This window comes from Suncus etruscus, chromosome 5 (assembly GCF_024139225.1).
Source record: "Suncus etruscus isolate mSunEtr1 chromosome 5, mSunEtr1.pri.cur, whole genome shotgun sequence".
Classification (NCBI taxonomy): domain Eukaryota; kingdom Metazoa; phylum Chordata; class Mammalia; order Eulipotyphla; family Soricidae; genus Suncus; species Suncus etruscus.
The window spans coordinates 15,871,608-15,941,232 of NC_064852.1; the positions used below are offsets into that span (position 1 = coordinate 15,871,608).

The 69,625-nt window shown below is 52.6% G+C and overlaps 3 protein-coding genes across 3 annotated transcripts in view; all 3 read right to left on the reverse strand.

The window, feature by feature from the left end:
* The window catches only part of PIP5KL1 (phosphatidylinositol-4-phosphate 5-kinase like 1), a 9,800-nt gene extending 5,178 nt beyond the window's left edge, over positions 1-4,622 (reverse strand). Inside the window, exons 1-8 of the mRNA XM_049774238.1 lie at positions 4,313-4,622; positions 2,748-2,798; positions 2,472-2,626; positions 2,148-2,272; positions 1,812-1,846; positions 1,668-1,723; positions 391-500; positions 1-134 (exon numbers count right to left, since the gene is read on the reverse strand). The exon at positions 1-134 is cut by the window's left edge and continues 17 nt beyond it. Coding sequence (XP_049630195.1) covers positions 1-134; positions 391-500; positions 1,668-1,723; positions 1,812-1,846; positions 2,148-2,272; positions 2,472-2,626; positions 2,748-2,798; positions 4,313-4,558 — 912 coding nt within the window. The 5' untranslated portion in view covers positions 4,559-4,622. The remainder of the gene's footprint in view (positions 135-390; positions 501-1,667; positions 1,724-1,811; positions 1,847-2,147; positions 2,273-2,471; positions 2,627-2,747; positions 2,799-4,312) is intronic.
* A 3,636-nt stretch (positions 4,623-8,258) lies between these two features.
* Positions 8,259-11,953, reverse strand: DPM2 (dolichyl-phosphate mannosyltransferase subunit 2, regulatory). The gene is made up of 4 exons (XM_049774230.1): positions 11,925-11,953; positions 11,429-11,518; positions 9,909-10,011; positions 8,259-8,574 (listed from the first exon to the last, which is right to left on the reverse strand). The coding sequence occupies exons 1-4, from the start codon at positions 11,925-11,927 to the stop codon at positions 8,519-8,521; spliced, it is 252 nt and encodes an 83-aa protein (XP_049630187.1). The 5' UTR covers positions 11,928-11,953; the 3' UTR covers positions 8,259-8,518.
* A 5,865-nt stretch (positions 11,954-17,818) lies between these two features.
* EEIG1 (estrogen-induced osteoclastogenesis regulator 1) lies at positions 17,819-39,867 on the reverse strand. The gene is made up of 11 exons (XM_049774185.1): positions 39,653-39,867; positions 24,306-24,426; positions 24,081-24,110; positions 22,270-22,386; positions 21,926-21,972; positions 21,679-21,833; positions 20,449-20,553; positions 20,011-20,200; positions 19,100-19,221; positions 18,927-18,996; positions 17,819-18,092 (listed from the first exon to the last, which is right to left on the reverse strand). Exons 1-11 carry the CDS (start codon positions 39,796-39,798, stop codon positions 18,047-18,049), a joined length of 1,149 nt encoding a protein of 382 aa, XP_049630142.1. The 5' UTR covers positions 39,799-39,867; the 3' UTR covers positions 17,819-18,046.
* Between the last annotated feature and the right edge of the window lie 29,758 nt (positions 39,868-69,625).

The window sequence follows — 69,625 nt, forward strand, 5'->3', positions numbered from 1 at the left end:
GCTTCTGGCCTGGTTCCTCTCGCCCTCCTGGAGCTGGTGGAAGGAGAGCAGAAGGCTGTAGTCCATCAAGCTGAGGTCCCGAAGGAAGGCTGTATCCAGTTCCATCTGGCGGAGAAGCCAAGTCCGCTGGGGCCCTGTGAAGCATCAACACCCTCCAATAAGTGCATCCCTTTTTCCCTCTCTTGGGGTGGGGGTGGGGGGGCTCCACCTGCAGTTGCAGCCCTGGAACTGGCTTTGGTCTCCCAGCTAGTAGGTTGTGGAGCCAGAATTGTAACCCAGCCCTGTCTGACTCTGGAACCTGGACTCAAGGACCAGGTAGAGGTCAGGGAGCTCCTTCTTAGCCACACTGTGACAGCACACAGAACAGGCAGCAATTATGTGGGGGCTCACCCAGGTGGATGGTCTTGCCCTGGAAGTTGAGGTCCTTCAGCACCAAGAAGGGGCCTTCCTCGAGGGCCGGGTTCACCCACCTGTCCACCTCACAGCCCTTGAAGTCATACCTGGAGGGAGAGTGACAGAATTTACCTTCACACAGTTGGGACACAGGAAACTCAACAGGTTAATGAAAGACAAGAAGGGGCCGGAGTGACAGCACAGCAAGGAAGGTGCTTGCCTTGCACGCAACCAACCCGGGTTCGATGCCATATGGTCCCCCCAACCTGTCAGGAGTGATTCCTGAGCTGAGAACCAGCAGTAATACCTGAGCACCGAAGTGGAGAGAGAAGGGGGGGGAGAGCGAGAGCGAGACAGAGAGACAGAGAGAGAGAGAGAGAGAGAGAGAGAGAGAGAGAGAGAGAGGGAGAGAGAGAGAGAGAGAGAGAGAGAGAGAGAGAGAGAGAGAGAGAGAGAGAGAGAGAGAGAGAGAGAGAGAGAGAGAGAGAGAGAGAACATGGTTCAGGGGCAGCATTCTGGATTGGATCCTGGTACCAGAAACAAAACAGAACAGAACAACATTCCCCTGGGTCACTATTGAGATCCTAAGCCCATCCTATTCCATTTATGTTCCTATGTTAGAGATGAAAGAAAGGCTCAGAGGGTGACTTTCACTTGCCTAGGACACAACAACAGGTAAAAAACAGAGTGGAGGGCGGGCTGGAGTGATAGTACAGTGGGTAGGGCATCTGCTTGCACATGGCAGACCTGGGCTTGATCTTCGGCATATCATATGGGCCCCCCAAACCTGCCAAGAATAACCCCTGAGTGCTGCCCAGTGTGGCAAAAGAAAAAAAAAAACAAAAACAGTGAGGATTTGAGCCCCAGGGAGCCCCGCTTTACTCCTGCCTAGGCCTGACTCTTGAACCCTTGTCATTCTTGGGGGTATCCCACACATAGGTCCAGCCTTAGAATGAGAGACTCTCCATAGCTCCATGGGGGACACTACTGGGGAGCTTTCAGGCATAGTGGAAGCACCCAGAAAGGGTTCCAGAACACACACACACACACACACACACACACACATGCACGCATGCTCATGCGGCAGTGTTGCACTTTGCCCTTCCAAGGTGAAGCCTGTTCTTGAGTGAGGCCTGGTGGCAGGTATATCCCTGCCTCCCATCCCTCAGGCCACCTTGCAAACGTCCCTTCTGTCCTTGGATCTCGGTTTCCCATCAGAGCAATGAAGATTGGGAGCCTGGGTACTGGGTTCATTCTGGGCAGGACTCGCTCACCTCTGGAAAAGGCCGCTGGCAGGGTAGAAGATACTCTGCATGATGATGAAGTATTTCTGGGACAGGGGCAGAGAATGAGGAAAGGTGGTAACTGTGATCGCCCTCTAGCAGCTCTGCCGCCCCTCATCAGGGCCTTTCACCCACCTTCTTCCCCCGGGCCACCCGCAGACTGTGCATTCCTGCAAGGGGAGAAGGCGCTGGGTGAAGCTGTTCGGTCGATGCCCAGGGTCTACCAGCCCCAGCTCCAAGCTTCCACTCCTTCTCCCAAATCTTGGAGGCGCCCCTGGCCCTAGGAGGCAATACCCCTAAACTCTTTACTTCCAGGGATCCCAAAAGACTCCATTAGCGTCTAGATTTCCCTGCAAGGAACCACGCCCATACAGGCCCAGGTCCCTCCATCTGGGAAATTGGCCCCACTCTCCCCCTCTCTCATCCCTGCTCCCCGTTCATCGGGCCAACCCACAGTCCCAGGCCCAGTACCCAGAAACCGTGAAAGCAGCGAATAGGGGTGCTTCTGCAGGTGTTGCACATAACGGGGCAGGTGGGTGAGCAGGACCCGCACCTCCTGGCGCTGCTGGGTCTTCACGAAGAAACGCTGGTCCTGGCTGGGAGATGGGGTGGAGGATGAGGGAGGGACAGGCCCCTAATCAGGCAGGGCTGAGCGGCCTCCCCATGCTCAGTCAGTCTCCTCCATCTGCCCCTCTGCCCAGAGATCCTCTAGGACCTAGCTGTCCTGTGTCTCCCCCCCAGGGTAACCATCTCCCCCCCTGCCCCACGCCCCTCCCTTCCTTCCTGCCAGCTCACGACAGGAAGAAGCTGGCTTTGCTCCTGGAGTTGCTGACAAATTGCAGGTAGGGGCCTCCGGGGCCCAACGCTTTCTGGTAGTCCTTTTCGGACAGGCCCAGGGAGTGGCGCACCCATGCAAAAGCTGGGCCGGCCAGCGTGTCCATCTCGAAGCCCTGTGCAGGAGGAAGAGAGCCCCACCCCCATGTCCATGGGGTGCAGGAGGCTCGACTCACACATCCTTCTGCCAGACCACATGGGAAGTATCCCCACTGTGTAGGAGTCTGGGGCTCCTACCTCATGTGCCTGGGTCAGGACCTCAGCGAAATCCTCTTCGGAGGGCAGCCCCTGCAGGCGGAAAGGTGGAGGTGGTGGTTGTGGTGATGGTGCAGAGAGCAGGCTAAGTCCCAGCCCTTTGGCAGCCCTGCCAGCTCCAAGTACCCTGCAGCTAGGCTGGCTCCTTTGCCCTTATTTCATTCATGTGGCATAAGAGGCACCACTTGGCATGTGCCTGAACTGGCCGGAGGGACAGTGCACTCCCCAGGGCAGGAGGAAGATAAGAGAAAACTTATAAGGCAGGAGGGGAAACATCGCCTCCAAAACAGGGTCCCTCACACATGGCTCTGGATTGCAGCCTGGCACAGAGATTCAGACCCCCAAGTTGACCCTGGAGAAAGGAACTGGCCTTACTAGGGAGGATCAAGCTCAGCAGACTTCCTGGAGGTAGGTGGCAGTAAGCAGAAGCCTTAGTGTTGGAGCAGAGGTTGTGGGTAAAGCTGAGTACTGAGGCTGAGGGGGAGGGGGACCTCAGTACACCATGAAATTTTATTTTATTTTTATTTTATTTATTTATTTATTTATTTATTTATTTATTTATTTATTTATTTATTTATTTTGGTCTTTGGGCCACACCCAGCAGTGTTCAGGGATTACTTCTGGCTCTGTGCTCAGAAATCGCTCCTGGGCCCGGAGAGATAGCACAGCGGTGTTTGCCTTGCAAGCAGCTGATCCAGGACCTAAGGTGGTTGGTTCGAATCCCGGTGTCCCATATGGTCCCTCGTGCCTGCCAGGAGCTATTTCTGAGCAGACAGCCAGGAGTAACCCCTGAGCACCGCTGGGTGTGGCCCAAAAACAAAAACAAAAAAACAAAAAAAAAAACAAAAAAAAAAAGAAATCGTTCCTGGCTTGAGGGACCATATGGAATACCAGGGATTGAACTTGGGTCTGTCCTGGATTGGCCACATGCAAGGCAAATGCCCTACTGCTGTGCTATCACTCTGGCCCTACCATGAGATTTTAGAGTGCTCCTCTGGCTTCCTCCACTCTCCAGAATTTCTAGAACCCCGTGCCTCTGGGGTGTGGTCATATGGTGCCCACGTGTGTGCACGTACACTCACACCAACAAAACAGACAACAAATGCCCAAATGCTTACACAGCCTGCCCAACTGCTGAGGTTGCAGCTGGCTGGCTTTCTGCTGAGCCAGTCTGGCCTCAGTCACAGATTCCAGGAAGAGGGACTGGATCTATAGAGTGGGGGTGGGGTCCCTGCTCCATCCTACCTAGTAGCAGAGGCAGGAGACAACCTAAATGGAGCATCCTTTCCACCCCTCACACAGATGGGGACACTGAGGTCCAAAGAAAAGCAGGGGTCCTTTGGAGATACAATCACCTGGATATTTGGGAGTTTGTTTTCTCATACCTGTGCCCCAACATTACAGGCTTTCTGGTTTCCCAACCTTGCCTTTGGCTCAAACTCCATCTTAGTCCTGGTTCCCAGCTCCAAATCCCTGATTTCCTTCTCTCATGGTCCTTGCTGACCCCCATGCTCTGTTATTAGTAGGACAGAGCAGTGGTCACTCACTACAGGGGGGTGCTCCATGGACGCTTGGATGGCAGCCCACAGCCCTGCCTGCATCATGCAAGTAAGCCGATAGAGTTCGTGGTCTGGGCCGATCTCGAACAGCCCTAGGTGTGGTTGCCTGTCTCGACAACGCCAGAAGATGTTTCGGCGGTGGCGGCAGGTGACCCAAACGTCCACATTGCCTCGTGCCTCTGGGGATGGGGGCAAGACCTGGGGGCAGGAGACACAGAAGTAATGAGCCATCATGGCCCTCTGAAGACCCAGCAAGACTCCAGCCTCCACTGCAGCTCTCAATGCGCTCTGCTGTCAACTGTTTCATGGTAAAACAGAATATGAGGGGAATGCGGTACCAGCTCCCAAGCCTGAGGTCTGCTCCCTCAAAAAAGAGTGAAAGGGGATCAGAGCAATAGGGTTTGCTTTGCGTGTGGCCAATCCAGTTCAGTCCCCAGCATCCCATATGGTCCCCTGAGCCTGCCAGGAGTGATTTCTCTCTTTTTTGTGGTTTTTGGGTCACACCCGGCAGTGCTCAGGGGTTACTCCTGGCTCCATGCTCAGAAATTGCTCCTGGCAGGCACGGGGGACCATATGGGATTCCGGGATTCGAACCGATGACCTTCTGCATGAAAGGCAAACGCCTTACCTCCATGCTATCTCTCCGGCCCCCAGGAGTGATTTCTGAGTGCAGAGCCAGCAGTAACCCCTGAACACCTGGGGTGTGGCCCAAACACACACACACACACACACACACACACACACACACACACACACAAAGTTAAAGTTAACCCCAGTAGACAGTGTGATCTGCAGCCAAATCTGGCCCTCCAGTGTCTCCCCGGTTGTATGCCCCTACATGTACCCCAACCTTCCTGAAACTCGTGGTCACAGCAGGGAAATGACTATTTGTTCCTTGATGGCTGGAGCCTCTGCTCTGACTGTTGAATGTGGGCATAGGGTCCCCAACAGAAGAAGGGGAGCTGTCTGGTCTCCAAGAGCTGAGGGGAAGGAGCAGCCTGTGTTATCCTAATTTTCCGGATGAGAAATCTGGGGACCCCTTGGGGGGTCTGCCCATCCTGATCCCCACCCCCATTCATGCCCTAGGCCTAGTCAGGTGTATCGCATCCAGGTCCCTCCCTGCCCCAAGCGGGTCCCATAGGCTCCGATGGGGGTGTGTCGGGGTCGCACGCGGTGGGGTGACGGGGTCTGATCCCCGCAAGCCTCCTCTCTTTTCCTGCCTCAGTCCGATCCTACCTCGCAGAATCCCGGGCCGGACACGGCCATGGCCCCGGGCTCAGCTGCCTCCTTCAGTCGCGCCTGGTTTCCAGCCCACCCGCCGCCCACTGTCCCACTGATGCGCCTGGCCACGCCCCTGCATCCGAGACCACCAATCGCGCCGCGCCCCACGCAGTCCTAGCCAATCCGCGCGGGGGACGCCTCCTGGTCCCGCCTCCCAGGCTGCAGCAGCCTTCGAACCTTGCTAGGTCCAGGGCGGGGCGGGGCCGGGCCAGGCGATGGATGGATTTTGGGTTGGGGAAACCTCCGAAGGCCCTTTCCCTGCGGCATAGGGGGGTTGACCCTATGATTGTGTGTGTGGGGAAGAGAGACAGAAAGACAGACAGACAGATATTGAGACTGGAATTAATATTCATGATTAATTATTTATCCAATGCACTATCATAGACCCTGGGGTTTAATGATTGCATTTAATGAAAACCAGCTGCCAGCCTCTCTCTCTCTCTCTCTCTCTCTCTCTCTCTCTCTCTCTCTCTCTCTCTCTCTCTCTCTCTCTCTCTCTCCCCCCCCCCACACCCAGCAGCTCAGGGGTTACACCTGCCTCTGCGCTCAGAAATCACTCCTGGCAGGCTCTGGGGACCATACGGGTTGCCAAGGATTGAACCTGGGTCGGCTGCATGCCAGGCAAATGCCCTGCCTTCTCTTTTCAAAACACAAACCAGGCGATGTCACTCCGGAGCTTAAATCGTCTAGTGGCTTCTCGGGGCCTTGTAAAGAACTTCACAGCCCTGGCCCTGACCCCAGGCCCAACTATCTACTCTCTGGCCCCATCTAAATGACATTTTTGTTGGGGGGGGGGCACAACTGGGGATGCTTAGGTTTTATTTCCCAACTCTGTACTCAGAAATCACTCCTGGCAGATTTGGGGGACCAGATGAGAAACTGGAGATCAAACTCAGGTTAACTGCATGCAAGGCAAATAAATGCCCTCCCTGCTGTCCTATTGCTCTGGTCCAGATCTCAAACCACTTTGCTTTCATCTGCCACCCAGATAGGCTGCCTGGGTGTCCATACTGGACACTGAACAATCCTTAGCCAACAAACCTTACCTCCTGGATATTTCATACATGCTGCACCCTTCCTGGGCAATCCTGCCCCAGATTCCCATTGGTCTTATTCAATCTTGTCACTTTGTGGGGATAGAACTGGAGTCAGCTGCATGCAAGGCAGATTGCCTTTTCCTCCACTTTAGGGAGAAGTGTGGACACCCAGAGAAGCATTTAAGTGTGGGTGAGTGTTGTTAGAGGCCACAATTGTCATACACAGCCGATTTCTGGGTCCTAAGTAGGCAGAAGGGGGCAGGGAGGAAGCCCACAGGCATCTCTGCTTCACAAAGGTGACTGGTGATAGAGAGGGCAGGGGGAGAAAGAGAGGAGGGACAGGATAGGGGACTGTTTGAGAAGGATATGGGCGAGGACAGTCAGGATCAGTGGTGTCTGCTAGACAACTAACTGGCTGGGGTCAGGGACAAGGTTAATGCCAGCCACCAGAGTGGCAGTCACAGCAGCATGCAGCAGGGCTGGGCTGGGATTCAGACTGGGTAAGGCTGAGTCCTCCACCCCACTCCAGAAGCGGGGCTGAGGGCTGTGGGGAGTCCCAAGGCCTCCTCAGGAAGGAACATTTGAAAACAAAAAGGATCTAGGAAGGTCAGTGTGGCAGTGGTAAGGCCAAGGCCAATCGCATGTCTCACCTACACACATGTGGCTGTGGATGCAGCTCTCTAGACCTGGCACAAAGCCCTGGGGGTGGTAAGGAGATGCAGGTTGCATGCAGAGGCACCTTTGGGGGTAGCTGGACTGAGAGGGGAACACAGGCTGGTGGGAGACAAGAGCTTGATCATGAGATGCATAGCAGACCCCAGTGCCAGTCGCTTCCTAGGAGGGGACCATCAGCCATGGATGGCATGGGAAACCAAAGGAAAGAGAGTTTGCTTCCAGCCCTGCTCAGATGGGCAGCTCTATCTGGACTACAGGATGGGGAGCTTTCATGGGGCATCTGGCCTCTGCTTTGCAGACCTGAGAAGGCAGAAAAGGCCGGGGTGCGAGGGACGGACAGAAGTGTCCATGCTGGAAACCAAAAAGGGCTTAGCCGGCTGCCCAGAGCCACCTGTGTTGGGCTGCTACACCCACAGATGCTGGTTCGAGGCTGATGTGGGGTCTCATAGGTAGCCAGGCATTCACAGGCCCTTCCTGCAATGAGTTGTACAGGACAGGTACCCCATTGTCCATACTCCCCACTTTTTCCCATCCCATCCCATGGTGCATCTCTGTACTCAAGTCCCCTGGTCCAAATGTTCAGACCCCTCCCTTACTCAAGCATGGCACCGTCGGAACCACCCAGTTATGTTTATTGTTTTGAGATACCCCCATAGGTCAATGGCAGGACTGGGCCTCCCAGATAAGCAATCAGTCTGGGGGCCTGGTGTGGTTCCCTCAAGTGGCCTTAGGCCTGGATGTGGACCAGTCCTTGCTCCCCACAGGCTTTCCAGGTCCGGGAATCCTTGTGAACTTGGGCACCATCAGCCCCCCACCCCATGAAGCTGCATTCATGGCCGATTAGGAAGTAGCTGGATGCCACCTCAAAACCTGCCAGATCCCACACCTGCCTCAGACGGGAGGCTGAAGCAAGAGGGGAGAACCCAGAGAAAAAGGTCATGGGGAGTCAAAAGGTGAGGTGGGGAGGAGTAGCCCTTTCTAGGTCCTGAGCCAGAGGGGTGAGAAGAAGTATTTCTGGGTTTTCCTCCTTCCCAGCTCCTGGGAGAGTTCGCAGGGGTATGTGGTCCGTTGGGCGGAGTCCTGAACAGCTCCATTCCTCGGAATGTCTGTACGACAGCCAACTTTGAAGGGCTGCCGGGCCAGGATGGGGCCTTAAGGGAAGGCAGAGAAGGGACTGGGCCGCCCCACACCTGCTGGGCTGTCACTGAGTCTTCTTGGTCCGCTGGTTCTTCAACATCACGTAGGAGATGAATAGGCCTGTGAGATCCCAAAGAGGTCAGATTAAGTGCCAGGCCGGTAGGTGTCACACTGGGCAGTTGCCACCAGGTCTTTTTTTTGGGGGGCCAGTGATGCTTAGGGATTACTCCTGGCTATGTGCTCAGAAATCACTCCTGGCTTGGGGGACCATATGGGATGCCTGGAAATCGAACTGCGGTCCGTCCTAGGTTAGCGCATGCAAGGCAAAGTGTCCTATCGCTTGCACCACCACTCTGCCCCCTCCTTTTTATTTTTATTTATTTATTTTTTTGCTACCAGGCCTTTTCCTCTGCTTGCACCTATTCTTTTCACAAACACCAAGTAGGCAAGTATCTATAGGGGCCAGTAATTCTCTGAGCATCCACAACCTGTAGGAAACAAGATCCACCCCAGCTGTCACCTGTCCAGCTCTCCTTCTACACTCCCCCAGTTATCTGGGTATGACTCATGCAACCCCTCTCTCCAGCACTGACTTAAGGCTGTTCCAGGATTTCAGAACAAAAGAGAAGGGAGTTAGTCCAGCAATCAGGGCACACACCTAACATGCACCGATCTGGGTTCAAATCTCAGCATCAAATGCCTTGCCGGGTACAGCCCTGGAAGCACCGCTGGGGTTGCCTGGATGACCCCTGGACTGCAGAACTCCAAGCAGTACTATAATCTAAGATCCTTGCATTGAATCCCTAGCCTGGCTATATAAGAATCATAAGAAGTGGGGCTGGAGAGATAGCATGGAGTTAGGGCGTTTGCCTTGCATGCAGAAGGACGGTAGTTCGAATCCCGGCATCCCATATGGTCCCCTAAGCCTGCCAGGAGCAACTTCTGAGAATAGAGCCAGGAGTAACCCCTGAGTGCTTCCAGGTGTGACCTCCCCAAAACAAACAAACAAACAAAAGAATCATAAGAAGGGGATCAAAGTGATAGCAGAGCAGGTAGGGAATTTGCCTTATATTCAGGGCCAACCCGGGTTCGATCTCTGGCATCCCATATAGTCCCTAGAGCCTGTCAGAAGCAATTTCTGAGCACAGAGCCAGGACTAACCCAAGTGCCACCAGGTGTGACCGCTCAAAAAAAAATCACAAACAGGGCCCCCCTGTATCACATGATCATAGTTTGAGAGGTCCCATCTCCATCAAAGAATGAGGACCCCACAGTCAAGCCCTGTGTGAGTCAATCCATTAATTCTGGGAGCCACGGGGCAAGGGCAAGCAGAGGTGGTAGTGTGGGGGAAGGCATCAGAAAAAAGGGGATACTCCCACTGAGTCAGTGAGCATTTCAGCGATGACAGAGGGTCGAGGGGACCCCAGATACTGACCAGGGTGGGGGCAACTCACCCACAAACAGTAGCAGGATGAGGCCAGCGACCAAGGGGATGACCACGGCATAGATGCGGGGCAGGAAGTACTTGTGGATGACATGCTGGCTGTCAATGAAAGGCTAGTAGAGGGGACAGAGTGTTAGTGAGTCCAACAGTCCCCTTCTTCAGCCCCAACTGAACCCTAAGCTCCCCATCTATGAAGTTGAGCCCTGCCAAGCACTGCTTGGTATTTGCTATCTTTAAAACAATGGTGTCTGGGGGCCAAAGAGATAGCATGGAGGTAAGACATTTACCTTACATGCAGAAGGACGGTGTTTTGAATCCTGGCATCCTATATGGTCCCCCGAACCTGCCAGGGGCGATTTCTGAGCGTAGAGCCATGAGTCACCCCTGAGCGTTGCCAAGTGTGACCCAAAAAAACAAAACAAAACAAAAACAAAAACCCCAAAAAAACAATGGTGTCTGGGGGAACTGGACTAGGTCAATAGTAGGCCACTATGCCTGCCCTATGCTGGATCTGGGAAAGTCGCAAAACTGGAAGGCACGGTTTGGTTCGAAGGTAGCTTGGCAGCAGGCAAAATGTACATCCTCAAATGATTGCCAGCCTGTGTCTCCAAGGCCTTTTCACCAAACACTTTTCTTTTCTTTTCTTTTCTTTTTTTTGGGCCACACCCAGCGGTGCTCAGTGGTTACTCCTGGCTGTCTGCTCAGAAATAGCTCCTGGCAGGCACGGGGGACCATATGGGACACCGGGATTCGAATCAACCACCTTAGGTCCTGGATCAGCTGCTTGCAAGGCAAACACCGCTGTGCTATATCTCTGGGCCCACCAAACACTTTTTTTCAAAAGATACTAAGTTCTGGGGCCAGAGTGGTGATGCAGCGGTAAGGCGTTTGCCTTGCACCTGTTTGACCTAGGATGGTCCCTCCAATCCAGGAACAATTTCTGTTGTTCCTACACATAGCCAGGGTGTAGCCCAAAAACAAACAACAAACAAAAAGATGCCAAGTTCTGCAATGTTTTCCCTGCCAGACACACTGCCCTTTTTAGGCGGTCACCAAACGTATTCGTCCTAAAGACCCCACCACCTCTGGATCCACTAGAGTCTGTCCTGCCTAGGTCTACAGGGTAAACAGAGGGCTGAAACACATGCTTAAGGCAAAGTGGATCAGAACCGCCTCCAGCTATGGGAGGCGAAGAAGATGCCAGTCACCTGGTCTATCTTTCTCAATCTCTGCTCCCTCATCCGTAAAATGTGGAGGTGCTGAGGCAAGACTGATTATATAGCAAGTAGAGTATTTGTCTTGCACGACGTGGGTTCAATCCCAAAACTCTATATGGTTACTCAAGGGCCGCCAGAAGTGATCTCTGAGCACCTCTGATTATGGCAACCCCCCCCCAAAAAAAACCCAAAAATATATAGAGGTGCAAAATTACCAACTACAGGGCATGGTCACATATGGTTGCATCAAGGTTGGCTTCATGATCCAGGAATGGGTGGTAGTGAGGGGGTGAGGACTGGCTGGCATACATACCAGGAGAATCACCCAGGCGGTGTAGTAGGTGAAGATGATGAAGCTAACAGCGACGAGGCCGAGTCCCACTACCTGGTCTGTCCCCGTGGCCTGCAGAAAAGGGAAGAGTCAGGGGCCAGAGCGATAGCATAGTGGTAGGGCGTTTGCATTGCATGCAGAAGGAAGGTGGTTCGAATCCCGGCATCCCATATGGTCCCCGGAGCATGCCAGGAGCTATTTCTGAGCGCAGAGCTAGGAGTAACCCCTGAGCGCTGCCAGGTGTGACCCTAAAGCCAAAAAAAAAATTAAAAAAAGGAGCTTCCCATTCATAAAAACAGGCGTGGGGAAACGTCAGGACAAGCTGTCAATTTCACGGCTAGGATCAAGTGCCTGACTTCGACCTTCCCATCGAAGGACAATGGGTCCAATGCAGAGCAATCCCGGTGCCACACGTCCCAATTCAGGGGTGAACCTGGAGCCTCACCCCCCAAGTCGTTCTCCCAAACCTCTAGCTCACCATTTTCCCCGCGCTCGGCCACCGGAGCGGTAAGCCACATTCACTTCCGGATCCGGGCCTGCCGGCTTTGGTCCCGGGGCATGCCGGGAGTTGTAGTCCGGAAGTAGTAGTCGACCCGGCCTTAAGTAGTCAGAGACTGGGCGGGGGCCGGGGCGGTGGCTCAAGCGGTAAGGCGTCTTGTCCGCGTTAGCCTAGGACGGACCCGGTTCGATCCCCCGGCATCCCATAGGGTCCCCCCAAGCCAGGAGCGATTTCTGAGCGCATAGCCAGGAATAACCCCTGAGCGTCAAACGGGTGTGGCCCAACACCCAAAAATAAATAAATAAACAAACAAACAAGACTATTCAGAGACAAGCCAGCACCTGCCTTCACCCTGCTTTGCGTGTGGGGAAAGCTCCTCAAAGGCCTTCTGGCCCCTTTAGGGAGTGGGTGCGAGAACCCAGACTGCTTGGCAACTTAGGGCTTCAGGCCTGGCAAAATTGTCCCAGAAAAAGAATCCAGATCCCAAAGCCAGGGAGTGACGCAGGTTCTTTAGTTTCAGGTCTCAGTCGGGGATAATAAGAAGGAAGATTTGCAGATCACCATTTGAGTCCAAGCGAAGGCTGTTTGCGTAATCTTGGAGCCCAGGCCCCAATCTGACTCTGAAGGGGTGTAAGGCTGAGAATGTCCACTGCCTAAGGGGTTGACTAGAGCCCAGAGTGCCCCCTTCAAAATTCTTGGCCTCCCATCACCATCACACTTGGCTTCTTGCAAGTGCCAGTTCATTGCCCGGCAAAGAGCCATGCCCACCCTCCCGACCCTCCTTCACCTCTTGAGTCCTAGGTGACCTGGGACCCCAAAGAGCAGCTGCACCTGCCTGCAGGGCCGGTCCAGAGTCAAGGGAGCTTGCAGGGACCTTTGGGCGGCCTGTGGCTCCGGTGCTGGCCTAAGTCTGTCCATGGAGGCCTGTGCTGGCGCCACTTACCCTCTCCCCCCAGTGGCCACCTGCACAGGGGTGAGGGCTCCTCTGGGGCAGCAGTGTCCAGTCTTTGAGTTGGCTGAGACCCTTGTTACTCTGACCTTCCTAACCGTGTCTCTCTGGGTGTCGTCCGTGGCTACTGCTGTGGACCCAGTGCGGCCGTTGGGGTGGGGGAAGAGTGGCACAATTTTAGGAGTTTTTTTGTTTGTTTACTTTCTCTCTGGGTCACACCTGGTGGTACTCAGGGGTTACTCCTGGCTCTGCGCTCAGAAATCACTCCTGGCTTGGGGGACCATATGGGATTCTGGGGATAGAACCTGCATTCGTCCTGGGTCAGCCACGTGCAAGGCAAATGTCCTACTATTGTACTACCCTCGGGCCCAATTTTAGTTTTGACTCTATTTATTTATTTATTTTGGTTTTTTGGGCTACACCCGGTGACGTTCAGGGGTTACTCTTGGTTTTGCGCTCAGAAATCGCTCCTGGCTTGGGAGACCATATGGGACACCTGGGGATCCGTCCTAAATCAGCCACGTGCAAGGCAAACGCCCTACTGCTGTGCCACCGCTCCAGCCCCATTGAATCAGTTTCTTTGGTTTTTGGGTCACACCCACAGCGCTCAGGGGTTACTCCTGGCTCTATGCTCAGAAATAGCTCCTGGCAGGCTCGGGGAACCATATGGGATGCTGGGATTCGAACCACTGTCCTTCTGTATGTAAGGCAACACCTTACCTCCATGCTATCTCTCCAGTCCCTGGCTCAGTTTTTTAAAATCTTTGGTGGGGGGGGGTGCTTTGTTTAGGGATTTGTGGGGCTACACTGCTGTTCTCAGGAGCTAGTAGTAATCAGGGGGACCAGTCTTGGTGCCAGGTGCACCAAATGCAACCAGAGGTGCATTTCTCCTTGCTGTTCTTATCTCCAGCCCAAGTAGTTTTTAGAATTAGTGACTTGTTAGATTCCGGGGTGCCCTAGAATATAGAACTCAGGGCCATGCGCATGCAACATTTAGAAGTGCAGTCCAAACTGTGTGTGTGTGTATGAGAGAGAGAGAGGGAGAGAGAGAGAGAGAGAGAGAGAGAGAGAGAGAGAGAGAGAGAGAGAGAGAGAGAGAGGTAGCCAGACAGAAAGACAGATATACATAGGTACTATCCAAACTACTGACATCTACCATGTTTGTATGATAGAGGTATATTCCAAACTGCTGGCATTTACTGTATGATAGAGGTATATTCCAAACTGCTGGCATTTACTGTGTGTGTGTGTGTGTGTGTGTGTGTGTGAGAGAGAGAGAGAGAGAGAGAGAGAGAGAGAGAGAGAGAGAGAGACAGAGACAGAGACAGAGACAGACAGACACAGACAGAGTGAGATCCAGAAGTGCAGTCTAAACCTAGCACGTTTCCAGGACTCACAGATCACCATCTCATCTCAATGAGTTGCCCTCCCAATCCCCCAAACTCAGAGGAACACCCCTTTTGGTCTTCATCCCACTGTCTTCCCCAGGATAGATCTTCACCCCACAGAATTGCTGGATGGGGAAGCAGCTTCCGGAGTTTCAAGGACCATGATGGCAGCATGGTCCAGTTTCAAGGACCATGATGGGTGGCAGCAGAAGGGGAGGGCAATGCTCCACAGCAGCGGGCTGTCTAGTCTTTGTAATTCCTAGTCACTGTGAGGCCCACAGAGGTTAAGTCCAGCCTGGGGGCTCTCAACTCTGTGTCCAGTAGAGAGCCAGAGCACGGAATGCAGATGAGGTGGGAGACAGATCCGGCACACCCCACACCCAAACCCAAGTCTTGGTTAGGCCTGATATCCGCATTCTCATTTGAATCCCAAGCCCATTTGCAGTTTGGGGAAACTGAGGCATATATGGCTGTTTAATTAGGTGAAGTGTAGCAGGTCCTAGGATCAGGAGTGGGAATTCATATGCAGTGTCCCATTTTGGTTTTGGGGCTTTTTGTTTTGTTTTGGGGTCATACCTGGCAGCTCTCAGGGGGTTACTTCTGGCTCTGTGCTCAGAAATTGCTCCTGCCAGGCTCAGGGGATCATATGGAACACCGGGGATCAAACTCAGGTCCATCTGGGTCAGCTTCATGCAAGGCAAACACCCTACTGCTGCACTATCGCTCCGTCCCATTCTGGGAGCTGGGCAAAGACTAGAGGATCATAAATTAGTTGTGATCAGCACAGAGCAATCATTTTGGTTCCTTGAGCAGGAACTGGGGGTGTGTGTGTCACATAAACCATGAGTAAATGTCTAGGGGGAACATATTCATCCCAGATTCATCCCAAGCATTGTTTAAGTTAGCAACCACTATGAGATGAGAAAATTGCTCAGAGCATCCGTGTATCTTTTTTTTTTTGTTTTTGGGCCACACCCGGCGGTGCTCAGGGGTTACTCCTGGCTGTCTGCTCAGAAATAGCTCCTGGCAGGAACGGGGGACCATATGGGACACCGGGATTCGAACCAACCACCTTTGGTCCAGGATCGGCTGCTTGCAAGGCAAACACCGCTGTGCTCTCTCCGGGCCCGCATCCTTATATCTTAATTCTACTTGCTCTAGAGTTGTGTGAGCTATATCGGGGCTCGGCCTATCAGCAATTAGCAGGCTGAGTTTCACATACAAAACTGTCTCTCACTCTCCTGAATGTCGGTCCATTTCTGTGATAATCGTTCATGGCGAGAGCCTGGGCTCAAGGTTGCCATTTCCTGGGTATTCAAACCTGTGTCCTCCTCGGGAATCGGCAGACACTAAGGTGAGGGATATTGGGTGGGGGACTGCAACCAGTCTGTGAGAAACCTCTGGCACCTAACACTGTCGCCCTCAAAAGATCCTCTTCCCCCTCTTCCCCCAGGTTGTGTAATATGGGTCAACTCACAGAGACAAAGAAAACCAAAGAACCATAAAAATAAAAACGGCAACATTTAATCCCCCTCTTCCCAAACCGATACCAGGCTGAGTCCTTGAAGCTGTTATTTCTAAGACAGAAGCTGGGGACAGATACACAAAGTGCCCGCTGATTTGAGGGTAGTGAGAGCGTTGGGGGGGGGGGGCACACAACAAAACAGAAGGCATCCCCGACCCCATCTCTGCTAAGGAGCACTTTCCTTTCCTGGCAGATCCTGCCTGGTGGGCAATTTGTGGGGGTGACTAGTAAATAAAACAAAAACAAAACAAAAAAAACCACCTAAAAATATCATAGACCTTTATTTTCTTTCAATCTCCTAGTAGAAACGTTAAAACTGTCTTTCAAGAAGATTCCAAACTGGCATTGCATAGACCAATTCCTTTCCAAAAATATCTCTAATATAGTCTGTGCATCTCTCTATAGATTTTTAGGTCCAGGAGCTGGTGGGAAACCAGACTCAAAGAGGGGGGCAGGAAGAGGCTGGGACTCCAGCCAGCCTTAATTTGGTTGTGGCTCAATTCCCAGTGAGTTCAGTGACCCTGGCCAGGGTATGGTGTTGGGAGGAAGAGGTGGCTCATCTCCTTTCAGGTGAGTGGGTTCTAATATCGGGGGAAGACTGCTCCAACAGCACCAAAGCTGGGTGTTTTGTGCACATAGACCCCAAATATACCCTAACTGCACCTTCTCACTGGGCTGAGGTCATGCAGACACCCAATCTCCTGGGGAGGTCCCTTACACTGAACAATGTGGTCAGCTCCCCAGCCAACTGCCAGGGGTCTATGGGGACAGGGGGTGGGGGGGGACACAACCCACAGAGTAACTGGAACCTTCTCCAGCCAGAACCAACATCCTGACTGGCCTTGGCAGGCACCTTCTAACATTCATTTTCTAGACCAGTTAGGTGATTAAAAACATCAATGACAGCAACAAAAACCCCAGAAACCTCCTATGCCAGGAGGTTCCAGGACCAAGGCTTGAACCCTTGCCAGCTGGGGCAGAGGGGCCAGGAGCCCTCCCAGCCTGGGGAGGAACCTCCAGCTCACCCCCACCACAGAGAGCATCAATACCCTGGCCCCCTCCCCGAACCCCAGCCCTGCTGGGACCCAGCTAGCGGGGAGGCCAGAACCATCGCCCTAATCTGAAGGAGGAAACAAAGCGAACTGTGAATCCAAAAAAATAAGGGGGGGTGAGTAAACACCAGCCTGCTGGGTTTCTACAAAATAAGACTGAAGAGCGGCAGGGAGAGTTTCCAGGGCCACCTTCAAGCAATGAGGGGAAAGTGCAGTGAGCAGAGGTTTTATCAAGGAACAGAGGCGCAGGAAAATTTCACCCCTTAAAGGTCCCCATCTCTCCCTTGTCACAAGCAGAAATGCATTTGGGGGGTGAGGGGGGGCTGAGGACTTTCTGCCAGGAAACCAGCTCCAGGCCTGTCTGACCCAGCCCATAAATTCTCTAGCACAGGCCCCAGTCCAGCCTGGAGGGCCCTGAGGCGAAAGAAGGTGGCCTGGTTAGTTGAGACCTCTGACCTCCAAGGCCTCGAGACACCTTTCCTGGCTTCCCTCAGGAAACCAGCTGCTTGGGGAGCCAGCCCCGGGCAGAGGAGACACCCACCCTCACCCCTTTATTTTCTCAGCATGGGTGCTGGGCCTGAGCTAGAGCTACAAGCGGAAGGATGTGCCACGTTCCAGCCGGCTGTGGACTGCACTGCAGCCAGAGGCCCGGATCCCAGGGTGAGGGCACAGGGCAGGGCCGGGGACTGTGCTGGAGATAAGCGTGTGCAAAGTGCAGGCTGCCGAGGCAGCAGGGGGGACATCTGTTGTAGGAGGATTGGGGAAGGGGGTGTCTGAGGTCTGAGCTCCCAGGAAAGAGGCCGCCAGCGGGTCTCCTGGGACATGGAAAGGACTGCTGAAGCACTAAGCAGGGGGTATGGTGGGAGGGTCCTGGTCCCACATGGGCACATGGCCAGTGCTCCTGGAAGGGCATTGGGCCCCTCGGCCACCCCCATGTGAGTCTGCAGAAGCTGCTGCCACATGTCCTGTCTCCAGAGCTGGCATCTTGACCCTGCCAGCCTGCCCCTGGGGGCCGTGTGCTGCCCCCTAGTGGTTCAGAGAATATTCACAGTGGTGCCCAGGCAGGGTGGCCTGGGAGGGTCCAGAGGACGGAATGATACTAGGGCAGGAGTGCAGGGAGAGGCACGGATGAGATGTGGTAGGCGGCCACCCAGAGAAGCAGGCCCTTTGCAGGAGGACGCGGGTCCTCAATGGCTCTCAATCACAACCGGCTCGTAGACCCCGGAGGAGACCCTGTGGGGAGACACAGGTCAGTACCTGCTGCAGTACTGACAGGTGAAAAAAACCGAGGCTCCATGCAGTCGTGAAAGGTTTCACAAGGGTGGTGGGCCTGAAGGGCTTTTTTCCCGGTGGAAAAAGCCCACTGATAGGGCCGTGGATATTTGTGGCAAGGTTTGTTTTGTTTTGTTTTGTTTTTCTTGCTACCCCCGAACCTGTTTCCTCATTTTCCAGGCTGGCAGGGAGAGGAACTCACAAACCTCTAAGGAGCTGCCCTGTCTTCTGTGTCCCCAATCCCTCTGCCATCCCCCCTTTTTTTGGGGGGGCCACACCCGGTGATGCTCAGGGGTTACTCCTGGTTCTGCGCTCAACTTGTGCAAGGCAAACGCCCTGTCACTTGAGCCACTGCTCTGCCCCTGCCATCCCTTCTTTTTGCAAGGGCCAGAGCTATCTCCCACTGGGTGGTGGTACCCCTGGTTCCTCCAGGCCCCAATGTGACCTAGACCATGCTGGGAGAAGGCAGATGCAATTCCAAGAAATGGCCAGCAGAGGGCAGCAGGATGACACCAAACAGGCAAGGTCCTGGACGTGCCTGTGAGGTACTGTCTGGGAGAACTGGGGTGTGGGAATCCTGGCTTGCCCCCTCTGTCTCCCAGGTACCACCCTGCTGATGATAAGAAAATGTGTGGTGGTCCAGATGGTAGGGAAGGAACGGGGTGGGGTGGGGGTGGGGTCCCCAGACGGGTGGCACAGCAGAGGACAGAGGTGGAAACTGAAGTGCAGAGAGGAGTGACTTGACTGGACTTCCAAAGCCGCTGTGTGTGGTATCCATACTGGAGGTACCCTCACCTGTTGGCCAACTGGATGCCGCTCAGCGTGGTAGAGCCGTCTCGGCTCACAAAGAGACGCAGGTTGCTGTCTGTAGGGACAACGGCAAATGGCAGCTGAGTAGGGAGTGGAGAGAGTATCCCAAGCCACCCCCCCCCCCCGCGCCTCCTCCCCCCGAGCCCCAGGGCCTGCACCTTCCGTGTTGCTGCCCTCCGTGAAATCCTGGCTCTGCATTATCTTTTCCACGATGTCGTCCGCGTCGATGCGTGTGTCGTCCACCCACGTGGGATGGCTCTCCACAGAGTCCTTCTTCCTCCTGCGGGGATGGTCACAGGGCGGCGATGTCAGTGATGGGGACCCCACAGAATGCCTGCACCCTCACTCCAGCTTCAGGGCAGATGGTCCCAGGATCTTCCGTGTTTCAGGGGACTGAGCCCCCTGACCCAGATTGGGCACACACTCAGGTCCCTCTGCTCTCAGGGCTGCTGTCTGCAGTCTCGGTTGAGGAAGGGCACTGGTGAGCTGCCCAACCAGGACTGTTTGGGGGTACCACTGTGTACTGTGAACCCACTTGCTGAGGAATGAGCCCTTTACTGCTAGACAGTAGTAAACTGGGGGACAAATATAAACAGGTTCCCAGACCCCGCCAAAGCCAGGCACATGCCTTCTGAACCGGCTTGTCTAGGACCACTGAAGTCTCACAAACATGGAGCTGAGTAACAGGCATGGGAGGGGCCAGATGGGGTCACTAGCACCCAGTGCTGTTGGGGGGGCTGTTCTCCCTTAGCAGGGGAGCAGTGGAAAGAGGGAGAGAGAGGGAGAGAGAGAGAGAGGGTGAGAAAGAGGGAGAGAGAGAAAGAGGAAGAGAGGGAGAGAAAGAGGGAAAGAAAGATGACTTCTTTTTTTTTTTTTTTTTGGTTTTTGAGCCACACCCGGCGTTGCTCAGGGGTTCCTCCTGGCTGTCTGCTCAGAAATAGCTCCTGGCAGGCACGGGGGACCATATGGGACACCAGGATTCGAACCAACCACCTTTGGTCCTGGATTGGCTGCTTGCAAGGCAAACGCCGTTGTACTCTCTCTCCGGGCCCGAGAGATGACTTCTTACCGGAATGAGCGGTCAGACAGATGAGGCCGTGGGGGCCGGGGTGGCTTCTCTGGGGGCCGGTGCTCACGCTCGCCCTCAGGAGCCTCCATGGGGACACTGAGGCCACCCGAGGCGCTGCTGCTGGTAGACGTGTTGCGGCGGTGGGTGAGGTCGGACAGGCTGGAAGAGTGTGAGTGTTCCGTGCTGCAGCCTGTGGGGGGTGGGCATGAGGGCTAAGATGCAGGCCAGGACACCCAGGGCCAGAATGAGGGCCTGGGTCACAGGGCAGGAGCACACAGGGCCAGGATGCAGGGCCGGGACATGAGGGGGCTTGAGGCAGATTTGGGAGGGTTTTGAGAGACACAGGTCCGGGATGCAAGGCCAGGATGTGGAGCCAAATGGGATGGAGGATGGAGGAACCTGGGGCCGGGGGATGCTGGGGGAGCAGCTGGCACCCACCAGAGATCTTGGACTGCTGGCTGGCGTAGCTGGAGTTCCGGGAGTGGCCCGAGTGGAACACTTCCTCTGGGCTTGACAGGTTCTGGTCTGGCTCCTCCGGCACCCCTGATGGGCAAAATGAGGCTGTTATCGGCGCCATCCCTTCCCCACCTTCATCCAGGCTCCCACTGAGGACTATGCTTGGGGAGCAGTGAGCAGCGCCCATGCCCAGTCCCCCATGACCAACTGAGTCCAGCAGCAGCCATGTCTGTTAGGACTCAATGCTGGGAGGAAGGAGTGACTGAAAACCAACAGCACAGGGAGTGAATGGCAGAGGTGGGAGCTGGGTATCCGGGCTGAGACCTGCTCTGAGATACAGAATACAGAAAGGCTTCCTGGAGGGCCCGGAGAGATAGCACAATGGCGTTTGCCTTGCAAGCAGCCGATCCAGGACCAAAGGTGGTTGGTTCGAATCCCGGTGTCCCATATGGTCCCCGTGCCTGCCAGGAGCTATTTCTGAGCAGACAGTCAGGAGTAACCCCTGAGCAACGCCAGGTGTGGCCCAACCCCCCCCCCCCCAAAAAAAAATAGAAAGGCTTCCTGGAGGTGGCAATCTTGGGAGCAAATCAGGGGAGGTCTCTGGAAAAGGATCTCAGGCATCAACAAGCGCTCAGGGGCACAGCAAATAAGGCGGGAGCCTTGCTGGGGCAAGAGTCCAGTCGTCACAGGCTCAACCTTTAAATCTAACCAGGACCTGCCTGGCTCACAGGTACCATTCCAGGGTTGGCAATTTCCCACTGTGGATGGCTGCGGACCCCCCACTCTGAAGCTGGGAAGAACAGTGATGGCTCTGGGTACCCCCACGCTGGGTCCCCGACCCCGGCTGGCAGAGAAAAGAGCCAAGACGGGATGAGGGTTCAGGGCCCGAGTGAGACTCACACCGTGGGTGTCTGCCTTGTTCCACCCAGGATGGAGTGTCAGCATGGACATGGGGGTCTAGGGGTGCTAGGGTCTTTGTAGAGTGACCTTGGGACCTTCTACCAAGAGATGGGGGGGGGTCTTCCTGCCTGGACACTGTACCACACTCCACACTACACCCACTCTCCACATTCAGCTCACACCGCTCCCTGCTTCCTGGAGCTCTCCTGAGCTCACAGTGCATGCTGAGCGTGCCCAGGGAGGGGACGAGCGTTGCAGAGCAGCACCCCTGGTGGGGGGTACCCACAACACAAACATGGGAGGGTTCAGTACCTGAGCTGAGGATGCTGGGCCGGACCTTCGAGGGCCGGGAACCCGTCAGCGAATTGGTGCTGCTACTTTGGCTACTGGTGCCGCCGCCCTTGCAGGTCAGCTGCAGTGAAGTGTCCTGGCCGGGGACGGAGATGGACTTGGCAGTGGATGGCGGCCTGGAGAAGAAAGAAGAGCATGGATGTGGGTCCCTCCAGGGCCCAGGACAGCGCCTGCCCACTGGGCCCCCCCGCCTTGCCTCGGCACTCACGTCTTGAAGCAGGGGTCCCCCGAGAGCAGGAACATGCCAATGGTGACCTGTGTATATCGGAGAGGGGGGGGGGTCAGCCTCGCCATGTCCCCCCAGCCTCCCTGACTTGCCATCAGCCTCCTGCTCCTTTACCGGCCTTCCCCAGCCACGGGGGACATGGTAGCAATAGGGCTGATCTGGGCAGGGGACACCCAGACCAGAGGATTCAGCTGGGTAGGTGGGAACAGGGTGGGGTGGCAGGACAAGGTCCAAGTGGGGCAGCAGGGAAGGGAGGGGCTGTCTGGCGGGATACCGAGCAGAGGACTCTGGGTTGGCCTAAGGAACCTCATCCCGGCCCGCAGCACCTTGAGGATGGAATTGTCCTGCCGAGTGTTCTTGGTGTCGTAGCCCTCGAGCAGGCAGCAGCGCACGGTGCATCCTGCACCCGCAAACTCGGCCAGGTTCAGGTCGGCAAAGCCCAGCTGGGAGGCAACAGAGATGTGGAGGTTGCAGGGGTTAACCTGGCACCATGGGGGAGATCCCCTCACCACGCTTACGCCGAAGTCTCCCGCAAATCCCCATCCCCAGGACCCCATGGGGGGCCACGTGAGGCTCTGACGCGGTACAGCCCTGAGCTGGCCCCGCCGCGGTGCACAAAGCGCCTTTTGTGCGGGAAGCCAGGCGGCCGTGGGGCTGCGCCGCATGAAAGGACATTGTTGTCCTGACACAGATACATTGTCCCCCCGGAAACAAGGCCGGTGCTGTGGGAGCCCCCGGGCCTGGGAACTGGACAGCAGGAGAGGGAGAGAGAGAGGCTGAGAGCATGGCGTGTGGAGGCACCAAGTCCCCTCAGAGCTGAGGTTGGGGTCTGGGGTGCCGTGGTCAGAGACAAGGGTGTGGGCCGGCCACCATTGTGCTGTGTGTGTGTGTAGGGACTGCTGCAGAGGCAGGGGACCCAATCCTTCTCCCAGCCAGCCCACCATTAGCTCCAAGGAGTTCACCTGCCCTGGATCCCCTACAGTTCCCGAGCACAGTGCAGTGAGGCCAAAGTGGCCACTCCATGCCCCTCAGTGGGGCCCTGCCAGGAGCAGCTGGTTTCCCCATGTGCATGGGGGAAAAGGAGTCCAAAGGGTCCCTGTCCCCCTTCCCGAGCTACACTTCACAGCTGGGCCCGTTTGAGAATGTCTGGGAGGATCTAGAACAGGGGTCAGCAACCTTTAAGACATAAAGAGCCACTTGGACTAGTTTCCGAAGGGGGGGGGGAGCAGGGAGCCATCAAACCATTTGGACATTTAAAACATTAGCACTGCATACATTGTTTCTTATCTTAATGCTATCTATATACGAGATGATGCAGTTAGCTGTCAATCTGAAGAAAAAAAAGAACTTTTTCATTTAACCATGTAAAATATATTTGTGCCAATTAATAGCTAACTAAAATATTTAAGTGATACCACTCCCTGCCTTTCAGCCCTGATGTTCGAAGCTTCGGCAAAGTTTCAAAAGAGCCACATGCGGCACTGGAGCTGCGGGTTGCTGACCCCTGATCTAGAACGTAGCCAGAGCCTCTTCTTGGCACCTTTTCCCACTCTTGCAGGCAGGAGTGCAAAGCTACGGGGCAGGAGATAGTGGGGGAACCCATGCTGAAGCACTCTTAGACCCTATGCCTTTCCCATTTGAGGGTGTGGCTCCAGTTGATCCCACTGTCTGCAGCTCATTGCTCTGCGTCTCACACACAGATCCTCTGAGCATATCAATGGTGAGGTGCAGAGAGGGGGACTTTTAACCCCACAAGTTTCTGCCACCAGCAGTTGCAGCCTATAGGCCAGAGCCCATAAACTTTTCCAGAAAATGCCACATCTTGTAGAAAAGGTTTCCATTTTTTATTTTTTTGTTGTTGTTTTTTGTTTCTGGGCCATACCCGGTGACACTCAGGGTTTACTCCTGGCTATGCACTCAGAAATCACTCTTGGCTTAGGGGGATCATATGGGACACTGGGGATCAAACCGCAGTCGTCCTAGGTCAATTGGGTACAAGGCAAACTTCCTACCGTTGTGCCACCGCTCCGCCCCCAAAGGTTTCCTTTGGGTGAGGAATGCGGAGGTGGGGGCGGGAATTCTGGGGGCTTCCCTCACCCACCTGTCCCCTCCCTGACAATCCAGCAGCCCCACTCACCTTGGAGTAAGTCTTCCCACCTTTCAGCTCCTGCAGGAAGAGAGACAGGGGCACCGCTGACTGGGGAACCAGGACCACACTCACTGCCCAGCTCAGCAGCTTCTTCCCTGATCCCCAGGTGGCCTCCCACCCCCAACATGGCCTCCCCTCTTCCTTACACACCCACCCACCCAGGGTCCGGTCTTCCCTCCTCCCTGAGTCCCAACTGTCCAGGGGTCCCCTCACCTTGCGCACGGACACCCGGAAGACACAGGGGTCCAGAAGGCCTGTGGTTGGGTTCGCACTCATCTTACACACAAAGGTGAACCGCTTCCGCCAGCGCACACAGTTCTCCTGCACCTCCTCCCTGCGGGTGGAGCGGGCGGGGTGGGGTGAGCAGGGGCTAGAGGGGTCCCACCTGGCCACTCAGTGTTCACAAGGTGGTCATTCTGAACAGGAATGTCCTTCCAGGTTAGGCCACCTGCCTAGCACATTCAACCTGGGCTCAACATCCTGAGCACCCATGGTCGCCCCAGCACCGCCAGGGGGTGGTTCCCCCATCCACACACACCCCAGTCTGGCCCCCCTCCATACCCAACATTGCAGGGCCCCAAGCACCACCCTGTCTTCAGGCCCAAGTGCTGGACTGGTGGCCCAGCTGGCCGAGAATCACTGATGGCCCCTACAAAAGTATCCCATGAGTATCACCCACAGTGATACCTGAATCCACCCCCAGACAGGCTCCCGCTGCCACTGAGGCCAGACTCACGATGGACCACCGGTCCTTTCTATAGATGTGACCATAGGTGCCCCCAAGCCCAGGGTGGTTTCCGAGGCTTTGACGGGGTAACAGGATGTGCAGGGCAGCTGTGGGTCCAGTTGCCCATAGCATTAGCCACCCCCACACTCAGCGGTAGCCAGCTCAGGGCTGAGCGCCTAGGGACCACCCGCAGCCCCCAAATGGGTGGGAGTGGGGAGAGGATCTGAGCCCCACGCCTACAGGGTTCAGGGGGGCCAGGGTTTTCTCTTGGAACTGCCTTGCCCATACAGGACCTGATAGGGTGGGTGTGGGGCCTGGGGGTGCCTCCTTGGGTCTCTTGTTTTGTTTCCTGCCACACCTAATGGAGTTCAGACTATTCTTGGCTTTGTGTTGGGGGCTGCTCCCCGAGGTACTGACCATGGAACTTGGGGCTCAGGTGAGCCAAGGGTGTGTTCAGTCCCTTGCCCCATGAATCAGACCCCACCTGTTTGCTTCTCATGGCCACTGGGGATCTCTGAACCCCGCAGAGAGCCTGTGTCTGCCCTAGACGCCATACCGGGTGGGACTCAGCAGGTGTCTGGCTGGCCTATACCCTCAGTGCTACAGGGCCACGGACCAGGAGCCCTGACGGCAGTGAGACAGTGAGGTGTGTGCCAAGGGCAGGTACTGCCATGACTCAGCGTCAGCGGGGATGTGACTGGCTTGGGCAGGTGATTAGCAGCTCAGACCCAAATGACATGTCAGGTGAGGGGGCTCATTGGGGGATGCAGAGGTCCAGCAAGTCCTCCTCACCCCTCCCAGGTCTGGGGAGGGTAGTGAGAGGGGTCCCCTCTGATAAAGTCAGGGATCCCCCAGAAATTCAGTGGTCAGATTGTTCAGCCAAAGGGCAGGACAGGTTTGGCAATGCCCATTGCCCCAAGACCCTCAGATTGGGGAGGTGGGATACTGGCCAGAGAGTGGAGGCAGGGAGGGAGTTGAGGTGAGAGCACATCCTGGAGACCCTGGCAGACATAAACTGGGGAGGCACCTAGGAAGCAGCTACCAAGAAAAGTGGGGTGGGGGTGGACACTCAACCCAACCTTAGGCTGGTTCTGCTTGGCCTTGGGAATTGCGGATCCCTGTGTGTGCCAGGCCTGGCTGCAGAGCAGACCTTCAGTAGTAAGACCAGCTCTTCGGCATATGGCTTGCTCTTTTTGTTTGTTTTTGGGTCACACCCGGCTCCTGGCAGGCTAGGGAACCATATGGGATGCCGGGATTTGAACCACCGTCCGTCTACATGCAAGGCAAACGCCTTACCTTCATGCTCTCTCCGGCCCCGGCTTTCTCTTTTTTAATAAAAAAAAATCTTGGAGGGTTTGGGTCACACCCAGCAGTGCTCATGGGTTACTCTTGGCTCTGCACTCAGGAATCACTCCTGGTAGGCTTGGAGGACCATATGAAATGCCAGGGATCAGACCTGGGTTGGCTGTGGGCAAGGTAAGCGCCTGCCCTCCCTTACTATGTTATCACTTGGGCCCCAATTTTTTAATTTTTTTTGTGTGTGTGGTTTTTGGGTCACACCCGGCAGTGCTCAGGGGTTACTCCTGGCTCCGTGCTCAGAAATTGCTCCTGGCAGGCACGGGGGGACCATATGGGATGCCGGGATTTGAACCGATGACCTTCTGCATGAAAGGCAAATGCCTTGCCTCCATGCTATCTCTCCGGCCCCCAATTTTTTAATTTTTAAAATTGGTTGTACTCAAGGTTTACTCCTGGCTCTGAAGCTCAGGCATCACTTCTGGCAGGCTTGGAGCCAGGGATTGAATCTGTGATACCCAAGTGCAAGGTAAAATCCCTACCTGCTGCACTATAGCTCTGGCTCCTATGTGGCTTGTTCTAACACGTACAAAACACTACAAACGCTGCTCAATGAGTGGCAGAATTTTCCGATCAGCACCCTAAATTTTTTATCTCGATTTCACATCTCCTCTGGGTCGTATCTGTGGGAGTGAGCTCCAGACAGGAAAGCAACAGTCTCTGAGCAAACCCAAGACAGAGAGCACTGGCGGGCAGAGGACAGATTCTGGGCACTCATGAAGTGCAACAGAAGCTCCGGAAGTTCACATATCCATTAGGAACTGAGGCTGACAAGGTCAATCACTCTGAATTTCAGGACCCCCAAATCGTAATGCAACCCCAATCCATACCCTGGCTGGCTTCCCCGAAGGCTGAAACACACACACACACACACACACACACACACACACACACACACACCCCAGCACACAGAAGGTGTCTAGATTCCAAAGATTCTCCCAGATGACAAATGCAGTCAAGTCCAGGAAGTGTGGCTCCTCCAGGATAAAGGACAGACACACAGACAGACCCATGGAGCAGACCCACGGAACACTTTACAATTCACCATTCCCCGGTTCCCAAGGGAGCCCCTAAGGGGTTGGGGAGAACAACCAAGTTATTTCCTTTTCCTTTTGGGTTTTTGGCCCTACTTGGTGCTGCTCAGAGGCTGCTTCGAGAAGGGCTCTGGGGGCCAGTGAGAAGTCTGGGCTCCTGAAAGTCAAACCTGTGCTCAGCCCTCTGAAAAGCTTCTTTCTGTGGGAGAAGGTTGTGGTGACAACTGGCTGCTGACAAAGGAAGGAAGTGGGACCCTGTTACTCCGCTCACATATAATTAACCCCCCAGGGAGTCAAAGAGCACTTTGATCTCTAAGTCAAAACTCTTAAGTCTTAGAAGAAAACACAGGGAGCAGGAAAACAGTACAATGTGGAGGGTGATTGCCCTGTATGCTGTTGACCCAGGTTCGATCCCCAGCATTCCACAGAGTCCCGAGCACTGCCAGGAGTGATTCCTGAGTGCAGAGCCAGGAAGAACCCGTGAGCACTGCCAGGTGTGATTCAAAAGCAAAAACCAAAAAAACTCATAGTGTAAATATAGCTTCACCATCTGGGGATGGGGGAGTGTCAATGTACTCACAACAAACTCAACCAATTTCATGGGCACAAGTGATAAATAAAGCAGAGTGGATATAGCATCCAGAAGCAATTCCTGAGTGCAGAACCAGGAGTAACCCCTGAGCACTGCTGGGTGTGGCCCCAAGATACACACACACTCCTGAGTGCAAGCCAGGAGTAACCCCAAAACTAACTCCTTCCCCTCTTCTCCTCTCCATCTTTTTCTTCTCTTCCTCCCCTACCCCCTACCCCATCCACTGAGCAGAAATTGGACCACCATCCGGCTGGAGAAGAAAGAAAAAGAAGTCTGGATCACATATCAGATAACAGACAGTTACCCAGCTCAGAGAAAGAATACCCACAACTCAACCACAAAACAACACCCCAATTTACATGCAGCCAAGCTGGGGCCAGAGGGATGGTTCCAAGGGCTGGAATGCAAGGTTTTTGCATGTGGAACCCCAGGTTTAATACCCCTGCACTACTGGGAATGAAGTTGCATCCCCCCCAAGAAACATATATAGGCACCAGAAAGCACCTGAGCGGGCACAGCAGGTCAGGTCAGCCACGGGGAAATGTAGCTCCGCCAGCCTGCCAGCCTATCTCTAGCTGGCACCTGGCACCCACCAGGATGACTATAATCAAGGCAGGTAATAACAAGGGCGAGGAGGGTGGGGGGTAGGGTGCAGACCGGCAGCTGCACCAGGGGAAAGTCTGGCTGCTCCTTACGTGTCCCTGTCACGTGTGGGGTCCCCTCTGGGGCCCACAATCCCACTGGCGGTTCCCTGCAGGGCAATGACACCTATGTCTGAACAAACAAACCCTAGCTTGAAAGGCTCGCAGCAGCACATGGTGCCATGACGGCCACACAGACACCCATGGGCTGATGGCCAGAGAGGGACAGGAAATCATTGCGTGAGAAAAAGAAAGCTCATCTGTGCCCAGCCTGGGTGTGGACAGGGAGGGTGGTTGCTGAGGAGACAGCGGGACCAGGTGGCCAGGGGGACTAGGGTGGAGGAAATTAAAGTGCCCAGTGGCACCTTAATGACGTGCTGTAAAGACCCAAAGGTAGGGAGCAGTGAGGACTAGAGTAATAGCATAGTGTGGAGGAGGGCTTTTGTCTTGTACAAAACCCAACCTGGGTTCAAGATCCCAGGCACCTGCCGTGGTTGTCCAAGCCTGCCAGGAGCACCGCCAGATGTGGCCCACAAACAAGACAAAAGGCAAGGCAGTCAAGACTGGCCTGCTCTGAATGTCTCCTGTCCAAGGGGTGACTCTGGGCTATGCTCCCCGCAGCACAAACACTTAGGGTGAATGAAAACCAGAGAGAAAACAGGGGAGCAGGGTCCAGGGGAACTGGGGAAGGTCCTGTCAGAGGCACCTGGGCACATGGGGTCCATCCATATACGGGGGTGGCTCAGGCAAAGGCCCAGGAGGGGTCTGTGCAGGTGATTGGAGGCAGCCAGAAAGGAAACAAAGAATCCACCAGTTCCCTAAGCCACAGGGGTCACCTGAATGTGGGGTGCTAACCACAAGGAGCCCTCAGGTGGCCCTGCCCAGTCCCCTCCCTCTGGGAAGCAGCTGCCAGAGGGGGAGGAGGGAAAATGCAGCTAGGCCTGTTGGAACACAGAGGGATTAAGTTTAGATGGAGACAAAAGCAGGGAGTGGGCCCCCTGCAGAGCAGGCCAGGGAACCCTGGGAACTTCCCAGCTCAGGTAACAGGCCCGCAGGTGTCCAAGGGCCACCCGTGATCGCCTAAAGCCCACAGGGTCACTCCCAGGAAGGAGGCCTGTGCCCTGGGCACAGCCTGGGTAAACACCAACACTTCCTCCCGGCCTCAGGCCTCTGGAAACTTCCCTTCAACACCTAGTGAGTGCTGAGCTGCAATCCCCACCTACTTGTTGAAGAAGGGCAGCATGGGGGAAGGCAGGCCAGGAGACCCCGTTGTCCCTGTCTCCACAGTTCCCATGCCAGAGCCTGTTCCAAGCTGGTCAGAGGCAGTACAGGCAGGGGCAGCTCCTAGGCGATTGATTCCTGGGCTCCAAACATTCTTGTTCGGGCCAGAGCAATAGCACAGGGGAGAGGGCATTTGCCTTGTACATGGTTGAATCCAGGTTTGATCCCTCTAGCATCCCAGAGGGTTCCCCAATACCACCAAAAGTGATCCCAGAGTGCAGAGACAGGAGGAACTCTTGAGTGCATCATTGGGTGTGGCCCAAAAACCCAAACAAAAGGAACCAAAAAGCAAGACCACCCGTGGAGGATGGGCTGGAAAACGCAATGGGGGACAATGGGACCCAGGCTCAGGAATCAGTCTGGAACTGGGACTTGTCCAAGGTGCACAGGGGGCAAAGCGAAGTCAGGAGGGGCATGGGGAGCAGCCTGCTGGGCCCAGCATCCCTATTTCTGTACACCAGGCCATCTCTGTGGCTGAATGGGTGGGGGGCCTGAGGGGTGGGATCAGAAAGGCAAACCACCGTCCAGTCCAGATGGGGCCAGGTCACACCATGGCCTCATGGGAGGAGCTGGGCAGGTAATTACAGGGGGTGGGGGGCTCCATGCCCATTTCAGCTGGGAGACCTGCAATTTAGCTGCCGAATCCCGGCACTCGGGGGGGGGGGGGGAGCCCCCACCATCAGTGCCCGCACAAGGCTCAGCTATTTCCAGGGCTGACTGGGAATAAGACAGGCCATCCTCCACAAGGGCCTCCCCGCCCAGGGTCCCCCACTGGGAACTGGCTTCGCGGATAGGGGGTGGGGGATGCTGACCACCCAGCTGGTGAGGAGACACAGGAAGTGACTACCCACAGCCTCCAGGGCATGGGCAGGGTGGCCAGGGCAGTGACAGGGGCTGAGAGAACTCCAGGCTGGAGACGTGGGGGGTACCAAAGCCGAGGATATGGGAGCAACACAGGAAGGCCCCAAGCAAGAAGGGGTGCCCAGGAAGAGCTCCAGCATCTGACCCCCAGTGCACTCAAGGACCCCCCCAGAAGGTAGTGAGGGGGGTTTACTTTTTACCTCCATCTCCTGACACATGAAGGTGGTGCCGCCTGAGCCCTCCCACCTCAGGGTGCACCCCCATGAAACAACACAGCAGCCCAGGCCTGAAGCTGGTGGCTGCAGCCAAGGCAGGAAGGATTTCAATGGACACCATCTGCTGGCACTTCCCCAAGGAAAGAGGAGGGGAGAGGGCGGAGGGGGGCCTGGCCCGAGGCTGCAGGGCAGGGAGCGGCCTCCAGCCAGCCACGTGGCCAACGTGGCATCTCGGCCAGGGCCGGACTCCTGCAGGGAGCAGCTTGCGGAGACGCTGGCACAGTGGAGCGGAGTCTCTTTCCGCTGCCACTCGGGCAGCAGATTCCTAGAAGCCAAAACACCCTGGCAGGGAGAGGGAGGGATAGAGAGAGAAGGAAATGTGTATGTGTGTTGTGGGCTGCTGTGGCGAGGAAGTGGGGTGTTTGTGTGTGCGTGCAGAAATTCTCATCTGGAAAAGGGCTTCCAGGCTCGGACAACGGCTGGGTTAGGAATAAGTGTTCTGGGGTCAGACCTCAATGAAGCTCGCTGCTCATCAACCCAATGACATCAATCCAGATTTTCACAAATCCCAGCTCATGGCTTTTTGGGAAAAGGTCCACAGGCTGAGTGAGAAAAACTCGGCCAACAGGAGGCCTGGGAACCCCCAGAGCGCCACTAGCTGGGTTCAAGGGACTGGAGCACGTGCTTACACGAAGGAATCCTGGGTTGGCTCCACCACATCCAACAGTCTCCTTGGCACCAGTGTGCCAGAGGCTGCGACCAACCTGGCACTCTTGCACGAGTGCTTCCAGCCCCCGTATCCCTTCTCCCGTCTGCTCCAGCACCAACACCCTGCAGGCATAGGGGGGTGTCCCATAGCAAAGGATGGCTTGTGCCCACAGGTCCCCCATCGAGAGCCCAAACTGCAGAATGTTGGGGAAAACAGCAGAGACAGAGGCCCTGGATCTGCAGCGGGAAAAGTGGAAGTAGCTAATACACCGAGCATAGTCCTGACAACAGCCCCAGTCTCCATGTGATGAAGGAAACTAAGGCACACGATTCACATGGCGGAGAATTGCACCCACACTGGCTCAGACTCCCAAGCTGGACCCCTCTAGTGCTCAGGGTGTTGAAGCATGGAGAGGGGTCTTTCAACCATGGGGAGGGGGTCTGGCTATGCACAAGGAATCGCTCCCCAAGCCCTGCAGACTCATCAGGCTCTGAGCTGGGGTTCCAGCCTAAGGCTGCTGCCCTACTCCTTCCTGTCTTGAAGGCCGCAGAGCGGATCAAGGAGAGAGCAGGGCCTGGCACATGCCCACCCGCCACCAGCCAGTCACTGAGTGCCAGACTAGGTACGGAGAACCAAGGGCAGTTACCTTGGGGCAGGGCCCAGCAAGAACCAGACAACCCCCCCTTTGTCAGAGACTCAGGGTCATGTACTGGTCAGGGCCTGGGGTCTGACTGGGAGGTGGGGAGCCCTTTGAGTACAGGGCTGGCAGGGCCAGGCGTGCCTAGGCTGTGCCAGGCTGACTCAGCTCGGGTGGGGGCTGATTCCTTTCGTTAGGGAAGAGAGAAGTGGGAGTGCTCCCCAAATCTGGGCAACCCTGTGCCCCTGAGCACCTCTGGAGGCAACCCCCAACCTGCAGCTGAGACCTGGGAGGGATCTTGGAGGGGGTTTTGCTTCCTGCATTTTGAGTGGGTTCTTTTTTTTTTTCTTTTTCTTTTTGGTTTTTGGGCCACACCTGGTGATGCTCAGGGGTTACTCCTGGCTGTCTGCTCAGAAATAGCTCCTGGCAGGCACGGGGGACCATATGGGACACCGGGATTCCAACCAACCACCTTTGGTCCTGGATCGGCTGCTTGCAAGGCAAACGCCGCTGTGCTAGCTCTCCGGGCCCTTGAGTGGGTTCTTAAGCCACATCTGAGACGCCTGAGGGCGGGCAGGCAGCCCTTGGATTCTCTTGTAGACACAGGTGTGGGTAACTGTGAGGGCGTCCTTGACCAGAGTCACACCCTGTCACATTGCCAGCCCAGATGCTGGGTGTAAGGACACGGGCTCAGGGTCCACTTGAGAGGTCATGATTCATCAGCCTTCCCCCCACATGACACAGGATTGACACAGGGGAGACAGGACAGCCTCTGAGGCTCAGGCCCTCTCACTACAGGACACCTGACCTGACTGTAGGGCTAGTCTCAGCAGGACCCTCGCTGGGAACTCCCATGGGCTTCACTGCACCTGTATCTCTCCCAGGCCCGCTCCAGAAAGACATCTTGCCTGAGGAAGTTCAAGGGCCCAGAGAGACTATGGGTCCCAGGGCTGTCCCAAAGACAAGCCCCACTGTGCTCCCCACATCTGTCATGGTCTTGCTGGTAGGGGCTCAGCGAAGTAGGAGTGTGGTCCTTTTGGGGCCACCCACCCCTGCCAGTACTGCCTGTCTGAGCCTCCCCGCCTGCCTGAGCCTGTGACAGGGTCCCCAATGGATCTGAACATCAAAGATGAGGGAGGATTTGGGGTTTGGGGACACCCCAGCTCCAAGATTTCTCCCAGAAGTGCTGCATCCCCTAAGGATCCTGGAGAGGGAGCAGCCTGCAAACAGGACCAATGCTGTCACTCCTCCTCCCAGAAAAACCCGAAAAAGGGTGTCTGGGGCCACAGCTCAAAGCCTGCCTACTGTGCATGGGACCTGGGCTCTCTCCCACCCACCCCACACTCCTTTAAAGAAAAAGACCAAGAAAGGCCCAGGAACTCACCCTTTGGTTCTAGGTACCCCAGAAGAACCTGCCTCTCTGTGAAGCAAAGCTGGGGAGTGTGTGTCCGTGAGTTTCTCAACAATCTTGGGTGAAAGGCCTCTAGGGGCCTCCCTGACATACTCCCAACACACCCAGTTTTGGTGCTCTGAGCAGCCGGGTTATGCCATGCCCACAACACCGCAGTTAGCTCTCAGAGTGGGTACTTCCGTAGGTACTTATAGCCTGGAAAGAACTCCACAGCCACTGCCTGGGATCATTGCAACCCCCCACAGCCACTCGTCAACTCAAATCTGTCCTAGGGCTGGGGAGATGGGGTCCAGGGCTGGTGCCCCAGGCAATCCCTGACACCACATAATCTCCATGCCACTATGAAGCCCCAAACTCCCCATTCCCACCCCACAAAAGAATCTGCCCTGGATAAGACCAACAGTAGGGCCCTTGACTTAAAAGCTCCATCCCCAGGTACCCATATACACTCCTCCCTCCCCCAGCCTCACCCTGGCAAGCCAAGCATCACCCCCCCCAAGTGAGGCCTCAAAATAAAGAATCTGTCCTTCAAATCCCAAAAATGTAGGCCCGTCCTTGGACATCCCTCCCCCACTGAGATTGTTCTACACTCCATCAGTCACCCATAACTGTCCCTGTGTGTCTAACTCTGGGACTCCCTGCAGAGGGGACAAAGGGGAGTGTCAAGTTCCCAGAGCCCAGCTGGGGCCCTGCTGCACCCTAAAAAGGCTGAAGAAAGAAACTGCCTGAGCTGTGGGGGAGGGGCCCAGGTGTGTAGGGGACTGTCCCAGGAGGAAGTGGTGGGAGGGAGGCAGCAGACAAGCACTTCCGCCCCGTCCCTACCCTAGCCAGGTAACTCATACAGCAGGCTCCAACTGGCTGGACAGCCCAGCCCCTGGCCTGGAAGTTGGGATCTCTGGCCCCACAAGAGCACCATTAACAGCTGCTCACAGGCAGGGCCAGTCAGCCCCTCCTCCTGCCCACCCCAGCTCCTGATACAGCCTGTCACCTCCAGCCCCAGGCAGCTCTGCAGCTGGCAGGGCCCTGAGCGGCCCAGCACAGCAGCACAACCAGCACCGAGGAGGCACCAAGGAAGGGGAGTTTCAATGTGTGGAGGGGGACCTTGGGCTCCCCACACACAACCCCTGCATGCCCACCAGGGTGCTTGCTGGGAGGGGTTCAGCCAGTACACCCCCACATCAGAGAGCACAGTCCCAAGGGCCAATGAACCAGGTCGGGAAGGGTCGTATGACACTTGTTACAGTGTGACCAGACCAGGGAGGACACCCAGGCCAGCAACCCAAGCTAAGGTAGGCAGCTGGGCCATGGGGGGACGGTGTCTGCAGCTGCCTGGCCTGGTCCCACCCACCTAGCCAGGACGACCTAGGTCAGGACCTCTCCCCAGAGTCCCCCAGTCTACACAGGGGCCTTCTCCACAGGTTCCACAGAACCAGCCTGGTCCCCTAGTCAGGGATCCAAGGGTCCCCCAGAGAGGGAGATGGAAATGGGCAAGGAGGTGGCAGCCACTTGGCACCGAGCCCAGAGCTCAACATCTGGGTGTTCCACGTAGCTGTGCCGTCCTCTCGGCATCTAGCTCCCCACCTAGCTCCCCACAGCGTGGAGCCTGTGGAGACTCACCTGCCCATTCAGCCACTGGGAGGGAGTGTGGGGAGAGCAGGACCCCAAGAGAGCAGTGTCTCTACTTCCTTCATGAAGCTGGAGATCCTGAGACCTAGCTCCTCCATATCTGAACCAGCCTCCTGGGGGTGAGGGGACACCAGACCTGCCACTCCCCACAACCAGGAGCAGCTCCAACCCCATCTCAATCCACCCTGGTACCCTTGGGTTACCCCACAGCCTGCACGGCTCATGCGAGGGGCGCTTCCTGGGTGTCCACCTTTGGTGGAGATGGCCCCGACACAGGTCCGAAGGCAGAGGTCGGAAGATCTGTTCAACCTCACAGCTGACAGAGATGAGCCATCCTCTGGCTCTCAGAGATGGGGTGCTGCCTGGCCCCGCTCATCCTGCCTCTGGGTCCTCCTTACCCTAGAGAGCCTGTGGAGGCTAGTTCTCAAGGCATGTGGCCAAAGGCAGGTCTCATGGACACAGGCCAGAACTGAGCGTCCCTGGTGTCCTATCACCAGGGGACCTCCTCTGGGCAGGTTCAAGGCTGGGGTACAGGACAGCAAGGGGAGCAGGCACCAACCCTTTCTACTGCTGACCCCTAAGGAGCCTTGATAAAAAACATCTGAGAATCTGGGACCAGGGAGAGGGGCCTGAGTCGGCCCCACATCCTGCTCAAAGGGATGCTCAGGAAGCTGGGACCAAACCAGAGTTTAAATGTCTGTGCTGTTTGCTTCTCCATAAACAGACCCTAGAAGGGCCACTTCCTCAGCCCTGGCCTCAGTTTACACACAATTACACACACAATTTTGGCTAAGGAGTCGCTCTGGCTCCTCTGGAAAGGCCTCGCAGTGAGGTGAGTCCACAGCAACCGTCCTCCCTCCCTGGCACCACTAGCCATGCCTGGGGCAATCAAGTGCAGTGCCAGTGGGCAGACCTGTGTGGGATATCTGAGCAAACCCCCTGCAAAAGGGCCGACTAGCATGGAGCCCTCCCTGCACAGCCTCATGCACCAGGGTTGGGTGGGCCTCAGCTTCCCACCTGGGACCCCTGGGACCAGATGCCAAATATTGGAGGCATTGGAGGCTGGTAAGAATCTCAGCAAATGCCCCGGGAGCCCTAGTGCCAGCCTGTCCCTGGCCCCAAGTCCAAGGCCTCCCTGGGTCCTGGGGACCTCGTCCTGGGCAGTGCTGGCATAAGTCTTGGTGCCTCCTGGTTCCCACACCTAAGCTTTTCTTCCTCCAGGTTTGGCCCCAAATCCCATCCATGTGCCTGGTGTGATCTCACCAAGCTGTTATCCCTGTTTTCTCATCCATCCAAGGAGGGGTTCAAGGACTCCACTGAGGTCTCTGTTCCCCAATGGATGCCATCCAATCAAGGGCATCAGACTCGCAAGGTTCAAAGAGTGGACGATTTCCCCCAAGCTATGCTTTCAGTGGGTAGACGTCAAGGGCACCCCTCCGGGGTGAGCAGCTCCTGATGGGAAGATGGGGCCCAGGAGGGACAGTCTCAAGGGGCCTCAGGGAAGATGAAGCTGGGGAGAGAGTGGGCGACCTGCCACCTGCTTTATCTGCTCAAACTGGGTCATGCCAGACCCGCTGTTGCTATGGTGCCCAATGTGCACAAAACCTGAGGCTGCAGGGACTCTGGGGTGGCTCAGGGCTCCCTGGATCAAAGCAGGGACCAATCCTCTATCAGTAGCTACAGGCTGGGCTAGAAGAGACTCCGGAGGATGCTACTTGTCCGGCCTCCAGCCTCTCCAATCCAGTAGCAAATTCGTGCCTGGTTTTTTTTTGGGGGGGGAAAAGAGGGGCCTGCTCAAGTTTCGTCCAGGATGAGGGCAGGGCAGGCTGTTTGGGGCCCAGTGCCAGGAGGGAAGAAGGAAAGACAGGGGTGAAATCCAGAGACTGAGGGTTGGGCCCAGAACTTTCCAGACTTTCTCCAGCTGAGGTGGCAGGTTCAACATGAGAGTGAGGGCGGTTGACTGACAGCAAATGCATGGGCCCAGGCTGGAGCTGAAGACCCTGTGCCTGCCCCCAGCTCACTCCCCTGCTGGCTCTGAACGCACAGCCATGAAAGGTGGTACTACTCCCAAGTTGCACAAGAGGGGAAACTGAGTTAGGCTCAAAAGCAGAAAAGACAGTGGTGACAAGCATACCAGAGTTTGAAAGTGGAGCTCCATTGCCATAACTCCACTACAGAAACCACCTGCTGGGGCCAGAGCCACAGTAGGACCTAGGTCTGATCCCGGGATCCCATAAAGTTCCCTGAGTACCACGAGATGTGAGCCTGGTATGTAGAGTCAAGAGTAACCCCTGAGCACTGCCAGGTGTGGCCCCAAAAACAAAAATAAAAGCAAAACCCAAAGCACCCCCTGAGCCTCAGTTTCCATCGCTGTAAAATGGGGAAAAAAAAGAGGGGCTGAGGAAGAGACTAGAAAACGGGGTAAACAAGCCCAACAACCGCTTCTTCACAGAATCAGAGAAGTGAGGTAAGTTGCCCAAGGTCACCCTGAGAATGAGAGGTTGGGGGGAGCCCACTCTGAAACCTCAGTCTGCCATTTGGGGGGGGAGGGGCCCATGCCGCACCCACAGTAAGCACAGCCCTTGACTGAATTCCTTAGATAAACAGCTCGTGGCAGACTGGGGCACCTCCAGACCTGTATGGGCCCAAGTGCCCAGAAAAAGTGCCCCACCCACCCACTGGGGCAATCCAAAAACTAGAGGTTCAGCGGCAGGGATTAGGGGAGGGTGCAGATTCAAACAAGCACACACACCCCAAGTTCAACGGAAACTCTTGTGTGGACTTCCTAAACGGCCACTTCCTTCCCACCTCAGTTTCCCCACCTATGCCTGGCACACTCAAATCACCTACAGAGCCTCAGGGAAAGGTTGGATCTGTGGAATTCCCACAGTCCCGCCCAGAACCGGGTCCGTGGCAGGGACTGGCAGCAGAGCCCTCAACCCCATCTGTGGCAATGGATGGGCACCAGGTTGGGCCAGCCTGCAAGGCGCTTCTGCTAGGGTCTTTGGGGGACACTCTGCAAACCTATGGGATGGGTGCGCGCGCACACACACACACACACACACATACACACAAACTCGTCTCAGCAAAAAGTCCCAATCCCAACACACACACACACACACACACACACACACACACACACACTCAAACTCGTCTCAGCAAAAAGTCCCAATCCCAACAGGGAAACCACCTCCTGCTTCCCCCTACACACACACACACACACACACACACACACACACACACACACACACGAAACCACCTCCTGCTACCCCCTACAAAGCCCCCCAAGCCAACACACACGAAACCACCTCCTGCTTCCCCCTACACAGCCCCCCAAGCCAACACACACACACACACACACACACACGAAACCACCTCCTACTTCCCCCTACACACACACATATACACAACACACACGAAACCACCTCCTGCACACACACACACACACACACACACACACACACACACACACACACACACACACACACACACACACACGAAACCACCTCCTGCTTCCCGGTACAAAGCCCCCCAAGCCAACACAAGGGTATTTGCAATGCAAACGAGTCAGCACCAGGCAGAAAGGGCCCCTTGAGTGAGTGAGTGAGTGAGTGAAATGAGTGAGTGAAACGGCTCAGTCACTGGGGCAGCCCCCGAAATACAACCAGAATCAGCTTGCACTGCGCGTGGGGTGCTGAGAGTGCCAGGGAACCTGTAGCTGGCCCTGGGGCTGGCTGGCGTAGGCTCCAAATCATATGACAGGCCAACCGGCCAGCTGGGAGCAAGGTGGCCTGCAACTCGAGCCCGAGCTCCGAGGCAAGCAAGCTGAGTGTCCGTCTGCAGAATGGGCCTAGCCATTGCGGGCTTGGAGAGCCAGCTACTGGGGACCACTGCTGTCCCCCTTGAAAATGGTACTGGGTCTTTGGCCTCCCTCACACTCTTGCATATGCATGTGTTGCCCCCACACTTGGAGCCATTGCCCTGGCCTGGTGTGTCACCTTTTCATAAACCCTGGACTATTATTATCTCAGAATCAGTTGAATAAAAGAACTGCTGAGTTAAATGCAGGAACATAAAAGTATTGTATAAATAAGGGCTGGAGAGATAGTATAGCAGGGCGTTTGCCTTGCACATGCAGAAGAACAGTGGTTCGAATCCCGGCATCCCATAGGGTCCCCCGAGCCTGCCAGGAGCGATTTTTGAGCGTAGAGCCAGGAGAAATCCCTAAGCATTGCCGGGGGTGACCCAAAAACAAAAATAAGAAAAAGAAAAAAAGGTCTTTTGGTCAGATCCCTAAGATCTTAGGGCTCAGATCCCTGAGCCCGCCTGGTGCAGGCAAGCATGCAAACCTGTCTTGCACCTACCTGCACACTAACCAATCCATCCATCCACCCATCCATCCAACCAACCATCCCCAAAGATTGTGGCGATGATCCCGGGGAAAGGCCCAGCCCAGCAGCTGGGCTTTACCTGGATGACAAGCTGACAAAATCCCCGCCGTCCAGCAGCCGGACCTTGCAGAAGAGCACCCCGTTGACGAAGGGCACGGCCGTCAGCTCCTCCAGGGTGAAGGTGGTTTGGAATTTGAATCTCTTCTTCTTCATCAAGAAAGCCATGAGCGAGCTGGCCGAGTGGGGAGCCCCGGGAGGAGGAGGAGGAGGAGGCGGCGGCCAGAAGAGAGGGGGCTGGGGGTGCAGAAGCAGAAGAAGCAGCAGCAGCGAACCCCAAGATCCCTTTCCCGACCCTGGTGCACCCCGTCCTCAAAACCCCAGGCCCGGGCCTGCCCGGACGGGGTCGGGGACCGAGGAGGCGGGGGCAGCCGGCCGGGGAGGAGAGATCCGAGTCGAGTCGGGGCGACCACCAGCACCGGCGGCGGCAGCTCGAGGCTCGGGCTGAGGGTCTTCAGCGTCGGGGTGCCGGGGATCGGGGGTGCTCGGCGGGGGTGGGGGCTTCATTCACCACGGGCATGGGGACAGCGGCGGCTCCTGCGCAGGGCCCGGGCGGCCGGGGCAGAGACCGAGGCAGAGGTCGGGGCGGCGGGCAGCATCCCGGGGAGACTCGAGCCGGGCCTCCGCCTCCGCCTCCGCCTCCACCTGCCCGCTCCCGCACCTGGAGGCCGGCGGGCAGGCGGCCCAGGTGAGTCCTTGCAAGGCTGCGGGCTTCCCTCCCGGCCGCGGGGTCCCTCCTGGGCGGTCACCGGCCCTGCCGGCGGCGCCCGCTGCCTGGGCCCACCCAGCGGTGCTCAACGCCGCAGCCGCCGTCGGAGCTGCACGCTACGCGGCGTCCCCTAGCAAATGCCGAGGTCCCGCGCGGCCGCCGGCCGAGCCGCCGCGGAGCGTGGAGAAGGGGCGGGTCTTGCTGGCTCAGCCCGCTCTCTATTGGACGGCTTGGAGGCGCAAGGTAATAATCTATTGGCTAATTGAGGCATAGGGCGGAGCGAGAGGTTTTCGGATTCTCTGATTGGTCTTCCTGAAGCTTAGGCCCGCCTCTTTTTCTTTGGGCGGGGCAGAGCCAAAGGGGGAAAGGGCGGGATTCGTGGAGGAGGCGGGGCTTACTGGCTCAGCCCGCTCGCCATTGGACGGCCCTATGGAGCAAGTGTGGAACGCGATTGGCGGGTTGCGACGTAGGGGAGGAGCTAGAGGTTTTGAGATTCTCTGATTGGTCTGCCCGCTTTCTCTTTGGGAGGGGCAGAGTCAAGGGGGGGAAAGGGCCGGATTCGGGGAAGGGGCGGGTTTTGCTGGTTCAACTCGCACGCCATTGGACAGCTCTGTGAAGCGAGCGTGGAATGCTATTGGCGAATGGCGGCGAGGGGCGGTTAGAGGGAGGAGCTAGAGGATTTGTGATCTTCGGATTGGTCCTCCTGGAATTTGAGCCCGCCTCTCTCCTGTCGAGGGCGGAGCCAAGGGGGAAAAGGGTGAGGGGCCCCCAGGGGAAGCTGTGGGAGGTCTTGAGGCAGGCGGGAAGGCGACTCTAGCGGGCCTAGGCGGTGGGCGCGCGAGCTAGAAAGGGAGAAACAATGAAGAGGAGAAACAACTCGAGTGCAAAGGCCCCAAAACACCTTGCTCTGGCTCAATGGCCACTGAAGTAGGCCAGAAGGCTACGAGTTCCATTCCCAGGATGGAAAATTCCCAGGCAGGGTTTCTTTCCTTCAGTTGCAACTCTGCACCCAGGAGAGCAGAAGCTGCAAAGGTTTCCCCGAAGGTGACTTGGTGCAATTTCTTCATGCAATCCAGGACTAGCTTCTGCAGATCCAGACTCTTCTCTCCACCTTCCATTGTTCACATCTAGTTCATCTTAGCCTAGATTTAGTCGTCCTGGGTGCAGAAACTGGGTAGCCCTTATCTCCCTTGGCCCTCTACATCTATACTGTCCATTCATTCACTCCCCGAAGATCAATGGCTCTAAACCGACTGAACAGAAGACCAGTCTGGTGGATGAGAATTGTGATGGGGGAAGTCAGGGACTGGTAGGGGGGTGATAGTGGCAGGAGAGTGGGAAGAGGAACTATGAAGAATTTCTAAGTCACCCAAGGCCAGGGAGGATGCACCAACAGAAGGAGGCAGGGTTCAGGCAATGAGCCCCTGAAGGTTAACCAGAGAGGGTACAAATGGCATTTGTGTCCATTTGAGAGAGGACCAAGAGAAGGGGCTGAGCAGGAGAGGAACCAATTCGACTTGCTTCCACCATCAGAAACTTTTTCTTTTGTTTTTTTTGTTTTTGGGTCACACCCGGCAGCACTCAGGGGTTCCTCCTGGCTCTACGCTCAGAAATTGCTCCTGGTAGGCTTGGGGGACCATATGGGATGCCGGATTCGAGCCACCGTCCTTCTGCATGCAAGACAAATGCCTTACCTCCATACTATCACCGGCCCCCAGAATCTTTCAAGAGCGTGGAACTGCTGGGCTTGAGGAATAACGTAGAGGTGAATGCTGACCTCACCTGCCAGGTGTACCCACCCCTCTCCCCGATTAAAAAAAATATTTTTTGAGAGTACAGTGCTTGCCTTATACACTCCCTACCTGTGTTCGATCCCCAGCATCTCATCTGTTCTGAGTACCACCAGGAGTGATCCCTGAAGGCAGAGTCAGGAGTAAGCCCTGAACTGCACCAGGTGATCCCCAAACAAAAAACAAACATAAAACTTGCTATGGCTTCAGGCAGTATAAAGGGGAAGAGATGGGAAAGCAAGGGGATTGCTATTTTATCCTGGGGCAAAGGAGATGGCAGGAGAACTTTAGAATGAGGGGACGTGAGGGACTGAAGAATTGGGGGAAGCCAGAGAGGCATCAAGAGACAAATTTGACTGGACTTGGGATGGCCAGGTGACTAAGCACCCTGCTTTCTGCTTCCTGCCTTAAAGTGGGTCTTTTTTTTGGGGGGAGGTGGCATTTTGGGAGAGGCCAGAGAGATAGCACAGTGCTAGGGCATTTGCCTTGCACGCAGCTGATTCAAGATGGAGAGTGGTTTGAAACCTGACATCCATATGGTCCCCTATGCCTGCCTGGAGCGATTTTTTTTTTTTTGGGTCACACCCAGCGGTGCTCAGGGGTTACTCCTAGCTATCTGCTCAGAAATAGATCCTGGCAGGCAGGCACGGGGGACCATATGGGACACCAGGATTCGAACCAACCACCTTAGGTCCTGGATTGGCTGCTTGCAAGGCAAACGCCACTGTGCTATCTCTCCAGACCCAGGAGTGATTTCTGATAGCAGAGCCAGGAGTAATCTTTGAGCGCCACAGGGTGTGAACCCCAAAAAACATGTATATATATATATATATTGCTGATCATGATTTATTTCTCTTTTTGTTTTTGGGCCACATCCAGTGGCCCTCAGGTTATTCCTGGCTCTGCACTCAGAAATCGCTCCTGGAAGATTCAGAGGACCATATGGGATGCCAGGATTCAAACATGGGTCCATCCTGGGTCGGCTGTGTGCAAGGCAAACACACTACTGCTGTGCCATCCCTCCAGCCCTATAGAATGGGTCTTGACCAGAGGCCAGAGGAATAAGAATAGTGTGCTTGCCTTGGACACTGTGGCTGATCAGGTTCAATTCCTGGGACCCTATTTGGTCCTTTGAGTCTCACCAGAAGTGATTCCCTGAGCACAGAGCCAGAAGTAAACTGCAAGCATCACTGATGTGCCCCACACCAAAACCAAACCAAACCAAATAAACGTAGTGACTTGTATTTCTCTTCCACTTGTCCTATAATGTAAAAAACATACTTAGCCAGTTGAAAGAAGAGACATTACCTACAATGATCCCCACAGAAACCTACAGGGTGTAAGCCAAGCTCCCCATTCTGCAGCTCTGCTCTCCCTGGGCCTGGCCTGCTTTCATGGGAGACCTGTGACTACCTGACCACAGGGTTGTGGCACCCAAGAGGGAGCCACTCCAGGATCTCCAAAGGCCTCGCTTTGACCTTAAGTAACCTCCAGCCACTCCAACAGGAAGCTAGTGGGTCAGGCGGCCAGACTTAGCCTGGCTGGGGTGTTTCTTAGCCAGGCTGGGAACCCAGGAAGTTTCCCTTCCCTCATCACCCAGATGGTGTCTGCAGAAAGGAGTCAGTGGTACAAAGTCTGACAGCTCCCTCGGGTTAAGCTTGGCTCTTCTGTGTACAGATTTAGGGTGCTTGGCATTGAGGGGGCACAGCATGAGGTCACAGAACTGGCTTCCAACTCAGGTGGGCACACAAAAATTCATACAGGCTTTTCTTCCTTTTCTTTCTTTTTGTTTGTTTTTGGGCCACCTACATTCAGGGGTTATTCCTGGCTCTGTTCTCAGTAATTACTCCTGGCATGCTTGGAGAAATATATAAGATGCTGGGGATCAAACTAGGGTCAGCCACGTGCAAGGCAAACAGCAATACTTGTGTGCTATATTGCTCTGGCTCTATTCCCTCCATATTTTCATCTCTGTGTCTTCACCAGTGAAATGGGAGTGAAATGCCAATCTTAGCCTGGGAAGGGGGCCTGGGGCTCAAAGGATTGGAGCATGCCAGGCATGTACAGGCCCTGGATTAAGTCCTGGGCACTGTGTGTTTTCCTGAGCATCACAGGATAGGTGAGCCCTAGCACTGTTAGGCAAGCCTTCTTCACTTCCTCCACAATACCAACCTTTCTGGAATAGTGTAAGAACTTTTAAGAGGCTGGAAGTACCAATCTGTACCATGCCTATCAGGAATGGAAGTCTGAATATAAGAGCTCCCAGGACATTACCTCTTCCTCCTGCCCACTTTCACCCCAATTTCCAAGCATTACTTGTCCTATTCATACTCTGGGCAGACACAGAAGGAAAGAAGGATCTAGTAAGTACTGCAGGCCTTGGCCCAGGAGAAATAGAAATAGGGGGTCGATTTTTCTTCTGTCCCAATATGTTCCATCCCGGAATGAAGGATGATTAGAATGATTAGGCCTTTCATGAAGGTAGGATTAAAGACATCTGGGCTGGGTAGTCTCAGGGGGGCAGAGACCAGGGCTGGCCTGTTGGGGGCCCTCTGTGTGACAGGGGAAAGTGTGTGGAGGAATTTGAGAGCAGGGTCAGACAGGAGCAGAGAAATTCCATGGATTGCATTTCAGGTGTGTATTTTTTACTCAAAAGAGCATCAGGAGCTAAGCAGCAAGAAGCTTTAATCCCAAATGCATCTTGTAGTTTTGGTTTTTGTGCCACACCTGGTGGTGCTCTGGATTTACTCCTGGGTCTGTGCTCAGAGATCCCACCTGGCAAAACTCAGAGCAACTAGGAGGTTTAGGGATCAAACCTAGGTTAACTGCATTAAGACAATTACAAAGTACTATCTCTCTGGACCTTGAAATGTATTTTTGTTGGGGGACCAAACCCAGCAGGGCTCAGGAGTTACTACTGGCTCTGTAGTCAGTAATTCCTCCTGGTGGGTGCAGGGTACTATATGGGATGTCAGGGATGAACCCAGGTTGGCCGCATGCAAGAGAAATACCCTACCCACTGTACTATTGCTCCAGCCCCTTGAAAAATATTTTTATTTTATTTTATTTTTGGTTTTTGGGCCACAGCTGGTGACACTAGGGGTTACTCCGGGTATGCGCTCAGAAATCACTCCTGGCTTGGGGAACCATATGGGACGCCGGGGGATCGAACTGCTGTCTGTCCTAGATTAGCCAAGTGCAAGGCAAACGCCCTATCATTTGCGCCACCGCTCCGGCCCCAAAATGTTTAAGTTTTAAATAAAATAAATGATTTACTTAACACTGTTACAAAGTTGTTCATGATTGGCAGTCATACAATGTTCTGTAAAACACTCATCCCTTCATTCGTGCACAGTTCCCACCACCAATGTCCTTGTTTCCCTCCTGTTCTCTTTCTTGCCCTCTCCTTGCCTGCCTTAATAGCAGACACTTGACTTCTCTCTCTTTTCCTTTTTTCCTTTTAGGCACTTCAATTGGCAATATTGTTACTGAAAGGGCATTGTGCATACCACTTTATCTCCTTTCAGCATCCAGATATTTTTTTTTGTTTGTTTTTTGTTTTTTGTTTTTGGGCCACACCCGGCTGTGCTCAGGGGTTACTCCTGGCTATCTGCTCAGAAATAGCTCCTGGCAGGCACGGGGGACCATATGGGACACCGGGACTTGAACCAACCACTTTAGGTCCTGGATCGGCTGCTTGCAAGGCAAACGCCACTGTGCTATCTCTCCAGCCCTAGCATCCAGATCTTCTTATTTTAACTTTATTTCATGATTACCAAGCTGCACTGAGGGATTACTCCTGGCTCTGCACTCAGAAATCGTCCCTGGCAGGCTCTGTTTTGTTGTTGTTGTTGTTGTTATTTTGGGGCCATACCCAGCAGTGCTCAGGGCTTGCTTCTGGCTCTACACTCAGAAATCACTCCTGGGAAAACCATATGTGTGATGGAAGTTCCAAGACCAGAACATTGGAGAGACACAGATCTGGAAGCAAAGGCCAACGCAGGAAATAATCCATGGGCACACTGAAGGGGGTGAAAAGGTTTCAGGAATTCCAGCATGCAAGCCTTCCGCTCCTAAGAAGCAGATAGCACAGTGGAGGAAAGCCAGAAATGCAAAGAGAGCATTTTCCTGAGAATCAGGATTTTTTTTCCTCATCTCATTTTTATTTTATTATTATTATTATTATTTTGTTTGTTTGTTTGTTTGTTTTTGGGCCACACCCAGCGGTGCTCAGGGGTTACTCCTGGCTGTCTGCTCAGAAATAGCTCCTGGCAGGCACGGGGGACCATATGGGACACCGGGATTCGAACCAACAACCTTAGGTCCTGGATCGGCTGCTTGCAAGGCAAACACCGCTGTGCTATCTCTCCGGGCCCTATTTTTATTTTTTTATTATATTTTATTTAAACACCTTGATTACATACATGATTGTGTTTGGGTTTCAGTCATGTAAAGAACACCACCCATCACCAGTGCAACATTCCCATCACCAATGTCCCAAATCTCCCTCCTTCCCACCCGACCCCTGCCTGTACTCTAGACAGGCTTTCCATTTCCCTCATACATTCTCATTATTAGGACAGTTCAAAATGTAGTTATTTCTCTAACTAAACTCATCATTCTTTGTGGTGAGCTTCCTGAAGTGAGCTGTAACTTCCAGCTCTTTTCTCTTTTGTGTCTGAAAATTATTATTGCAAGAATGTCTTTCATTTTTCTTAAAACCCATAGATGAGGGCCCGGAGAGATAGCACAGCGGTGTTTGCCTTGCAAGCAGCCGATCCAGGACCAAAGGTGGTTGGTTCAAATCCCGGTGTCCCATATGATCCCCCGTGCCTGCCAGGAGCTATTTCTGAGCAGACAGCCAGGAGTAACCCCTGAGCATCGCCGGGTGTGGCCCAAAAACCAAAAAAAACAAAAAAACCATAGATGAGTGAGACCATTCTGCGTTTTTCTCTCTCTCTCTGACTTATTTCACTCAGCATAACAGATTTCGTGTACATCCATGTATAGGAAAATTTCATGACTTCACCTCTCCTGACAGCTGCATACTATTCCATTGTGTATATGTACCAGTTTCTTTAGCCATTCGTCTGTTGAAGGGCTTCTTGGTTGTTTCCAGAGTTTGCTATTGTAAATAGTGCTGCAATGAATATAGGTGTAAGGAAGGGGTTTTTGTATTGTATTTTTGTGTTCCCAGGGTATATTCCTAGGAGTGGTATAGCTGGATCGAATGGGAGTTTGATTTCCAGTTTTTGGAGGAATCTCCATATCGCTTTCCATAAAGGTTGAACTAGACAACATTCCCACCAGCAGTGGATAAGAGTTCCTTTCTCTCCACATCCCCGCCAACACTGTTTATTCTCATTCTTTGTGATGTGTGCCAGAGAATCAGGATTTTTTAAGGAAGAATCCAGACCACATCCTAGGGTGGAGAATAGGGAGGGACCTGGTTAATTCAACAATATGGGATGTCAGGAATCGAACCTGAGTCAGCAGCAACAAAGCAAATAGTCTCCCTGTTGTGCTATCACTCCAGTCCCTCCCCTGCTGTTTGTGACCAGTCTTCTCATGACCAGCCCTCCTGGCCCTCGTCTCTGTTGTCATTGGATATTATTACCATACTATTTTTTTTTATATCCCACAAATGAGTGAGATCCTTCTATGTCTATCCCTTTCCCTCTGACTCATTTCACTCAGCATAATACTGTCCTTATCTATTCATGTCTAAGCAAATTTCATGACTTCATTTTTCCTAATAGCTGCGTAGTATTACATGAAGTCCATTTTGTAAAGCTCCTTCTAGGGCCAGAGATAGAATTCAGATATTTTTTATCCCCAAACAAACAAAAAGCAAATAAAAGCTTTTTCTTGGGGGCCAGAGCAATAACAAGGTGGTAGGGCCTTGCACACAGCCAACCCAGGACCCACCCGGGTTGGATCCCCAACATCCCTTATCGTTCCATGAACCTGCCAGGAGCAATTTCAGGAGTAACCCCTGAGCACTGCCGGGTGTGGCCCCAAAATCCCCTGGGGCTACACATATGAGGCATATGTCTTGCATGTGGGAAACCCTAGTTCAATCCTACGTACCACAGGGCTCCCCAAGCTTCACCAGGTGAACCTTGAAGGCCTAAGAATGAGCAGGAGAGGACTAGAGTGGTAGCACAGTGGTAGGGTGTTTGCCTAGCACATGCCTGACTCAGGACCGATGCAGGTTTGATCCCGGTATCCCATATGGTCCCTCGAGCCTGCCAGGAGTGATTTCTGAGTGCAAAGTCAGGAGTAACCCCTAAATGTCATCGCTGTGGTAAAACACACACACACACACACACACACACACACACACACACACACAATGAGCAGGACGTCCTGAACACCACTTGAGAACCCCCAAACAAACAAATCCAGCAGTTCTCCGGGCTGCTGTGGGTGGCTGGGTTGGGGGCCAGGGAGCAGGGGTGTGCAGGCAGGAGGCAGGTGGAGCGGGAGGAGGACTTGCCTTCCCAGCCAGATTCTCTGGAGCCTTACCAGGAAAGAACCTGCAGGTGCAGAGCAATGATAACAATCCCTCAAGGCCACAGGCTAGGTCAAAGAGCACCAGAAGGATGTGGTTTGGTTCCTTGGAGGCTGTGGGTGGAGCCAACTCCCAGGCAATGCGGAGGGGGCTCAGGGATTACTTTTGTCAACAGCTGGCTGGTTCAATGCTCAAGGCTGGAGGTGCTGGGGCCTATAGGTCATACCCGTGGTCCTGGGCAGGGTAAAATGTCATGTTGGGGATCAAACTCAGGGTCCTTTGCGCTATCGCCCCAGCCCCCTACTTTTTTTTCCGCATTCTTATTTTGGGGTCACACCCAGAAATGCTCAGGGGTTACTACTGGCTCTGCGCTCAGGAACCACTCCTGGAGGAATCAATCTGACTATATTGGGATGCAGGAGATGGAACCTGGGAAGGCCACCCGGCCAGGCAAGTGCTTTACCTACTGAGCTATTTCACTGGCCCTTTTTCATTACTCTTGAATTTGAATTTTGACTCAGGGCCCCCAAACTTCTTCAAGTGCAGAGGTAAATGAACTTTAAACACTGGTGGAGCTGTGGGGAGGAAGGGAAAGGAAAGGAGGGAAGCAAAGAACTGACTGCCAGGGTAGCCAGGAAATTCTAATCACAGCTGGAGACAGAGGGAGATCATAGAAAATCCTCCCCCCCTTATCTGACCCTGGACTAACACCTGTGATTCTGTTTATCACTTTCTCTCCTGAACAGGGGTGGGGAACATCCGGCTGTAGGGTCGATTAAGGTCAGTAGAATCACATGGTCTGGCTTGGTACAAGACTAAACAGCCACCTGTGCTCTGGCCCATATACTTATACTGTAAGATTATTTTTTGGGGGGGCTCACACCTGGCAGTGCTCAGGGTTAATTCCTGGCTTTGCGCTCAGAAATCCCCCCTGGCAGGCTTGGGGGACTATATGAGATGCTGGGGATTGAACCCTGTCCATCCCGGATAAGCCGCATGCAAGGCAAACACCCTACTGCTGTGCTATCACTCCAGCCCCCCATGGATATTCTTAGTGTCTGCATAGCCTTGACAGAGAAAGGTTCCCTGGTCCTGTGTCAGAGCAGGAGCACAGAGAATCAGAAACTTATTCTATGAGGCTGGAACAATAGCATAGTGGAAATGGCATTTTTTTTTTGCACGTGCCAACCTGGGTTCAATCTCTGGCATCCCATATGGTCCCTCAAACCTGCCAGGAGTAATTTCTTCTTGGGGGAGGGTTGGGCCACACCTGACCTTGCTCAGGGGTTACTCCTGGCTCTGTGCTCAGAAATCGATGAGTGATGAGTAATTTCTGAGCACTGAGTCAGGAGTAACCCCTGAGCACTGCCAGGTGTGGCCCCTCAAAAAAAAAAAAGAAAGAAAGAAAGAAGGAAAAGAAACATTTACAATGTCCCACCTTCAATTCAGCATTGGTCATGTAATTGATGTGCCCCCAGTGGATGCATCCATGTTAAGTGTGTGTGTGTATTTGCATGGGTGAATAGATGGATAGTGGTTGGTTGGTGAATAGATGGATGAGTGGATGGGTGAACAGAGGAATGGATGGGTTGGTGGGTGTAGATAGGTATAGATTGTTGTAGGTAGGTAGATGGGTAAATGGATGGTTGGATGGATGGATGGATGGATGGATGGATGGATGGATGGGTGGATGGATTAGATGGACAAATAGATGGATTGGTGGTGGGTGAATAGATGTATAGGTGAATGGATGAGTTGGTAGATGAATGAGAATTGTACAAATAGATGATAAATGTGTGGGTGGGTGGATGAATGGATGGATATACAGATATGTGGATGGGTGGGCAGATGGATACGTGATGGATAGGTCCCACTAAAAAAGGCCCAAAACTAAAAAATTAATATTAGTGATAGCACAGTGGATATGGTGTTTGCCTTGCACACAGCCAACACAAGTTTGACCCCTGGCATCCCATAAGGTCCCCTGAGCACTGCAAGGAGTAATTTCATGCAGAGTTCAGAATAAGGCCTGAGCATTGCCAGGTATCACACACACATACACACACACACACACACACACACACACACACACACACAATAATAAATTAAGGGGCCAAAGAGACAACACAAAAGTTAAAGCATTTGTCTTGCATTTATTTAAACCTGGTTCAATCCTTGACACTGCATCATAATTACCCAAGCTCTGGAAAGTTTGATCCCAACCTGATAAATGTTTAAAAATATATTACAGGGGTTGGGAAGGTGGCGCTAGAGGTAAGGTGTCTGCCTTGCAAGCGCTAGCGTAGGACAGACCTCGGTTCGATCCCCCGGCGTCCCATATGGTCCCCCCAAGCCAGGGGCGATTTCTGAGCATATAGCCAGGAGTAACCCCTGAGCATCAAACGGGTGTGGCCCAAAAACCAAAAATAAATAAATAAAATATATTACAGGGGCTGGAGAGATAGCACAGTGGTAGGGCATTTGCCATGCATGCAGTTGATTCAGGACAGACAGTTTGAATCCTGGCATCCCATATAATCCCCAGTGTCTGCCAGGAGTGATTTCTGAGCACAGAGCCAGGAGTAATCCCTGAGTACCACAGGATGTGACTCATAAAATATATATGTACAGATATTTCTGGAAGGCCTGGCAACCAAAAATACAGCCCATGAAAGTAGTCTCCATGTCTGTAATGAGTCAGCTCCATAGGCTCACTTTATTCTAGAAAAAGATGTAAACCAAGCTGTGAAAAATTATGGCTACACCAGCCACACAGCTGAAAGCTGGCAATCTCAGGGGGAGAGGGCAGGCCAGGTCTCCGCCCTGCCAAAGCCACTCCTGCTGCACCCATCTCCCACAATTGCCCCTTGCCAATGGCCAGCTTCACCACTCCTCTACAACTCTGGAGAGACACCAATCTGACCAAGTGGTATGTTGGTATGTGGGCTGACATCACCAGGACTTTTCCAAAGTTAGTGCAGGCACCCTCCCCCTGCCTTCTAGTACTTCTGGAAGACCTGGCAGCTGAAACCACGCCCCACAAAAGCCACCGAAGTATCAGCCACAATGCTGGGAATTCCTGGACAATTCCAAGGTTTTTTGGGGGGGGAGGGCCCACACCCAGTGGTGCTCAGGGCTTACTCTTGTCTCTGCAGTTTTTTTTTTTGTTTGTTTTTTTGGGGGGGTTGGTTTTTGGGCCACACCCGGTGGTGCTCAGGGGTTACTCCTGGCTGTCTGCTCAGAAATAGCTCCTGGCAGGCATGGGGGACCATATGGGACACCGGGTTTCGAACCAACCACCTTTGGTCCTGGATCGGCTGTTTGCAAGGCAAACGCCACTGTGCTATCTCCCCGGGCCCTTGTCTCTGCAGTTTGGAATCACTCTTGGCAGTGCTTGGGGGACCACATGGAACTTGGATCAGTCACAGGCAAGGCCGGTGCCCTCCCCACTATACCATTGCTCTGACCCCCTATTCAGTGTCTTGCTGTGATTCAAGTACCCTTTCCTACCCTATTGCCTCATATCAAGCTCACACTGCTCTGGATGCCCCCCATTTTTACCCCATTTGCCAACTATTCATGTGCTGAACATATGAAGATATGTTTGGAGGGAGAGAGAGTACAAATGAACTGGAGTGGAAGAATTTCATTTATGAGGCCCAGCACCACATGGTCCCCTAAAAACCGTGGAATAGCTTCTGAACACCTGATCCAGGTGTAGTCCCTGAGCATTACTAGATGTGACCCCAAAAAAGCAATAGGGGCTGGAAAGAGAGCACAGCAGGTTGCTTGTCTTGTATGGACTCCAACATGTGGTTCCTCAACCCATATCATTGTCAGATGTGGCACCCAAAAAAAAAAAAAAAATCCAACATAAGGCTGGAGCAATAGCACAGCAGATAGGGCATTTGTCTTGCACATGGCCAACCTGGGTTCAATCCTCCGGCATTCCATATGGTCTCTGAAGCACCACTAAGAGTAATCCCTGAGCATAGAGCCAGGAGTAACCCCTGAGCATTGTTGGGTATGTTCCCCACTAAAAAGTAGAATCCAGGGACCAGAGAACTAGCACAGCGGTAGGACATTTGCCTTGCAAGCAGCCAATCCAGGACGAATGGTGGTTCAAATCTCGGCATTCCATATGGTCCCCCGAGCCTGGCAGGAGAGATTTCTGAGCACAGAGCCAGGAGTCATCCCTGAGAACCGCTGTGTGAGCCAAAACAAACAAACAAACAAAAAAAAAACTTTTTGGTGCCGGAGAGATAGTATGGAGGTAAGGTGTTTGTCTTTCACGAAGAAGGTCATTGGTTCGAATCCCTGTATCCCATATGGTCTCCCGAGCCTGCCAGGAGCGATTTCTGAGCGTGAAGCCAGGAGTAACCTCTGAGTGCTGCCGGGTATGACCCAAAAACAAACAAATGAAAAAACAAAAACAAAAACAAAAAAATCAAACAGAAGTGCTTGTTCTGCAGTCACAACATCTGATGTGCACTTGGCCCTCCTGAAATGGACAGAGGAAAGAATGGACAGAGAGAAGGAAGAGATTATACAGATTTAATGCGATCCCCTTAAAAAAAACCCATGACATTCTTCAAAGAATTGGATCAAACACTTATGAAGTTCATCTGGAACAATAAACACCCTCGAATAGTTAAAGCACTCCTAGGGAAAAGGAAAATGGGAGGCATTACTTTTCCCAACTTTAAACTGTACTACAAAGCAATAGTTATCAAAACAGCATGGTATTGGAATAAAGACAGACCCTCAAATCAGTAGACTAGGCTTGAGTTCTCAGACATTGTCCCCCAGACATACAATTACCTAATTTTTGACAAAGGAACAAGAAATCCTAAGTGGAGCAGGGAAAACCTCTTCAACAAGTGGTGCTGGCAGAACTGGTTAGCCACTTGCAAAAAAGTGAACATAGACCCCCAGTTAACATCATGTACGAAGGTAAAATCCAAATGAATTAAAAGACCTTGATATCAGACCTGATACCATAATGTATATAGAACAACATGTCGGTAAAACACTCCATGACATTGAGACTAAAGGCATCTTCAAGGAGGGAACTGCACTTTCCAAACAAGTGGAAGCAGAGATCAACAGATGGGACTACATTAAACTGAGAAACTTCTGCACCTCAAAAGAAATAGTGCCCAGGATACAAGAGTCACCCACCACGTGGGAGAAACTATTCACCCAAAACCCATCAGATAAAGGGCTAATATCCAAAATATACAGGGCACTGACAGAACTTTACAAGAAAAAAACATCTGGGGCTGGAGAGATAGCACAGCGGTAAGGCCGGTTCCTTGCAAGAAGGACGGTGGTTCAAATCCCAGCATCCCATATGGTCCTCCGAGCCTGCTGGGGGCAATTTCTGAGCATAGAGCCAGGAGAAACCCCTGAGCACTGCCGGGTGTGACCAAAAAAAAAAGAAAAGAAAAGAAAAAAACATCTAATCCCATCAAAAAATGGGAGAAGAAATGAACAGATGCTTTGATAAAAAAGAAATACAAATGGCCAAAAGGCACATGAAAAAATGCTCCTCTAATCATCAGGGAGATGCAAATCAAAACAATGATGAGATACCACCTCATACCACAGAGATTGGCACACATCACAAAGAACGAGAACAATCAATGCTGGCGGAGATGTGGAGAGAAAGGAACTCTTATCCACTGCTGGTGGGAATGCCGTCTAGTCCAACCTCTATGGAAAGCGATATGGAGATTCCTCCAAAAACTGGAAATTAAGCTCCCATTTGACCCCGCTATTCCACTCCTAGGGATATACCCTAAGAACACAAGAACACAATACAAAACCCCCTTCCTCACATCTATATTTATTGCAGCACTATTCACAATAGCCAGGCTCTGGAAACAACCAAGATGTCCTTCAACAGACGAATGGCTAAAGAAACCATGGTACATATACACAATGGAATATTATGCAGCTGTCAGGAGAGATGAAGTCATGAAATTTTCCTATACATGGATATACATGGAATCTATCATGCTGAGTGAAATAAGTCAGAGGGAGAGAGAGAGAGACGCAGAATAGTCTCACTCATCTATGGGTTTTAAGAAAAATAAAAGTCATTTTTGCAACAATCCTCAGAGGCAATGAGAGGAGGGCTGGAACTTCCAGCTCACTTCATGAAGCTCACCACAAAGAGTGGTTAGTGCAGTTATAGAAATAACTACTCAGAGAACTACCATAATCATGTGAATGAATGAGGAAACTGGAAAGCCTGTCTGAAGTACAGGTGGGGGTGGGTGGGATGGAGGGAGATATGGGATATTGGTGGTGGGAATGTTGCACTGGTGATGGGGGTGTTCTTTACATGACCAAAACCTAATCACAATCATATATGTAATCAAGATGTTTAAATAAAGAAAAAAAGTTTCAAATAATAAAAAAAAAAGAATAGAGGGCAAAGTTTTATTGTGCCTGATGTTAGAGGAAAAGCATTTTGCTTTTCTCTTCTTGAGTGTAATCTTTACCCTGGCTTGTGTTATATGACCTTGACTGTATTGAGAAAAGTTTATTCAATTCTCATCTTGTTTTCATCTTTTGAGAATTTTTATCATAGAGTGCTGAACCTTGTCAAGTGCTTTATCTGAATCTGTTGCGATGTTCACATGATTTTTATTTTTCCTTATATTGATATGGTATATTAGTTGACTTGCATTTTGTTTTGTTTTGTTTTTGGGTCACACCCGGAAGTGCTCAGGGGTTACTCCTGGCTGTCTGCTCAGAAATAGCTCCTGGCAGGCACGGGGGACCATATGGGACACCGGGATTCGAACCAACCACCTTTGGTCCTGGATCGGCTGCTTGCAAGGCAAACGCCGCTGTGTTATTTCTCCTGGCCCTAGTTGACTTGCATTTGTTAAACATCCTTGCATCTCTGGAATAAATCCTATTTGGTTATGGTCTAAAAAAAAGAGAGAGAGAAGGAAGAGAAAGGAAAGAGGAAATGGGGACACTGAGGCAGAGGGTGTGTGGCCTGGCTCCAGCTCATCCGGAGGGCAGCTTCCCAGCTGGCCCACTCTCTTGGTCACCTGACACACAGCTCAAAGTGTCACGCCGAGCTGCCGTCCCTGCCCTGCTTGCCAAGGGCAGCGGCTGCTGACTCACTGGTGACTGGGCTGCATTTGTCTGCAGAACTGGAAAGGCGGCCACACTGACCAAGGGCATATTGATTCGAGCAGGGCTGCTTGGTAATATCAGAGCCAGTCACATGGAAAGATAAAGGCACCAAAGACTTTGCCCACAGTGACTGTCCTGCTCAAACCTCCCACGGCCAAGTCCACAAATGTCCCCATTGATCGCCAAGTCTTCCCTTGCCAACCCCAGTTCAGTTCAGACATCATTCACAGGGTCCGGGGTCAGGCGTCCCATACTTCCGGCCTTGGCATGGTTGAGTCAAAGCTGACTTGCTGCTGAGAGGAGTTGTTTTTCAAAAAGAGAGAGAGATGTGTGTGTATGTGTGAGAGAGAGAGACAGAGAGAGAGACAGAGAGACAGAGAGAATAGGGGTTAAGGTGCTGCCTTGCAAGTGGCGAGCTCTGGTTCAACTCAAGTGCCACCCGATTCCCTAAACACCTCTGTGGGTAAGCCCCTGGCATAGTACTAGAAGCCTTAACTCTTTCTGGCTGTGACCCCCACAGTAAATTACATCCCCTGTCCGAACCCTGCAAACCTAAAAATAAATAAAAAATTGGGCTGGAGCGATAGCACAGCAGTAGGGCATTTGCCTTGCACACGGCTGACCTGGGCCAACCTGGGTTTGATCCCCAGCATCCCATATAGTCATATAGTTCCCAAGTCTACCAGGAGTGCTTTCTGAGTGCAGAGCCAGGAGTAACCCCTGAGCGTTGGGTGTGGTCCAAAAACCAAAATAAAATAAAATTTAAAAAATTACATGACTCTCCTTGAATTTAAGTCTTTGGTCTATTTTCCTGCTGTGGGGCACTTTGAAATTCTTCTGTCAATTGCCTGTCCCTATCCTTTTGTTGAGTTTTTAATATCAAAAGGGTCCCCTTTGGGCCAGAACAGTAGCACAGTGGTAGGGTCTTTTCTTTGCACATGGTTGACCCAGGACAGACATGGGTTCAATCCCTGGTGTCCCTTATGGTTCCCCAAGCCTGCCAGGAGCTATTTCTGAGCACAAAGCCAGGGGTAACCCCTGAATGCTGCCAGGTTTGCCCCCCCAAAAAAGGTGCCTCCTTTGTGTTCTTTAGTCATAGTTGTCTATTCCAATATCAAAGTGCCCTGGCTCTATGCTCAGAAATCGCTCCTGGCAGGCTCGGGGGACCATATGGGATTTGAACCACTGTCCTGCATGCAAGGCAAATGACACGCCTCCATGCTATCTTTCCGACCCCTTTTTAAATAATTTTTATTGTGACCAAAGTGAATTACAAAGCTTTCACAGTAATATTTTAGGTACATAGTGACATTGAATCAGGGGCATTCCCACCACCAGTGTTGTCCTCCCTCCATCCCATTCCCAGCATATATCCCATATCCCTCTCCTTTGCCCCTCAGGCTGCTAGTATAAGTGGTCCCCTCTGTATCTAGCTTGTAGATTGGATATTGATTCTGTTGTTGTTGGCTTTGGATTTGGTTCTTTTTTTTTTTTTTTTTTTTTTTGCTGTTATTTTGGAGACACTCCTGGTAATGCTCAAGGGTTGCTCCTGGCTCTGTGCTCAGGAATCTCTCCTGAGAGGACTCAGAGGGCCATATTGGGTATTGGAGATCGAACCTGGGTCAGCTGCATGCAAGGCAAGCGCCCTCCCCACTGTACTATCTCTCCAGGTTCTGTTTTCCAGGTAAAGTATAAAATCCACTGAGTCATATCTGACCTTTGCTTGTGGTATCTTTTCGCTTCAAGAGGCCCCTTATCCCTTATCCTGGAAAAGAGTTGTCAACCTACTTTGTGGTCAGAGCAGTGGGTGGGAGTTGGGAAGCCAGGGTTTGGCCTGTGGCTGACTCACTAGTTGACTTGGCACCATCCCTGGGCTCTCTCTAGCCCTGTCTGTCAAATGAGAGCACTGAAGTAAGTGGTCATGGAGGTTCTGTCCACCTGAATGTTCTAGAACAAGCACTGATTAGATAGAGGCCACAGATGTAGTACTTAGAGGTCTTAGGGGTCACTCCCAACAATATTCAGCCAGGAAGACTGTGCCTCACATGTCATTGTTCTAGCCAAGTGCTACAGTGCTCAGGGCCCATTGGTACTCAGGGCCAGTGCCCTACCCACCATTTTATTTTATTTTATTTTTTTGGTTTTTGGGCCACACCCAGCGGTGCTCAGGGGTTACTCCTGGCTGTCTGCTCAGAAATAGCTCCTGGCAGGCACAGGGGACCATAGGGGACACCGGGATTTGAACCAACCACCTTTGGTTCTGGATCGGCTGCTTGCAAGGCAAACACCGCTGTGCTATCTCTCTGGGCCCCCTACCCACCATATTTTATCTCTTCAGCCTTTTATTTATGTAGTTAGTGAGTTTTGGGGCCTGGCTCCTGTCTCTGTGCTCAGAAGTGATTAGTATCACTCCTGGTGGGGCTAGGGGGACCATATGGGGAGCTGGGGATCAAACCCAGGTCAGCAGTGTATAAGGCAAGTGTCTTACCCACAGTACTATCACTTTGGTCCTAACCACTTACATTATTTTTTTAAATATTTTTTGGAGGGGCCAGAGCTGTGGCGCAGCGGTAAGGAGTTTGCCTTGCACGATGCTGACCTAGAACAGGCTTGATCACCTGACATCCCATATGGTCCCCCAAGCCAGGAACGATTTCTGAGCGCATAGCCAGGAGTAACCCCTGCGCATCACCAGGTGTGGCCCAAAAACCAAAAATGAAACCAAAACTAAACAAAACAGCTTTTTTGGAGGGCTGGATTGACAGTACAGAGAATATTGAGCTTGCCCTGTATGCAGTTGATTTAGGTTCTATCCCTGGCTTCCAATGGTTCCCCAACACCACCAGGAGTTGTAACCCCTGAGCACCACTGGGTGTGACCTCAAAACATATAAACAAAAAACAAAGATTTTTCAGTTCCATTTAATTTCAATTTCAAATTTAAGAGGGCTGGAGAGATAGGACAGGGATTAAGGCATTTGCTTTGCTTATGGTTGTTTCTAGTTCTATCCCTGGCAGTATGACATAGAGCCTCCCCCCCCCCCACCTAAGCTCCTACAGAAGAGATAAGAGGTTAGAGTTAGCCCTAACTATAGCCAGGTAGAATCTCAAAGCCCCCAAACAAAGAAACAAATACATTTAAAATTTAAATATGGGGTTGGAGCAATAGCACAGCGGTAGGGAGTTTACCTTGCACACAGCCAATGTGGGATGGACCCGGGTTTGATCCCACATGGTCCCCCGAGCCTTCCAGAAGTAATTTCTGAGCTCAGAGCCAGGAGTACCCCTGAGCACCGTCGGGTGTGGCCCCAAAACCAATAAATAAATAAATAAAACTTAAATATCCACATAAGGCTGATGACCACCAGCCTAGCATGCACTGCCACATTGAGTTTAGCAAAAGCCAAGCTACAGGAACACAGGGGGACTTTGGGTAATCACTCCACATCTCTGAGCCTCAGTTTCCCCAACTGCTCAGTGGAGCTTTCAGAAGTCTCTGTCTCCTAGGCTAGCCAGAGCTGAATTGATTAGTGTGGAAAGGCTTCCAGGGGTCTCAAACTCAATTTACCTGGGGGCCGCAGGAGGCAAAGTCGGGGTGATCCTTGAGTGCAAAGTCAGTTGTAAGCCTTGAACATTGGGGGGTGTGACCCAAACAACTAAAACAAAACAAAACAAAACAAGATTCCTCTAGGGCAGGGCCACAAAATATTGTGCGGAGGGCCATTTGCGGCCGCGGGGCAGTGAGTTTGAGACCCCTTGGGGCGCCCGCCTTAGCTAGTGCCTGGCCTGACCCAGGGCAAAATCAGTGTGTGTGTGTGGGGGGGGGGTGAAGGATATGTGTGGGTGTGTTGGTATGTGTTTGTGGTTATGGATAGGGAATGTAGGTGTGTGTGGGTATGGGTGTGAGTGTGGGTGTGTGTTGGCAGGATCACATTCAGGGCTCCCGCTTGCAAAGCATATGCTAAGTCACAGTTCATTGCCCCAGCCCTGCCCTTGTCCAGCGCTGCCACCCTGGCAAATTACAAATCCTTGCCCGGACAAAGTCCAGAGGCAGCTGCCTGACTGGCTTATCCTTGTTTTGCTCGGTCCAACCCACCGGGCATCGAGCAGCCTGCTAAGTCTCACGCGGGGCCAGCTCCTGGTCTGCCTTCCCAGTGAAAAGGAGGGACCTGGCCTGCACTGGTTCCTTCATTCCTTTTCAGCCACATGGAGTTCCCAGCTATGGTGGGTGTGGTTGGAAGAGCTGTTTGTGAAGTTAAGAGTGAAGATAGACAACCTTTGGTTTGTTTGTTTTGGGTCCACACCTAGCAGTACTCAGAGTTTGTTCCTGGCTCCACACTCAGGGATCACTCCTGGTGGGGCTACGGCCTGTAGGTGCTGGGAGATGGAACCCTGGTCAGATACAAGGCAAGTGCTCTACTCTGCTACCCACTTGCTCAGACCCCAGCTTTGTTTTTCTAGTGGGTCACCTTCAGCGCCACAAGGTAAACTGTCTCCTGGGGGCTGTGCTCTCGGCTCTAGCCCAGGATAGACTGCCTGAAAAGGGTGTCTGAATTATGAGAATGGGGCAGCCCCGGATCTGAGGGAGGTGAAGGCTAGGCTGGACAAGGCCAGAAGGTACTATCCAGCAAGAAGGCTGGGGTCAGACTCTGACCTGCAGGTAAAACAACAGAGTCATGGAAGGTTCTAGAAGAGAGGGTGATATGAGTATTGCAGTTCACTTCCTGCTTCCCTGACCTCCCATAAAGGTCAGGAATTCATGAATTAATTAATCAATGAATGAAAGGAGTTTGGGGCCACAGTTGGTGGTGCTCAGGGCTTACCCTGACTGTGCTCAGGCATCACACCTAGTGATTCAGGGGACCCTATGGGATACTAGGGATTGAACCTCTATTGGCCATGTGCAAGGCAAGAGCCCTAGTTGCTATAGGAATTTAAGGCTCTCAGGTTGCCTTACTCTCCCTGCCAATAGAGTTTTAAGAAATTTCAGAGGCCTCAAACTGTTCTGTTTAGAAAGAGACAAGAGTGGCAGGAGCAATAGTGCAGTGTATAGGGCACTTGTCTTGCACGCGGCTGACCAGATTCAATCTCGATTTCTGGCATCCCATATGGTCCTCCAAGCATGACCAGGAATGATCCCTGAGTGTAGAGTCAGGAGTAACCCCTGAGCATCTCTAGGTGTGGACCAAAGACAAAAACAGAAACAAAAAAGAAAGAGAGGGCCAGAGAGATGCACAGCGGTAGGGTGTTTTGTCTTGCATGCAGGGGATCCAGTTCAATTTCTGGCATCCCATCTGGTCCCCCAGCCTGCCAGGGATGATTTCTGAGTGCAGAGCCAGGAGTAACCCCTGAGCACCATTGGGTGTGGCCCAAATATCAAGCAATCAATAAATAAAGTTTTTAAAAAATAGGAAATAGAGAAGAAGGACCTCTGGGCTGGGCTTTCTAGAAGCAACAGCTCCATCTGTGCATTGAGCTTGTTCTCAGGCCCAAGGTTCAAAGTTCTCCTGAGTGCTCCGATGTTCCAGAGCAACCACACTGGCTGATTCAAAATCAGTTTCTAGAAGGAGAGAAAGAATTTCACTGAATTCAATTCACATAATTATATTTGCCTGTGGAAGATATCCCTTTTCTTGATTGTCTCCAAAAACATTTCTCAAATAATCAATGTCCTCTCATAAAGTCTACATAGTATTTATTTATTTTTTGGGTTTTTGGGTCATCCCGGCAGCGCTCAGGGTTACTCCTGGCTCTATGCTCAGAAATCGCCCCTGGCATGCTCGGGGGACCATATGCGATGCCGCCGGAATTTGAACCACTTTCTTCTGGATGTAAGGCAAATGCCCTACTTCCATGCTATCTCATCTCTCTGACCCCTTGCATAGTATTTTTATTTATTGTTTTAACATTTTCATTGTCATACTTCTTTAAAATCATTGTATTTTCATAGATGAATCAAAATCTGTTTTCTTTTTTTTTTTTTTTTTTTTTTTGGTTTTTTGGGGTCACACCTGGCAGTGCTCAGGGGTTATTCCTGGCTCCAGGCTCAGAAATTGCTCCTGGCAGGCACAGGGGACCATATGGGGTACCGGGATTTGAACCGATGACCTCCTGTATGAAAGGCAAACGCCTTACCTCCATGCTATCTCTCCGGCCCCAAAATCTGTTTTCAATTTTTCACATTTTATAATTTTGTGGTACAGATCTAGACTACTGTACTACAAATATTGCCATCAAAAAACAAGTGCTATATTAAGTAAAAAACAAAAAAGAATTTCACTGATATATCAACCCCTGCCTATGGTATTTCATGATAGCAGCATGTGTAAACTAAGATGGTCATTAGTCTCCGTTCACACAAGAGTGTTTGCTGGGGCCAGAGCGATAGCACATCAGTAAGGCATTTGCCTTGTACGCAGCCAATACAGGATGGACCCCGGTTCGAATCCCAGCATCCCATATGATCCTCCATGCCTGCTAGGAGCAATTTCTGAGCGCAGAGCCAGGAGTAACACCTGAGCACCGCCGGGTGAGACCCCCCCTCCAAAAAAAAAGTGTGTTTGCTGGCTGCCTCCTTGGTGTCACCTCACCTTACCAAGCCTCATACAGAACAGAATTGAATCACAGCTGAGACTTCACTAAACACCAAGTGTGGGTGCAAGCCCCACCTCAAGACTTCCTGTATGTAAATTCTTTTGTTTGTTTGTTTGTTTGTTTTGATTTATTTTTGCATTCTATGGCGCTTGCTTGGGCTCTGTGCTCAGGGTCACTCTTGGCAGTGCTGAGGATAGAACCTGAGTCAGTCATATTCAAAGCAAATGCCTTCCCTCTCTCACAAGATATCTTTTTTTAATCCTCACAAGTGAGGAGTAAGGTCTATTTCACAGGTAGGGAAACTGAGGTACAAGACGTGACGTCACACAGACAAGCCAGCTGTGGAGTGGAGCCTTCAGCACTAGTGAATGTGAGTCCGTGCCCTCAATACTGAATCCTCTCATCACAGCACTTCAAAAGCTGGCAGCCCCTCCCCACCCCACAGAATGGAACCCGAAATCAACAGCAGAAAGGAAATGGGAAAAGTCACAGTTTCCCAAGATGTGGCCCCAAAACCAAAGTAATAATAATCTTGAGACCAGATAGATAGTACAATGGTACTGCTTTACAAAAAACCAACCCCAGGGGCCAAAGAGATAGCATGGAGGTAGGGTGTTTGCCTTGCATCCAAAAGGGCAGTGGTTCAAATCCCAGCATCCCATATGGTCCCCTGAGCCTGCCAGGAGCAATTTCTGAGCATAGAGCCAGGAGTAACCCCTGAGCACTGCTGGTGTGAACCCCCCCCCCCCCAAAAAAAAAGACCAACCCCGGTTCAACCCTTGGAACCACATACATTCCCATAAACCCACCAGGAGAAATCTCTGAGCCCAGAGCCAGGAGTATACCCTGAGGTGTACCTTCATGTGGCCTCCCTCCAAAAAGAAAAATCTTAGGAATCAGCTCAGAGGGCTGCTGTCTCCATGCAGAAGCCCTGGGTTCAATCCCTGGCATTGTGTGAGCTCCCAGCACTAGAGGGAGTGGCATCTGGGGCCCAGACAAATTGTGACCACTCCCCTCCAAAAAAATTTCAAAGCAAATGTAACATAAAAGCATCAGTTACAGACTGAAGCATTGCTCAATCTTACACTACAGATTGGGAAAGTTTAAACAGTGAGCGTCCCCTGTGGTACTCCATCCCCAGAGCTAATCCCCTACTCTCTCTCAGAGGGGATACCACGACCAGAGATGATATGGGGCTCTTCTTGGCTCTGCACTCAGGAGACACTTCTGATAGTGCTCAGGGAATCATATGGGAGTCAGGATTGGAACAGTGGGTCCAGCCAACTTCTTGAAGCTGCTTCTAAATGGCATCTTCAAAAACTCAATAATTCCACTTTCTAAAAAAAGTGGAAGGAGGGGTGAAGAGATAGCATGGAGGTAAAGCATTTGCCTTGCATGCAGAAGGACGGTGGTTTGAATCCCAGCATCCCATATGGTCCCCTGAGCCTGCCAGGGGCGATTTCTGGGTGTAGAGTCAGGAGTAACTGCTGAACGATGCCGGGTGTGACCCAAAAAACAAAAAACAAAACAAAAACAAAAAAAGTAGAAGAGGGACCAGACAGATAGCACAGCAGTAGGACATTTGCCTTGCACGAGGCCAACCCTGGACAAACGGTAGTTCGATTCCCAGCATCCAATATGGTCCCCCGAACCTGCCAGGAGTGATTTCTGAGTGCAGAGCCAGGAGTAATTTCAGAGTGCTGCCAGGTGTGACCCAAAAACCAAAAACAAACAAAAAGGTACAGCAGCAGGTGGGGTGCTTGCCTTGCACACTGCCTACTGGGTTTGATTCCCAGCAACCCATATGGTCCCCAAACACTGCCAGGAGTGAAGAAAAAATTTTAAAAAAGAGGGTGGGACCGGAGCAGTGGCCCAAGTGGTAGGGCATTTGCCTTGCACGGGCTAACCTAAGATAGACCTGGTTCGATGCCCCAGCATCCCATATGGTCCCCCAAGCCAGGAGCAATTTCTGAGCACATAGCCAGGAGTAATCCCTGGGTGTCACCGGGTATGGCCCAAAAAGAAAAAAAATGTGGGGGCTGGATCCATAGTATAGCAAGTAAGGCACTTGCTTTGCATGCGTCCAATCCATGTTCATTCCTGGTATCCCATATGGTCCCCTAAGTACTGCCAGGAGTGATTCCTAAGTACAGAGCCAGGAGTAACCCCTGAACACTGCTAGATGTGGCCCCCAAACAAACCAAAAGGGGAATAATACAACACCCAGGCTTGCCACTTCTGTGCTGTTGTCTTTTGTTTTGTTCCCTCCACTCTAAGGCTTGGAGGCTGCTCCTTACTGAAATTTTTCCTTCTGCCACTCCATACTAGCTTGTGATAAGAACCTCCACACTGGGGCCGGAGAAATAGCATGGAGGTAAGGCATTTGCCTTTCATGCAAAAGGTCTGTGGTTCAAATCCCGGCGTCCCATATGGTCCCCCATGCCTGCCAGGAGCGATTTCTAAGCATAGAGCCAGGAGTAACCCCTGAGCGCTGCCGGGTGTGACCCAAAAACCAAAAGAAAAAAAAAAAAAGAACCTCCACACTGGATTTAGCCAGTTCTGTCAGAATTTCTTTGGGGTGTTTGCAGTTCTTCTCCCCTTTGATAGGGCTCCTGCACTGCTGAGAGGGGTTGAAGAGCGGGAATTTCCACAACATCTGGCCCAAAGAACAAGAACATTTTTCACATTCCCTTCAGGAAGGGGAAGGCGGTTCTGCCTAGAGTGACCAGCTCTGCCCTCTCCTTGCTCTGAGCACATTTATTTTAGCTGCAGGTAAAAGCCAGACCAACTGGGGTGGGGGTGGGGCTGCCCTTCTTGAGTCACCAGTCAAGATCCTTCAGTGACAGCACAATTGCTGCCAGGGGTTGGGGGGGGGGGGTGTGTGTCCAGAAATCAACCCTTCTTTTTTTCTCCCTCTTTAAAATTTTTTTTGATGTGATGGGGGCCAGAGAGATAGCATGGAGGTAAGGCGTTTGCCTTTCATGCAGAAGGTCATCAGTTCGAATCCGGCTTCCCATATGGTCCCCGTGCCTGCCAGGAGCAATTCTGAGCATGGAGCCAGGAGTTTCCCTTGAGCACTGCCTGGTATGACCCAAAAACTACAAAGGAAAACAAGCAGTGCTGGTGGGGATGTGGAGAGAAAGGAACTCTTTTTCACTGCTGGTGGGAATGCCGTCTAGTACAACCTTTATGGAAAGCGATATGGAGATTCCTTCACAAACTGGAAATTGAACTTCCATACGATCCAGCTATACCACTCCTAGGAATATACCCGAGGAACACAAAAATACAATACAAAAATCCCTTCCTTACTCCTATATTCATTGCAGCGCTATTTATAATAGCCAGATTCTGGAAACAACCAAGATGCCCTTCAACAGATGAGTGGCTAAAGAAACTGTGGTACATATACACAATGAAATACTATGCAGCCGTCAGGAGAGATGAAGTCATGAAATTTTCCTATACATGGATGTACATGGAATCTATTATGCTGAGTGAAGTAAGTCAGAGGGAGAGAGAAAGACGCAGAATGGTTTCACTCATCTACGGGCTTTAAGAAAAATGAAAGACATTTTTAAAAGTATCTCAGAGACAAGAGAAATGAGGGCTGGTAAGTGCAGCTCATGACATGAAGCTCATCACATAGAGTGATGAGTGCAGTTGAAGAGATGACTACACTGAAAACTATCCTAACAATGTGAATGAATGAGGGAAGTAGAAAGCCTGTCTCGAGTACAGGTGTGGGGGTGGGTGGGGAGGAGGGAGAGCTGGGAAATTGGTGGTGGGAATGTTGCACTGGTGAAGGGGGGTGTTCTTTACATGACTGTAATCATACAACTATAATCATGTTTGTAATCACGGTGTTTAAATAAAGATAATTATATAAAAAAAAGCAAAACAAAAAAAATTTTTGATGTGGCTGCAATGACAGTACAATGAAAGGGCATTTGTCTTGCACGCAGCCAACCTGGATTCAGTCCCCAGCATCCCAAGCTCTACCAGGAGTGATTCCTAAGTACAGAGCCAGGAGTAACCCCTGAACACTGACAGTATGGAACCCCCCTCCAAAGAAACAAAAGTTGTTTTGTCTTGGACTGGATCACAGCTAACAGTGCTAGGGCCAAAGTGACAGCACAGCAGTAGGGCATTTGCCTTGCATATGGCCAACCCGGGATGGACCTGGGTTCTATCTCCAGCATCCCATATGGTCCTCTAAGCCTGCCAGGAGCGATTTCTGAGTGCAGATCAAGGAGTAACTCCTGAGCGCATCCAGGTGTGGCCCAAAAAGACAAACAAAAACAAACCAAACAAACAAACAAAAAACAACTAACATTGCTTAGAATCTACTCTAAGATCAGTATACCAGGTTTGTTCCTCGCAACTTTTGAGAGGGAATCATGCTGAACTGGGGATCAAACCCAAGTCTCCTGCATTGGAAGCAATTCCTAAACCATTGAGCTCTCCTAGAAACCGACTGTTGTCGAGAAAGTTTGGAAGATTTTTGAGATGGAAGGATTTCTCCCAAAAACCCCCAGGGTTTGCTTTTTAATTCATTTATGTGGTAAAGCCCTGAATAAGACCCGGGATGTAGGCCAGGGGGTTCTCCACCTCCAGTCTGGAGGGGAGCAGTGCCCAGGCATGTCTCTGATTAGCATCTCTGATTAGCTGGGCTGATTGTGTCCCCAAAATCCATCAAGCAGCTTTTTGCTCTGAATCATTGTGACTTCCACCAGCCTAGCACTAAAGTGACTAGTGATTTGGGGGTCACTTGATGGTAAGTATTTCTCCCAAGGGGTTGACCCCACCACCCCAGAGAGCCATAGGCATTAGTTTATGATAGCCAGGGGAGGCAGACAGGGTGTGTGTGTGAGTGAGAGAGGAGAGAGAGGAGAGAGAGAGGAGAGAGAGGAGAGAGAGGGGAGAGAGGGTGAGAGAGAGAGAGAGAGAGAGAGAGAGAGAGAGAGAGAGAGAGAGAGAGAGAGAGAGAGAGAACACGGCCATTCACCTCGTGGCCAGGTCAGGGTCCTGATCTGGCCTGTCACTTTTGAACAGGGTGACCTTCAACCAAGGTTACCTAATCTGGGCACGGTACATATTGTTCCCTCTCACCTGGCCGCCTCCTGCCATTCACCCTGCCCTCGCTTTTGAGCCCGGGCCACCTGGGGCCACCCACATTACTGTCTCTCCTGCAGGGAAGTCCACCCTGACAGAGCTAGGAGGGGACAGTTCCTCTTGGAGACTCAGAGTAACCAGGCTTCCCCCTGGAGTAGCCATGCCACCGACCCTGACAGCTCCGGGAGGAGTGGTAATTGTTCTGTGCGTTTCTCTCTCCTGAAGGCTGTGAGGTTCACCGAGCAGAATGTGTGTCTTGGTCCATCTCCCAGGGCCTGGAACCGTGTCAGACACATGTCACTGCCCCGGGGGAGGAGGGACAGAGGTGACAAGCATGACGTCAGAACCAGGCAGCCCAGCTCTGATTCCTCCCCCTTGTGACTGTGTGTAACTTATGGAATCTCTTTGTGCCTTAGTTTTCCCATTTGTAAAATGGGGGTGATAGTACCTACCCCAGAGTTATGACAGCATTAAACTGTGCTCTCTGCTCTATGTGGTTCATGCCAACACATAGAAAGACATCTTTGAGCTGTCAGATCCCTTTGAGGGTTCAAGTACATTCAATTAGCAGAAAAGGATGATCAAGCCCTGAGCTCGGCACCAGAAAATAAGGCTCCATCCTGGCTTTGTCTCTCTATGAGACACACTTGGCTGCAGATTTTATTCTTTGGGTTGTTAGGGAGGTTACAGGAGGGAATATATGCTAAATGTTTGGAATGGTGCCCATAGAAGGTGCTGGATGGTGCTAGAAGATGCCAGCGGCTAGATGAGACATACCAAGGTTCTGGGGTGGGCCGCCCCTGGAGCCTCCTTCAGGAACACGGCCTAGCATGTCAGAGGCATAACTGTCATGTGAGTTTTAGACATGGGATAGACATCATGTTTGGTGAGGAGAGGTCAAGCCCCTAAGATGTCACCACTCTGCTGGGGTAGAGCTTTGCTACTTCCCAGCAGGCATCTGCACAACTGTCTCCAAGGACACGCTGATGCCATTGGCCTGTGTGGGGAACAGCTCAGCTTTGATCAGGCTCATCTTTTAATGCTCGGGCCCCTCAGGAAAGCTGCCACACAGGGAGGCACCAAGCTGTATGAGGAGACTGAGTCACCCAGTCTGTCTTTGCTGGCAGAGGGGAGAGAACAGCCTTGGGAAAGCCACTCAGGCCAGACCAGCACCTTCCCTGAAGACTGGGAGAACAAGACCTAGAAGGACTCCTAGAAAATCTAACTGGATTCCATTGGCTGCCTGGGTGAAACCTGAGTCACAATGGGCCAATCATATTCTCGCCTGGGAATTAGGCTCATGATCTTTTAAGTGGGAGAAGAAAGAAAACAGAAGAGGCCAGAGATATAACACAGCAGCAGGGCGTTTGCCTTGCACACAGCCGATCCTGGACGAATCGTGGTTCAAATCCTGGCATCCCATATGATATGGTCCTCCAAGCCTGTCAGGAGCGATTTCTGAATGCAGAGCCAGGAGTAACTCCTGAGTGCCGCCGGGTGTGGCCCAAAAACCAAAAGTAAAAAAAAGTGGGTGCCCCTCATGTGATCCAAACCTCTGCATTTCCTCTCCTGACTTGGAAGTAGTGACAATATTCCGAAGAGGAAATCTCTAGCTCCATCCAGAGGAGAGGTTGGGTGGGGGAAGGATTGACAGCTGTGGCCCAGCCTGACACTGGGTTCTTCCGGGAAGCATCTGCAGAGATGCTGTCGTCACCACCTGGGGTGGGGGGCAGGGAGCATTGCTCAGAGACCAGCTCACGGGAAGTTCTGGGCTTGGGGGGGCATATCCGGCTGCACAGGATCTGACCAGATACGGAGGTACTGGAGAGAGAGGAAACTTGGTTGCAGGGGGTAAAGGGTGTGGACATCCTTGTTTGAGTTTCTTCCTGCAAAAGGAAATTCTTTTCCTTTATTTATTTATTTATTTATTTATTTATTTTTCTGATTTGGGGCCCACATTCTAAAGAGCTCAGGGTTTACTCCTGGTCATGCTTAGGGATCCCCCTGGTTTTGTTGGGGGCTCATATCCAGTGTCAAGATCCAACATTGGGGAACAGAGAAAGTGCTTATGTAAAGTAAGCACCTTATCCACCGTACTGTGACTCCAGCCCAGAAA

Excerpts from the sequence above, each read along its gene's own strand:
- DPM2 (XM_049774230.1), bottom strand. Across the intron at positions 10,012-11,428 it reads CCGCCTGGGTGATTCTCCTG|CCTTTCATTGACAGCCAGCA; the intron begins GTATGTATGCCA and ends CCCCTCTACTAG. Across the intron at positions 8,575-9,908 it reads CATCCTGCTACTGTTTGTGG|GCCTATTCATCTCCTACGTG; the intron begins GTGAGTTGCCCC and ends GGGATCTCACAG.
- EEIG1 (XM_049774185.1), bottom strand. The coding sequence starts at position 39,798 with ATGGCTTTCTTGATGAAGAAGAAGAGATTCAAATTCCAAACCACCTTC. Across the intron at positions 22,387-24,080 it reads GTGGGAAGACTTACTCCAAG|CTGGGCTTTGCCGACCTGAA; the intron begins GTGAGTGGGGCT and ends GTTGCCTCCCAG. Across the intron at positions 20,201-20,448 it reads CCAGCAGTCCAAGATCTCTG|GCTGCAGCACGGAACACTCA; the intron begins GTGGGTGCCAGC and ends CACCCCCCACAG.